Genomic DNA, 72,089 nt, shown 5'->3' with positions numbered 1-72,089 from the left:
TAGCCTATGCTCTGCCATTGCCTCCATCCATTTTATCCCTTGGAGTCTTTCCTAGACCTGAAGTGGCCCTTGCCTGCACGCTCTCACAAATTCAGCTTTGGAGAGAGGAGATGGACTTTGCCTCCTGCTTCTCTGCATCTCATCTCAGAGCAAAGAAGTGCAGCAGGGAAGAGCTGCCTGTGTTAGGAGCATGCTTGGAAGAGGGTTTTATAATCCCATAGAGAGGCCTGGAAGCTCTTCCATTTCTACTCGGTGTTGCAAACTCTATCACCATGTCCCAGGGACAGGTCTTTCCTTCCGCTGGGCAGCAGGACCAGGTGAGCTGAGGTAGAAAGGATTGTTCAGCTCATAATGCTTGTCCCCTCAAACTCTTCTAATCTTGCCAGTTCTAGTAATGTGTCATGGTTTTATTAAATTACATTACTTGGTGATATCTTATTGCTTTTTTATCAGTGTTATGAAACTTCCAAATAGTACTGCCCAAAGAGTTCTGTTCACTTATTCCTTCTGGTTGTTTGGCACATCCTTGTCTCACTTTGATTTAAATGTTCAAGATACAGGCTGTGCCTTTGCTGGGTTATTACGATCCTCAGAATAACATATCCCCGATGACTGGCAGGATCTCAAGGAACCACTGTAACAGATAATGAATAATGTTTTTATTAAAACTCCTGCAGAATTTCTAGCCAACTTTCAAGATCATGTCAATAAAAGTATTTTAGATAAGTCTCAGAAAGTCACAGGTTCCTCATACCCCAAATGGACACATTTCCCATGATTAACATAAATTTGATTGATTGATTTCTCTTTTTCAGAGAGTACAACCAAATCTAACAGAGAAAGAATGAGTGTTTTTGCATTCATTTAATGAAAAATAATTAATTATTACAGAGTGCAAATTGATTCTAACCATGTTGGCTGTGAAAAATTCTAGTCCTTTTGTTCTGGGTTTTATTCTTCTGGACAGTCAGCCTCATAAAGATAGGCTGTGTAGTCTTTACCCACACAGATAAACTTGTATTCACACGAGAGCTCCATTGGTTTCTTGGACAACAGCCTAAGGAAGTAAGTCCTGCTGCTTCTGCTGAGCACTTAGCAGATGTGTAAATGACAACAAGCATAAATAAGGTATGTATCACTCAGGTCTGTACATGTATTCATTTGGAGTGCCACTTGTTGATGTGAGTGTGTCAACTCATCTCAGAGCAGTGTGTGCACAAGAACAACTGCTCAGCAACAGGAGAATGGCTCTGGAAGGAAGGGTAAAAAATGATACAGAAAATTATAAACAGACATTTCCCCTCTTTGATTGTGGAGAAGGCACAAACCATTTATTACATGTGGTAGCTGGCAGAGGGAGAGAAAGAGAGAGAAGAAAGGACTGTTCAGACACCTTGAGAAAGCCACTCAGGAAAAGCTGGGGTTTTGTTATTCCATCTTAGTTTGATCAATATGTGTACCTTTACTGAGCCCAGTGTACCTTCTTTACGACCACAGCTCCTTCACAGGCTGAGAAACATTTGATATTCTAGTATTTGATTAATTCTGTAACTATGATTCTAAAGATTGATGCCGTATTGATGAGGTACCCTGCAGACGGACACTCCCTGCCCCAAGTAACTATCCTTTTAGAGAAGGAGACAAAGGACAGGATGGGGTCACTTTATTTACCCCACTGTAGACATGAATAATTGGTCGTAAGAGAGATTAATTTGCTTTCCAAAGGTTACCAAGGAAGCCTGTGCAGAGCCAGGAACTGGTTTTGTGTTGCCTGATTCCCAAGCTACAGCTTTAACTACCTCTTCCTCTCAAGTAAATGAAAATATTTATGAATCAGTGATGCCAGTGAGGTCACAAAGTGATGGGACATCAGCTAGTGAGTGAATGGGGTTTTATAGGTAGGACATCAACCTAAACTATACATATAACTATATAATCTCTGACCATAAATCAAAATTTCTTTCTTTCTGCCATGGAAAGAGGTATGACTGCTTTTTTCTTTATGGTATTTTAGTCAATTTGGCTTGAAAGTTTACTTCTCATGTCTAAAGGATATATGTTAATATCTACAATCCAAACCTGTATCCCTTTGGGTGGAAATAATACTGCGTAAATTATGTGAATTCAGGTGAATGCTCAAGCTCATGACAGTAAAATTTGCTGATCACTTGCCTGTCCCTGGATTTTCAGAGGAGAAACGTTCCAGAGGACGGAGAAGACAATGGAGATGTTCTCATCACATAATTTTCAGAGGCTGGACTGAAAAAAAAAAAAAAAAGAAGAGAAAGAGGGCACTTGTGCCAAACATACTGCAAATTTTCACATTATTTCTGTAAATGAGTTGCATTAGAAGACTCAGCCATTTAAGTTATGCAAAATCAATATGCTGTCATCCATGGATGTGAGCACGTCTCAAGGACAGTTTCATTTCCACAGAGTGGGGTGATGGTAGTTGGGAAATGCATGTTGAGGGTTGGAATTAACCCAGAAGAACCTATTGTACATATGAATAGAACAGAAACTCAGTAGATGAGAGATATTTCATGGCAAATATGATTTCCAAGTGTTATACTGTATATACAGAGTTGGAATACATGGCGCTTGCTCACCATTTGCATTTCCAGCTAGTGGAACAGCACCTTTTTGACTCTCAAAATAAAAACAAAAATCTGCATTTTAGTATTGTAATGGTTTAGCCCGAATTAACCCACAGTTTCTCACTCACCCTCCCCAGTGGGGTGGGGGAGAGAATTAGGAAGGGTTGAGATGAAGACAATTTACTAAAATAACAAGGGAAAACTACAATAATAACAGAATATAAGGATATTAAAAATATACAAAGTGAACAATATGTGTTTTCTCACCACCCGATGTCCCAATGACTGATACAGCCCGTCCCGAGCAGCGACCACAGAAACAAAACCGAGCGGCAAGTAAAAGAGCAAAAGGGAGCCAGCAAGGTAGAGGGAACGATGCCAGCAAAACGAGGGAGAAAGATGGATGCCAGGAAGACAGATAGCTACACTGGCAAGCCCCCACTTATATACTGAGCATGATGTTTATGGCATGGAATACTCTCTTTGGCCAGTTTGGGTCAATTATTCTGTCTGTCTTTCTCCCAGCTTCCTGCATCTGCAAATTAACGAGACTTGGAAAGCAGGACAGTGTCCTTGGTCTCATTCACAACAACTGGTATCATCGGGGTGTTTATCAACAGTCTTCACACACGAAATCCAAAACACACCAGCTACTGAGAGGAAAATTAACTCCATCCCTGCCAATACCAGGACAAGTATACCAGTCTCCTTTCATTTGTACAAAGTCTTTTTTTTCTTTCTCCTGAAGAAAAAACCCACTCCAACAACCCTTACTTGAAAATACTTAAATAACATTGGATTTACTTACTGGAGTGTTATGTGGGAGCATTGAGATTTATTTTCATTTGATTCCTGTCATTTCTTGGAAGAAAATAAAGGAAACAGAAAACATGACATTGGAGAGTTTGAGGTTCTGGCAGCTTGGCGTCTCTTTCATACTGCCATGGAAAGCATCTAAGATGCCAAATATTTTCTGCTTTATCTGAGCCACACTCTTACAAAGCAGAGGCAAAAAAAGATATTGGATGGAGATGATAAGGTCAGTTTAAGATGAAAAGGAATTTGGTACATTTGTAAGTTTGACTGTGTTTGAATAAAGGTACCTGGAGTTTGTATGTCAGGAATTTGGTAGGAAGCAGCAAAGAAAATAGCAATGTTCTTGATCATTTTGCCTCATCTGGTCCACTAAGAGTGTTTTTCAAGGAAAATGAGGACCCAACACATGCTACTAAATCTTTGATCTCAGTGAATAATTGCCAGCTTTGTGAAAATGGGGGTGATGGCATTTTTGTACAGTGATGATGCTGTTGCTCTGCATTAATGCACAATTTATATTTCCCTATATCCTTTACTGTCATATATTTTTATATGGTGTCATTTCTTATTAATTTCCTCCCTGAATTAAACTTCCCTCCTATTTGTTACTTGTTTTATACAGCTTTTTCTCCACTTTAAGCAGTCTTACTGATATAGCAAAGCACGACAACTTTGTACAAGATTCCTGTGAGACCTCATCTGGAGTACCTCATGTAATTTCTGTTTGGGAACTGACAAACTCTTGTGCAGATGACTGGGGAAAGGAAAGGGAATATTACCACATGAGAGAAAAATAGAAGATCTTGGCTTGTTTAGCTCCATAAACTGAAGGTTGAGAGGGGATAAAACTGCTCTCTGTGCATCAGGGGGTTAAATATCAACAAGGAAAAAAGAAGTTTTTATGCAAAGGCTGATGTTGACATAAGAACCACTTGGGTACAGGCTCGCTACAGATGTATTAAGCCTTGGAGTTATGAGAATGTCCCTAATGGTTACAGCAATGAGGTTCTGCAACGGTTTTCCCATCTGAGTGGGGAAGGACTGACTACTTCCAGGATGGAACTTCACAGTTTTATGGAGGAAGAAAGCATGACATGGTGCCTGAGGTAGTAAAGCAGGAAAGTCAGAGAGTTTAGAGGTGAATTCCAGTTTTTCTGTCTGGGGGTCCCAAGTCCAGACTGTAAGTTTAAATTTCTAGAAGAGACTTAAGTGTTTTGTCTCCCATTGTATCCCACAGAGAACGGAGCCAAAAGTAGATACCAGCATTTAATTAGTCTCTACTAACTGTAAAGAATAGACAATTTAGATGTTAGCACTGTAATCTCATTGTACTCTGAGTTAATTAATTGCACGGGCCACAGGGACTTGACTCAGCTGGCTAAGGAAAAGTAAGAAAGAAATCTGTAGGGGCAGGCAGATATGGCATAGGACCTGCAGAAGACTTACTCTTTTCTGAAGGAGTAGCTGTGGGCTCAGCAGAAGTGACGGCATCTTCGAAAGTACAAGGTGCCTATATTTAGGCAACCGAATTGGACCCCAGACAGGGGGTAATGATGAATCAGTAGTCACAACCTTGACAGCATTCGTTTCTCCTCTCTTCTTGTCTACTTTCTTCTTTTTCTGATTTTCTGTTGTATTTGTCTTACTTGGCTACAGCAGTTACATACTTCAGAACACTCCCGAATCTTGAAAAGCAAACAGAATTATGCATATTAAAACTAAAAAGAAATTAACTAAGAGGATAACTTCCCTTCCCAAGGAAAGACTTCAATGTGCACTGGGCACATGAATTCCCTCTGTGCAGCTATGATCCTTCTGCTGATTTTCCACTAATATTCTCAGTGCAGTAAACTGAGCATTTTAAGATTTGCTACCAGGCTTCTCAATGACACCAGTTAGTTTCTTCTTAGCCAGCAGAAGTCTTTTCATAATGTAGGGCAAGAACAAACTTTAAGGAAGGGCAAACAGCACCAAAAGGTAAAGTGCTGGTTCGCCGCAGGATCCCAGTTGCCAACGATTATTAATATGCTCATTTCTGGATTTGTCTTTGGGGCTTTCCTTGCACAGTGATGTTAAAAGTCTTGGCAGATGTTAAATGTAAACACATTCTGCAGTGTTTGTCGCCTCTCTGTAGGGAAGGAAGGTGTGACTGATCACCGCCTCGCAACCCCTTGATAAAAACAATCAGTGTTACCGAGGCACGCGGAAGGGAAGAAACCCAAGCCCGACTGCAGCAAGGGCTTCTCGAAGGAGTAAGAAGGGAAGGACAATAAGACAGAAGATTTAAGAAGAGACAAGAGATTATGCAAATATGAGCTGTGAATAACATCCTGGCAGTACAACCCCTCCAGAGATAACTTGCCACCTGCATTTCTCTAACAGGCACCTCCAAGTCAGTGAGAAAAATGGAGCAGCTTTTGAACAAAAAGGGAAGGAGAAGAAAAAAAAATCAGACTAAGCACTCTTTAATTCTAGCCACGTTAAAGTCTAAATGCTGCCAAAAAGCCAGTAATAAAATTTAATTCTTTCTGAGGACATGATGATCAGTCATCCAACCAAGAATCAAAGTCTCCTGGGAGTGTTTCTTCCATTGTGGGGCTTGAGTAGACTTGACCCTCTCAGCATTTCGTATTTCATAATTGAACTCAATGTCCCTCACACTTTTAACATCTTCCTAGATTAAAAAAGAGCATTAATCACTCTTGCCTTGGAGCAGCGCTGAAGAGGGAAGTAGGACACCAGGCACAGTTTCAGAGAGGCCTGGGGGATTAAGGTGATCAGTGTCTCGGTGCGTGTGTTAGTACATGTTTGTGTCTGTGTCACAAGCAAACAAAAAACTCCCCGCAGGCACGTTACAGACTCCCAAATATTGCTCCAATATATATGATCTACCGCCATTTTGATAGTTTCACTCCAGAGACAGTGGCATACAGTTGAGCACCACGCTTCTGCAGCTTATCTCTGGGAAAGTAAAAAAAAAAAAAAAGCCTTTTTTAACTGTGTGCTTTGTTATGATTTATACATTTCTTTCTTGAATAGCTGGAGTTTATCTTCTTCAGCTGCAGGAACTTAGAGCAAATGAGAAACGAAAACATCAACTCAGAGCCTGCACTAATGCCTGACACAAACATGTCACTCGATACTTAAGTATTTATTTATTCATTTATGTTTTTGTAGTCTCTTCTTAGGCACAGAACCTTTGTATTTATTATAATAATGGTGACAAAATGTGGGAACGGGGTGGGTGGGAAGAATGAACATAAATGCAAGCCAAAAAAAAAGAGTGCCACCAGAGATGGAGGAACGGTCGGCCGCTCCTTCTCTTTTTTTTTTTATTTTAACTGAGGAAAACCAAGTTAGGGAGCGGGCTGTCCCCCAAATCTGAGACTAGCAAGGGCTGCAGGGCATTTTGGGGCCTGATCAGGAGAAGAAGCTGAAGTAGAGCAGGGCCAGGAGCCTGAGGGGCCCTGGGGCAGCCAGAGTTGTCTGAGGGGAGCGGGGTCATGTCCCACAGACCACGGTGAGACCAAGGCCCAGGCAGGACCTGGCTGGCCCAGGGAGGTCGCCCCAGGCCGACGGCGGGGTGGTCCTGCCACCAGCACTGCTACAAATTGCCATGGCTGCTGGCCCAGTGGAAAGCAAGGAGGTGTTGGTAGGGGGGTCCCCTTCCGCTTGGTCGATCCGCAGGGAGAGTGTGGGGCCTGGGGGAGCGGTGAAGCGAGAAGGGGACAAAAGCAGCGGCTGGGGCTGGCTGCTGGAGTGGGGTGCCCGGCTGAAATCCTTCACAGCGTCGGGACACAAAACCTCCTAAATCTTCATTGGAAAGTCATTAGAAATCTGTCGGAGGAACAGTGCGCAGATTGCCAGAGGAGGGGACTGAAAAGCCCCTCGGGTCTCCACAATACCTGAAATGAACTGGAAGGGATGGGGTGGGGCTGGGAAGCAGATTTCCTGCCATAGCTAAAGCCCCCTTTCAGCCTGTTTTGCAACAGTTTTACGATGTGTTAGAATTTACATTCACGTGTTGTTAACCATTCTTTGGCGCAATGAAACGTTTTATCTGTCTGACCTCAACCTTTGCCATATGCTGGTGCAAACTGTTCAACTTAAGCCCCAGCGAGTTTAAGAAAAGAAGGCAGAAAAAAAAAGGAGGGGAGAAAAAGGAGGGTCCGAAAAGCACATTACTGGGTAGGCTCTGTTGTTGCTCTTGATAGCTGCCTTCCTCTCTGTTTTCCATGGAAACGTTTTGAAAGCCAATTCCAAAAAAAGAAAAAAAAATAGGAAAGAGAAAAAGATCCATGCTGATAAATGAATAGTGGCTCATAGCATGCCAGCTCTTCACTAATTGTCCACTTTACATATGCTCCTTCATGTTTGGCGATGCCTTTTATATTGTGGAGAGACAGTAATGAAACTTCATTGTACTGCATTAAGGAGAGGTGTACGGAATGCATTTGAAATTAGTTGGAATGAGTTTTATAAGGTTTTTATTTATTTTATCCTAATTTTCTGATTGCTTTCTCAGTCCAGTTCATTTGAAAGAATAAGAGATGAGGATTACTGAAGGAGAGTGATAATTTTGTGAGATAGGCTGGTAATTCATGCTGAAAGACCCTGTTTTGTGGTTTTGAAGATGTGCCTAGTCAACTTGCAGATGCCACCCTATTTCTCTTAGAGACCCAAATGGCAGCATTGCTCCAGTCTTGCTATTCGATTCCTCTGAAACTACGGTTATGAACCTGTCTCTACATTTTGCCTCTGGTCTCTGGATGTGGTTAGGTGTTTCTCACCTTGTGTTTTGGGTGGACCAAGCAACGCAGATTGCTTTCTAATATCTCATGTGATGGATTTTCATGGAATTGTGGTTATTTCTGTACTGAGAAATGCTAGTTTCCCTTCATCCCACAGATGCCTCTGGATTCTAGTGAGAATGGTGGGACTGAGGAAACCTGGCTTCAACTCAGCCTCCTGAATGGTCCTGGACTAGTCCCTACAGAGGACATCCACAAAGGTGCTGTAATGTTGTCATGTTCAGCAGTAGTGGGGCTTTGGGATCAACAAAGCTTGAGTGGCTCTGTGCAGCTGCGAAGCCCATACCTGAAGAAGATACTTCAGCACATGCACGGAGTTGTCATAAACAACAAACTTTGAATGCTTAAGGATATTAGATTATTTAGGGGTTAGACAAGTCCTTGGTGAATCAACTAGTAGCACCTAGGCTCCTGCAATCTCACTGTTGGTTTGTGAGCCTCCTTCTGTAAAGCCATGGTGGCCTTGGAAGGCATTCGGGTAAGAGAACTCTCATGGCTAGGTAAGGCTCATATACTCACTGTAATAACGAATCCCCAAATGAAGAACCTAATTATGTATGTCAGGGTTGTGAGCTGATATAGCCCATCAGTAATCCCTATGTTAGACCAATCATTGCTGCAGCCTCTTGCAGCATATATTGCTGCACTTCACGGTATGTGGCATGTCTCTTGGGGAAATAAAAATCATTGTTGCTTTCTGTGAAACCTTGCCAACCCATCTTGCATTTTTAAAAGTAATTTCCATTCTGCTATGGTCTATTACACATGATGTTTTGCAAGAGTGGGAAAGAGTTAAGCAAAATGAAGACCATTATCAATATTTTATTTGTCACAGCTGAAAAAATACATTTATAGGTCAGTTCATTCCAATCCATTCATTGATTTCAGTACTCAAAGCCCTTCAGGGAGTGTCTAAAATCCACTGATGTTTCAGAGTGCTAAGTTTTGTGTTCGGATTTCTGATAAAACTGAAGGATGTGTCAGAACCATGTAACAGACTCCGGGTCTGATTTACCACTGCATGCTTCCTGTCTCTGCTGGCGTTAACTCCAGTGATTTCATCGGAGTGGAGCTACATGGTATTGATTTAATTCTTATGTCGATGTGAACCTCCAGAGACATACTTCCCTGCTCTTATTCCCACTGACTTCAGTTCAGGAACATAATCAGGATCATAATTAGGAATGATGACCTGATTCAGTCAGGCATAGAAATACAAGTCAGTATTGCAGTTTCTCAGTAATGCTACTGACTGTAGCTGGGCTACTTTCTTCCTTAAATTCAGGTATGTGCTTACATCCCTTGCAGATGGTAACCTATGTATTTAGGCTCGCTGCTGATTTCTGTGAAAGTGGGTCTGTTGACTGACTGCAGCAAGCTTTGAATCAGGTCCATAATGAGAAGAAACTTGGTAAGATATTTAAGGAGGCTCAGGAGATAAACTGTGCTTGCTCCTCAATCACCATCTATACCATTCCATTTGCTTCAATTTACTTTTTATATTTGTCACTAGAATGAATGGAATTTGATCAAAGTTCCTTTCTAAGTATGCTCATAGTATTGTCTACAAACTTATTACTTTCAGAAAACAAAGTAGGATAATGCACTTCTTTCTGCATATTGTGTTGTCTTTTCTAGCTGCCATTTAAATATCTAGTACCTCAAAAAGTGTACCCAGTAGGGTTCAAATGTTTTTGTTTATGTGTATCTTTCAGGCAAAAATTTGCCAAATACTGGTATTGATTGTGGGCTTCTGGGAAGAGAACTTGGCTTGGAACTAAATGGACTGGATCCAAGAATGAGTAAAATCTGTGGCTGAGATGCAAACACCTAATTACAACTATTATTCAAAAATTCAATGTAAAAATAATAAGGGAAAAATTACTCATCACATTTAAAGGTGAATTTTTCTAATGGCATTAAGAGATTTTGAAATTAGCCAAAATATCAAAAGATGAATAATAAAAGTACCCATGATCAATATTTATATTCAGGTCAAAGTGAAGAGAAGTGAGACAATAAAATGTAGAAATGCACATATTGTAATTTGATTTGAACAGTCAACATTGATAAAAAGCCTAACTGTTTACTGTAAGATTACTTTCTGATTCAGCATTACCACATAGAGCTACATCTGTTACTCTTCATTTGAATACAAAAGTTACCTCTGATCTAATTAAAAACAGAATAAAAGCAGGAACTTGATGTCTTTTGGAAGTCCTCAAACTTATTAAAACTGAAAGTAATTCAACACATTTAAAGAATTAATGGAATTAATCAGGGGCTAGATTCTGGCTAGTGAGCTCCAGCTGCTGAGATAACTATGAGGAATAAGAGTTCTTATTGCTTGGTGGCATTTAATAAGTACTTGTGATATGCCTAAGTTACCTTCAAAACAGCTAATTTGACCTAGGCTGCCTTTGAAATGGCTAATTTGAGTTGGGCTAGCTGATAGCTGCAGCAGCACTGGGCTAAGCGTGGATTGATTCATCGTTCGTATACTGCAGGGGATGAACTTCTGCAGTTAGACTGCTAGCACTTCAGATTAGCTTAGATCTACAGATACTCTCTCTAAGGAGTAGGGGGGTAGGTGGCAGGAAGAGAATGAAAATTCAGGTAGGCTGATTTGTGTCTTGCCTGGTCCCATCTTCCTTCCCTTGCAGATTTTTTAAACTGTGACCTGAAAAGGGCTTGCATCAGAATTTCCCCTCCAACATAGTAAAAGCATTATTTCTCTTAAGTACAGTCTCTAAAAATTAATCCAGTATTCTAGCAATAACCTGTTCTTTTTTTTTTTATTTTTTTTAGGGGGTGTATGAATCCTTTTGGAAAAGCCTCGACTCCGCAAAAGCAGTCCTGAAATATTTTTGTTCCCGAAAGCCTATGACAACAAACACAGGCATAAGCTAGGGAACAGAGTGAGAATTTTTGAGTGTTACATCTTATGATAAGTGACTAACTAAAATAGGCAGAAAATTACTAGTCTGAAGTATTTATGTAACATTTTATGTTCTTATTAAAGGTCTCCACTTTCTATAACTAAGAGAGGACATTGGTTTGTCTTTTTGATGTGGAGATGAGTGAACACAGAATAATAAATATCATATTTGTTTCTGGTCTTGTAGTAAAGCCTGCTGAATTGCTTTTCAAATCTCAAGTGAGATTCATCTCACCCGTCTTTAGCTGTTCAAAAAAAACCCAAAAAATGCAAGTAGCATAAGGTAGCCATCTAGGCTTCACTTTTAGTCAATGAAGAACAATAGGCTTCTCCAATTTGTGGTGTATTCTCTCCTGATGGAAGCATGTAAGAGAAATAGGGTCAGTAGCCTTTGATGAGCACCAAGAAATGTCTCTCTTCAGTGACTGAAGAGGGACAAAGCCCAGGGAGCAACTGGCTTACACCAGATGCCTCGTTCTTTGGCAGCTAGAATTAGCTGAGGTAAAGCTCTCCCATTATGGTGCTGTTGTGTATATGTGAAAGGGAAAGGCACTCTGTTTAGTGGTTTTAGGAGGTCAGATGTAGATTTGATAAAGTGAATGCTGCTTGCAGTTTCTAACCTCTATTTCTTAAAATCCTTGTAGGTTATGCTTGTAGTGCATTACAGCAATTTGTCGTTCAGCAGTCACGTGTCATGTCTGGATGCCATATCAGAACTGGAGTCAGTGAGTGGTTGGCTGCCAAACAGAGCTTTGAGCCTGTAACTGTAGTCTTGGATGTGCCTAAGGCACCCTACTGTCACAAGCAAGGAAATCGTAGAATCATAGAATCATAGAACGGTTAGGGTTGAAAGGGACCTTCAAAGGTCATCTACTCCAACCCCCCTGCAAGGAACAAGGACATCTCCAACCAGATCAGGTTGCTCAGAGCCCCGTCCAACCTGGCCTTGAATGTTTCCAGGGATGGGGCATCTACCACCTCTCTGGGCAACCTGTTCCAGTGTTCTACAACCCTCAGTGTAAAAAAATTTTTCCTAATATCTAATCTACCTCTCTCTATTTTGAAACCGTTACCCCTAGTCATGTCACAGTAGGCCCCACTGAAGAGTCTTTCCCCATCTTTCCTGTAGGCCCCCTTGAGGTACTGGAAGACTGCTATAAGGTCTCCCTGGAGCCTCCTCTTCTCCAGGTTGAACAGCCCCGACTCTCTCAGCCTGTCCTCATAAAATGAAATGTGGTATGCCATCCTGCTTGCCAAAGGTAGATGCTTGCAGGGTCTCTGAGAGAAGCCATTTGGGTAGAAGTGAGGTGGGACACACCATAGATGTGACTGCTTTGCAAACCTCTTCCACTTCAAAAACGTTGAGCACCTTGACCTATTTACCCAGATAAATTATTTATAATTACTATTAGATTGTCCTTTTGGAAAGAGTCAAAGTAGACAGGTTTGACATTACAGGGGCAGCTTTCAAAGAATTCAGGTCCAAATGTTTAAATGTATGGGATAGGATTCACCTTACCTGCCTCAAGAAGTCTGTGGTTTAAATGATGCCTATTCACCTTTGGCTCCTCTAATAGTCAGCAGAAAGAAGCTAGCACTGCCAACGGGCATGTCTTAGACACCTGCTGTATGAGAGACGACTCACCCAACCGAAAGTGCTTAACTCTTCCCAGTGACTAGGCTAGCCTGGAGCAATGAGCTCAGACTAGACACCTCAGTTTTAGACATGAATCCTGTTCTTAGCATGTAGGTACTGCTATTTAAAAATTACAGATAATATTAATAGAAAAGTTGCTGCTGATTTACGTGAGAAATGTGATCCTCATGACACCACTCACATGAGTAAAAACCATGTGAATGTTTCGCTGCTCACAGGATCTAAGTCACACTCACTGCTGTTAAATTAAAAATAAAAGTCTCTGTTGATTTTAACTGGTATCATGTTAGGATCCCACTATAGATCCTTCTTCAGCATAATCCCTTCTGTACCAGGATGAATTTTCTAGTTTGACATTGCTCCTTTCCATGTCAGAGCAAGTGCAGGAAGATCTGGAAGTCTATGTTGCAGCCATGGACCACAGCTTTAGACAGAAGGTAGCTTCTGGAACAGGTTGCCCAGAGAGGTGGTAGATGCCCCATCCCTAGAAACATTCAAGGCCAGGTTGGATGGGGCTCTGAGCAACCTGATCTAGTTGGAGATGTCCCTGGTCCTTGCAGGGGGGTTGGACTAGGTGACCTTTAAAGATCCCTTCCAATCCAAACTATTCTATGATTCTATTTACAGTAGCTGTATGGTGTCTGTGGCAGGTACTCTGTGTGCAGTTGGGGGACTACACGGCTGCGGGCTTTTGTGGTTGAAATGCGAGATCTACTTCAGTCTACAGGATGTGGTTCCTCACCTGTGCTTCTTGCAGGGTGTGGCTGCTGGCTCCTGTCTCCTCTCCAGCAGCCTCTCTGGCTCCTGCTGCTGTGCAGCCAGCAGGCTGAGCTACCAGAGGTGGCTTCTGTTGCTGAGGGCTGTGATGTGTGTACGAAGAAGAAATGGTGAGAACTGTCTCTCCCAAACAGCCTCTCCTTTGTCCCTGACACTCCTCCTTGGGCTCCTGTTGCTTCTGCTGCTGCCTGAGGTTGAACTGCTGTTGATGGTTACTCTAGCTAGAGGAACATACAAAGAAGCTGGGGAGCAAAGAATACAGAAAGATGGCAGCAGCAGAAGCCTATAAGGCTTGTTACCCACCCTCCCCAGCACGTCTCACTAACACATCTAGTGTAAGTATCTATCTATCTCTTGCTGTCCTTGCTCTGCCACTGAGTGCAGAAGTATGTTTGCACCAGTGGTCATCCTGTTCTCGTAGTCTCTTTCATGAGGAGTGTCAGAATACAATACAGAAAGGAAATTGTTTTGCCATTTTGGGATTTCAGGTCATATATCTCCCTTCTTTCACCTGATAGTGTCCTTCAGGGAGTGTAGGAAAATTAACCCCGTTCACAATGTGACTGCTTGTAATTAGAATTCTCATTCACCCTTAATAGCCACTGGTATCCATCAAAGGCTTGATTTCCAGGTCTATTGTATAGCGCAGTGGAGAGGAAAAGAGCTGAAGGTGCTAAGCATGTTGGTAGAACGCAAGTGGAATAGGGGGAGTTGCTGTGCTGCCTCTGAGGGCGGGCTTGAGAAGTTCCAGCTATGCCTGGCGTGCCCCAGGGTGGTGTGTGGTCTTGAAAAAATGGTCAGAGGAGTAAGAGAGTGGGGGTTTTAAGAACATTTTATTGGGCACTAGAGGCAGGCCAGGAATGGGTTTATAATCTGCTGTCGTGTTCAGCTGACAAATGGTAACTAGTGAGCAGTGGTATCTTGAATGCTTCACATGATCGAATGCTGTGCTACCCTGATGAAAGTGCCCCTGTGCAGAGATGTGCTAGCTAAAGGCTGAATCAATTTGAAAACCAATTTTAATTATAGTAGTGCAAATTTTGTGAGCAAGCAGACAATCTCCTTGGTGGTAAGGAGAGATACCATTAGTAGAGTGTAAAACCAGTCCATGCTCTCTGAACTAGGTTAGCAGATAGTGAACAGAGTATCAGAGACAAGGTGATTGCTGTAATACAAAGGTAAAAAATCATTTTGTATTATGATGGTACGTGTTAATCTGTCCCTTGTTCACAGGATCTGAGTGATGATCAAGCTGTAATTCAGACCTCAAAACAGGGAAAAACCCACACAATAGTTCTCTATAAGGTGCAGGAACAGTGGATTAACAGGCTACAAAGAAGCCTGACAGATTTGCGTGGTATCCTAAGCTCCACCATCCCGTTTGGCAACCTTCTCTTTACAGGGCAACAAGTGTCACTGTCAGGAGCTGGCCGCACGCTGACACATCGGATTTGTGACCTCATGTTTTAGCCCTGCACTGGCGTAGTGGCTGAACTGACCCCTGCAGCCAGGGATCAGATGGAAAGACGTTAGGGGTGATTCCTCACCAGCACAATGTCCAGACTCATGTCACTGCTGTTTCCAGTCATCCTGGGAGCAATCATCCATGAACCGATTTTATGGCAGTGCTAACACTTGCCTTCATTCTTTCGGAGCCGGAGAGAATTGCTCTTAACCATGCCCCCTGCTGCCTCGGGATATAATCTCAGGAGCATTGTTTAGGGGCACAACCAGCTTCAAGAAGCATTACTTTGCTTCAGTGCATTTTTATGTGTTTTCTTTTCCCTGCAGGCTTTTTTTTTTTCTGTTGAGGGGGATATTTGGACCAGCGAATGCACTTTTTTTTTCCCCTTCTTCTTAGTAAAGCAACAGTCAAAATGTCTATGTCTGTGTGCTGTTGTCAAACATGTAAATGTTTGCCCAGTTTGCTACTGGGTAGCATCTTGGGTTTATGTCTTAGCTTCCAGCTTGGTGATAATATCCTCCCTTAACAAAGGATTTTACAAACAAACACACATATCAAAATCAGTTCATCAATACAACTGCCGTTTGAAGCCTGCATTTGCCAAATCCGCAATCTTGGGAATACATTTTAAGGATAAAGCTTCAGTGAGATTATTTATGCAAAGAAAAAGAGGTTTTTTAGCATCAGTACAAAAATAAGATCTTTTTCATAGGTCAGAAATCCTTTGAAGTATTTTCATTTTTTTTCCCCTGTGATTCTCATTAGCTTAATTAATTGTTGCTCTCTTTTGAAATTAAGGCGAACAAATTGTTCTCCTGGTACTGATGGGCACAGGAAAATAATTGCAAACAGTCTGTTTGTACCTGAGTTTTTATTATATTTCTCTTGAATGGAAACTCAGGAAAAAGAAAGGCAAATTGTTCACAGAAGAAAAAAAAACCCACTATGTTAAAGCCAGAAATATATTTGTGTGGTGATTTGTTGTGGATGCATATAGCATTGCAAAGTTCTGATAATGGAAACAATTTATTTTAGAATCTCAGTATAAAGGTTGCTAATTTTCAAATAATGGAAAACGGTCTGCTTGACAGGTTTCTTCTTTTGGGTATTTATACTCCTTGTGTAGCAGGAAAATAGGAGTGGAGGGATAGCGGGGCAGGCAGGGCAGGCAGGGTGGGCTCTCCCACAGCTGCCGCGACCCCTGCTGTAGCGCTGCTAAAGCCGGTGCAGCCATTCAGCAACAGGGACATGGGCTTTTGGGGATCCCCTTACATGACTAGCCCTCTCCCTTGGGGCTGGAAAGGGAGAGGAATTAATGTTTTCTTTTTTTAGAAAAAAATGAAAGCAACATCTACATGGGCTAAAGTGGTTGCGTTTTCCATGTTTGTCTATTCCATGAACAAGTATCTCTGAAAATCAATGACAATTTGGAAAGGTAACCTGGCTGGGGAGCTTGCAGAGCTACATTTATGCCAAACAGTTTTTCATTTTCCTGTTATATTTCGTGCATCTGAAACATGAGTAGGGAGCTTGTGCTTACTTTTTGCTTTTGTATAAGGCAAACGGGATTGGAGCTTTGTGGATTGGTAGGATGTCAGGTGGCTTCCTGCCTTCTATTGGTGGGAGATAAAGGTGCCTTCTCACCTCACAAGTGTTTTTGAAACAGTCCATCAAGTTAGGCATTAGGAAAAAGAGTTGGTGAAGTGGATGGAGAGGAGAGAGTTTCTGGAGCAGAGTACATATATTATACTTACTGACTATTGATCTTATGAGCATATAGGTTACATTGCTCTGGCAATATTTGGGATGAAGAGCTATGATGGACTATTTAGGCAGCTGGAGCTGATTTTTTTTTTGGGAAGAGTGGTTAGCTTGGACCCTATTTAGCTGAAGAATGACCTGGAATTGGGATGGGAAAGCATGAAGACAGCCATCCATGCATAGCCTCTTTACAAGATATGAAGGTTGAAGAAAGGCTGTTATATCTGCTGCCTTTGCCAGCTCATTTCTTCCCTTGTCTACATGAGAAAACAGTTAGGAGGCAAAGAAGGACAGTTTCCCCATTGATACATAGTAAGAATGTGTGATGCTTGATAAATAGTAAGGATATGTGATGGCAGTGTAAGTCACAGAAAAACTTCACAGATTTTAATAGAAGATGAACCATCCTATGATACTCTGTAGAGATAAGGTCATGTTTTCAGTCTTTTGAGTTTTATACTGAATTCCTTAGCAGTGACATATTTTTCTAAAAACTTTTAGGAAAGTTAGCACAATTCCTTAAGAATCCTATATACTTCTAGGCTGATAACAACAGAAGATCTTCAAACTTACTATCTTTTGAGAATTATACCCACCAAATCCTAGAAGGCTTTACAGGTGGCCAAAACTGCAAATATATATAGAGAGTAAAGAGTTGGACTCGCAAGCCCAAAGAATGTGGGTAGCAGCAACTTGCAACACTTTCCTTGGTGGGCTAGTTGAGTATCATCTGCTCAAGGAAGGCTAGACAGCTACATGACCAAGGAAGGCTTAAAAGGATTGAAGAACAATCAGAAAAAGGTTAAACGAGAGTTAGAAATGCCCATGAGACAAGAAGGAGAACTGAGACTCTCATGAAATGTTGCACAGCTTCCTTTCTTGTTTGGCTTCTGCATCATGTCACATGTGGCATTTTAGGCTCTGTAGAGCAAGGGCCAGACATCCTACATACTGTTCACAAGAAACAATACACTGCCTTGTACATGAAATACACATAACAAATCTTATTATCATTCCCGATATGATTATTTTGATCATTCAGTGTATCGTGGATGAGAATGAGTAATTAAAATAATATTTAAATGTAGATTTTTATTTGCACAGATACTGAAAAAAATCTCTCTTTAGCAAACTCTTTTGCTATTGCTTTTTGCACCTTGGGGAGACTTCTGATGCCTGATCTTTTCCCTTGGCCTCCCAGCTCTGGGGAAATCATATCTTTTTTTCTTGCTCCCTTGGCTTCCAAGGCAATGCAAAGAGCTGGCTCAACGTGGGACCTAAATGACAATTCATTGCCAAGAGGGAAGTAATTTTCAGGCCTCCTCCCCTTCTTCTTGCCATGAATATAATAATACACTTTGGAAACATTACTGGGGTAATCTGAAAACAGCAACACTGTCAGAAATCAGAAAATGCCTGATAGAACTGATTGTTCACATAGCTTAGCTGTGATGTTTAGAATCACCGTACATCATATTTCACTCTTTGCTGACATCTTGCTGCAATTTTCACCAGTGAGAAGTCATCTTTGCATTAAATCACCATAGGAGAACCATAGGTTGGACTTTGTTGCTATTTTTCTTCTCCTTACCCCCCCATGTTTTGTTGGATTTTTTTTTTTTTTTTTTTTTTTTTTTTTTTCCCGAAAGCTACTTCATGTTGCAAAGATCATCAGATGAAATGAATGCAGCCCAGCTGGGATTTGCTGGAAATGTGTTCAAGCTTGGCAACACCTCTCACAGAGTGGCTGGGTCCCTAAAAGCTTTGTTTAAAATGATGAAATGAAAACAAAGGAGACATAATTAGCTGGTGTGTAATAATAGACAAGGCTTCTATCCAGCTACTGTAAAAGTCATTTAATGAAGGGTAATTTGGACATAAGCCTGCACAGTATAGCTGTAAAATATTTAAGCTTTTTAATGAGAGGGAAAATGGAGAGAAGGGTTTGCTAACGTGATTAGGAAAAATGCCTTTCATATCCGTTTTTACAGGGCCTTGCAATTCCTAAACAGGTTTGTAGCTTTCTTGAAGCCAAAGCAGCAATAAAACTTTTATACCACACCAACACTTAAAAGCTACATACATCATATTGGTTTTATACATCTGAGTGGGAACATCAGTGTACTGCTTTTTATGTCTGCAAAGGGTTACATTGGCTATTGAGTACCTTCTCCATTTTTTTCCACTTACCTCAGGTTGCAGAGTGCTTGTGGATGAGCAATCATTAATCTTAAACTGCAGTTAAAACTGCTTTCAGTAATGTTCTTGCTCATCTGCCCTTCCTTGTTCTGTTTTTCCTCTTTGTGTTTCCTCTCCTCTCTTTCTTTCTTCTTCCTGGAGAACTCCCTTTTCTTATGCTCCCTGTACCTGCCGCTACTGGAACCAAAACAGATGCTGCTTGATCTGAGGTAGACTGGCCGCTCCGATGTGATGAATACGTACCATTTTTTTTTAATCCATCCACAGGTTACTAATATAGCAGATATTAGCTGGGGATTTTCTGTGATCATAAATGATGTCATAACACTTTATTGTACCTCTCTGAAACATTGTCGTAGTTCAGCCCCGACCAGGACCAGACTACGCAGTCTCTCTCTCACTCCCCCCACCCTCCGAGAGAATAGGGAGAGAAAATATAAGGAAAAACGGCTCGAGGTTTGAGATAAGGACAGGGAGAAATCCTTAAAGTTACTGTCACGGGCAAAACAGACTCGACTTGGGGAAAACTATTCATTTATTACTACAAACAGCAGGATAATTAGACAGAGAACAAGATAACCTCCCCCACCCCTCCCTCTTCCCGGGCTTAACATTATCTCTACTACCTTCCCCTCCTGAGTGGCTCAGGGGGGAAGAGGGAATGGGGGTTGCAGTCAGTTCATCATACGTTGTTTCATGCTGCTGCTTCATGGTCGGGGGAAGAACTCCTCACATTCCTCCCCTGCTCCGTTGTGGGGTCCCACCCCTGTGCCACAGTCCTTCGTGGAACTGCTCCACTGTGGGTCATCTCTTCCATGGAGTGCAGTCCCTCCAGAACGGCTGTCCCAGCGGGCTCTCCACGGGCCACAGCTACCTTCAGGCATCCACCTCCCCCGGTACGGGGTCCTTCACGGGCTCCAAGTGGATCTCTGCTCCTCCGTGGACTTCCATGGACTGCAGGGGGACAACCTGCTCCACCATGGTCGTCACCACAGGCTGCAGGGGAATCTTGGCCAGGAGCCACTTTACTTCTCCCCCTCCTTCTGAACTGACCTTGGCATCTGCAGCTGTTCCTCACAACAGGCTGGCAGATGTCTCTCAGGATCTTTTTTACATCTTATTCACTTCTCATCTCCTCTCCACTTCTTGCAGCCAGGCCGGGCCAAGTCGGGCCCAGTTGGCCACCTGGCGAGAGGCCAGAGGGTGAGGCCTGCAAGGCCCATGAGGCCTGTGCTTCCCCCTCTGCGCCTCTGCCCCCACTCAGCTTCTTCACATCTTCTCTTCTCTCTTTTTTTTTTTCCTGTTTTCCCCTTCTTAAATACGTTATCACAGAGGCGTTATCACAGAACACTCTCCTACCAATCGGCTCGGCCTTGGCCAGCAGTGGGTCCACCCTAGGCCCGGCTGAGTCCACTGAACAAAGGGGAGCGACTTCTAGCAGTTTCCTACAGAAGCTACCACCTTAGGCCCCCCCTCACTAAACAAAACCACGACAAACATTTAGAGGTGAGAGCCAGTATGACTACGGTTTTTACCTAACCTGAGTGCAGGTGTGGCTAAGTTTTTCTTACCTACACCTGGGAGGGAGGGATAATCCTATCTTTCTGCAGGACACACCTTCTCTCTAATCAATGGAGAAAGGTGAACATCTGAGAAAGGTGGACACCTCTGAAGATCTCCTGGGTTACAGATGTTCCTCTCTTCATTCAAGAAAATGAATGGAGTCTCACAGTGGCACACCAGGTTTCTCAATCTTTTTTAAGATACAGGAATGGCTGGCAAGGGCCTCATGATGCTGAGACAGTGTGGGTGGTTATGCATGGCTATCTGAGACCTCGGGAGATGTATGATGGAGACAGGCTGGTTTCCATCCTAAATGTCTCTCTGGGAAAGCCCAGTGCCTGTGGATAGCAGAGCACTGGTAGAGCCTTTCCTGGAATCTCCTGGGCCAGTGACTGTGGGGAAGGAGGGCTTGGTGATGGGGAGGATGAGCTGCTGGGCAGTGGTTGGGAGTTTTGCCAGTGAAAGTTTTCAGGGTGAAAAAAAGTAAGTCCTGGGAGTTCATGTGTCCCCGTAGTGCCAAAACATTGCCCAGGCAATGCTTGCCCGGCTGGCTCATGTGCGCTGCCATTGTTCAGCCAGCTTCAGCTGCGCTCCTCCCCTTGTTTCCTAGCTGCCTGTTCTCAAGGGCTCTGTGGATTGCTCTCATTGTCAGTACAGCCAATTAGCGTAATTGTTGCCATTATTTTAGTGATATCTCAGAGAAATAACATGCTCACAGATACAGCTTTCTCGCCTCTTCAAAGTCATGACTGCACCATCAGAATTTTAGCTCAAAGGTTTTGCTAAAGCATATAAACAATATTTGTAGTTCTGTCCCTCACATTCTTGCAAATTCTTCATTTAAGCTTCCATGTAGGAATGGAGATAATAAATATTCATGTATTTCTTCCTACCTTGATATGCTAATTCTGATGTGGATGGTAATCAAGAAGCAGCTCAAAAAGATGATTCGGTTCTGGTATTATTTATAAATCCTGCACTGAAGTATTGGACTGGAGGTGTGTGACAACACCAGTTAAGGGTGATTTAATGTGAATTGCTCTCTGGAGATATTTTATTTGCTTTAGTCATTGTATAAAATAGTTTAAGATTACTAAATTCCCTATTTATTACCTCTCAAATTAGGTGAAATTGGTTCTTTCTTTCCCACCTCTTTCCTAGCCTTCTAAATAAGGTGCTGAACTCAAGTGCTTCAGGTTGTGCACCTAATAATCTGATTGACTTCAGTGAGTTAGTTAAAAAAAGCCTAAGTGTTCGTAAGAGTGGTGGATCTTTTACAGTTACCAGCTTTATGGTATAAACTGAAGAGTTTATTCCTGAACAAGCTGGATGGATATTCAAGTTGACTCATATAGTGTTTCAAGCAGAGTCACAAAAATACTTTCAGAATATTCGAGAATTAAAGATATGCCTAAAATTAATTGCAGATACTAAGATCACCAGGCTTTGTTTTGGAAAGCTTTATATTTGAAGAAACTGGGACAGAAACCTGGACTTTGTCACTCATCTTGAGCGGAGATCCAAGCAGATGCACTATACTTGATATTGGTGAAATGGGTGGAAGTTTGGATTTAAATTTCACATTGGGATTCTGACAGGTGGGTTCATCTCTGCATAGACTATTAGTGGAAAAATATAGTGAGTTGCAACTGTTTTTTGGCCAGTTATTTGTGCAGACTGAAGATCTCAAGACTCTGCTACTGACTTCAGTGGCAGCAGGGACCTGCTCTCATCAGCACCAGAACATAACCAAGTTAGAAATCTAGCAGTGGCTCAAACCAAACCAGTCACACCAAACAAGCCATGATAAATGCTTGAAGGAAAGACAAGAGGTAGCTTGAACTACTTGTAAATCGGTAACTCTCATCAGCGTGTGTAAACTCTGTCATGTACCATACCATGTTTGCTAGGAGAGATGTTGTACAAATGGTCAGAATTAATTATTTCCTTTTTTTTTAGCATTTCAGTGAAATTGTAGGTAACAGGAAGGATCAGAAAAAACATATACCTCTGCTGTAGCAAATTTCCCATGTCACAAGCTGGTGTCCATTTTTAATAAGTATGAAATTATGTTTGTCATATCAACAAATCTTGACTCTGCTGAAAGATCAAATAACCTTTGAATGTAAGGGGTTAAAAAGACCAGATGCTCAGAATGGAGTTCATTGTAGATTCAAAGTGCTTAAAGCTAAAAGCTGAAAGACTGAGCGTTGTCTTTTCTCATTTGATGTTGCAGGTCACTGAGGTTACATGGTCTAACTATGTGAAGGCCCTATGAATATGAAGAATTCCTTTTCATCTAGCTACTTGATAGCAGAATAACCCACTATAGTTATAAATTACCTTTTTTTTTTTTTTTTCAAATGACTGGGAAGACAAGAAGGGCTAAATTTAAAACCCTGATTCAAATATGCCCAGTTTCAAGCTCTTTAACATGGGAACTCTGGGAGTTGTATTTAACTGATGGTAGATGGCACTCAATTAAATAATATCAATGTGGCTCATGAGCTGCAGCATCATCAGATATACCCATCTGCAAACATCCTCTTTATTCTGTTTACCCATCATCTCTGGATAGATTAAGAAAGAATATTTGCCTTTATAAGCGGTCCAGTTCATAAAATGAGAAAAGTTAGTAAAAATGTTGTAAAACATATAATATAATTAAATATGACTTTTCTATGCTCTTCCTAATAGACTTACTGTAAATACGTCACTACAGTTTTCAAATAGTGTTTTCTGTTTGTGAGATCAGCTGCTTATCTGATTGATTTTATCATGGGGAGGGGATGTTTTGCCAAATTTGACACACGATATTTGTTCTGGGCCTAGATTAGCTGGACCCAAGTCATGAGTATGATGGAGGCTGCAGGATGCTAACCTATTTTTTGTGCTTGCTTTTGAGCAGTCCTGAGGAAAACTATATTGACTGCATCAGAGATTTATTCAGTGTCATTATTGCTATTTCACCCTGCTACAAGGAGGGCCTGAGTGGGGAGGACTCTGAGAATGCGAGAGTTTAATATTTCTCGTTAAGGATGTGCAGAAAATAGAAGGAAGAGTGGGACCTTTGCCAGGGGTGTCAGGGAGATAAAGCAGGTCATTGATGCCTTCTATCAAAATGACAACTCCCAGTAGGAGTTCCTCATCAGGGACTGCTTGGGAGCTGTGGAAAGGTAGTCAATTTTGTTGGTGACCAGGGTGATGAGGAGCTGGCATTGTATCCATCACACCCCCCCCCAACTGTACTGCTGTATGACCTGCTGGTGGGAAAAGCACTGTACAAAGACAGAGGCACCACTGACGTGGTAGGAGCCCTGCAGAAGTTTAGAGATGTCAGGAAAGCGCTGACAGCCTATGTTTTTCAGACTGGGTAGTCAGCTGATGCATTGTTACATCAACAGCTTGTTGAGCTGTGCTACGAGGGTAGCAGGCCTCTACATGCTGTTTTGTGGTGGTGAAGCTGGTTAAATGTATGCTGCTCATATGCTGGTTTGCCTCACTACTGCTGAAGTCTGCACCTGTTTTTATTACTCTTCTTGTTTCAGGAAGCAGATTGTAAGAATTACTTCTGTTTCAGTAAAACATACTTGTCTTAAACTTAAAGATGCTGTTTTTCCTCTGTCTGCTTGTCAGATCCAGGTGAAAATCACATATGTTCCTGGTTGGCTACCCTTTGGGGATCTTGCTCTGTTCTTGCGGACTAAGTCTGAAGGGCTTACCACAGCAGGACCAAGTGAGGAACTCTGCAGATGAGGTAGCAAGGAGCTAAGTTACCTCCACATAGCCAGCCTCATTTAATCCTTCAGCACATCTTTTAGACCTTGATGTTTAGGGCTGTTCCCTGCTGTAGGCTATTCCTTGCATTGGTCCTGCCTAAATGTAACTGTCTAAAAGTTGTGTCTAGCCTAAGCTAGTTAAACAACTTGCCTCTAGACTCTGCTGCCAGTGGGGAGAAAGAGAGAGGTGATCCATCTAGCCCGTTTTATATAAATAGACTTGACCCTTTCTTCACTGTCACATGCTTCTGTTCTTTATGAAAGAATTTGGTGGCTGCATCATTTATAGTTACCAGAGTCTGAACCTCAGCTTTGCCATCTGTGTTGACCAGATTAAAAAGATGTACTGTCCAACATTGAAACACTCTACAAAGATTCAAATGTCACTGCTGAAGATGGACTCAGAGATGGTTTTCTGCCATTCGCATGTGAGGGAGTGGCGGCAAAGATGGAATTTAATCTATAAACTTTTTTTTTTTAAATGTAATCCAGGCGTGCACATTTAAAGTGCTTTCCAGATTCTGTCCTCATTGCTGACTTCATAGGAAATTTTTACACTGCAACTGTTTTCTCCCTAGACACAAAAGGAATGGACTCTCTGTAACGTGTGATGACACATTTTGCTAGAGGGACTGAAAAAAGACCCTGTTAAACAACATCCATCTTCTTCTTTGCAAAATAGGCAGTTATTATTAAGTTATTTCTGTGAGTGCTTCTGCAATAATGTATTTTCTTTTGCATTTAAACTTGATCAGTAGCTCTTCATTAGTGTTGTTACATCCTTAGGAAGAGCAATCCGTTGTACTAACTGGCTGGGCCGTCAAATACAGAAGCTGGCACAGAATGAAACTCAGATGGTCACTATCTGCTTACTACGCAGCCTGCCAGGAGTGAGATTCACCAGAAATATATGAATTGTTTAACACATCTTTAAAAAGGAGCACATCTTTGTTCCCCTGTGTTTGAGTGAACACTTGCTTTTCACTTTGTGAAGAGTGTGACTACTCCTTTTGCAAAAGTTTGTTGACCCTTTTAAAATCGCTGCTCAGATACCTTACTCTTGGTCATGAGGGGTCATGTATTTTTATATAAAGTCATGGATCTTTGGGTGCTGGACATGCCTAGATTTCAGCATCTACAAATGCTGGAATTTTTAGGTGCTTCAATTCAAAAGCAATATGGAAACACAACTTTGATGTAGGTACCAAGAAAAGGATGTATTTCACCATAGTCAGATGTCCAGTTGAAGCTAGTTGTCTTTCTTCCTCTCTAATTAACAAAAGAGAGTCATATGCAGAATTCCTTCAAGATGCTTACCTTAGTGTCACGTAAGTCACTCTTTGGAATTACCTTTCTCTCTGCTGATTTTGGAGATGAATCCCATTCCTTCTTCCCATCATTTTCCCCTTGATGTCACTGGGAAGTTGGGTGTTGACATAGAAATTAAGCATCTAAATATCTTTATGGATATAGGTCTAAGTTGGAAAACTTTGTTTGATGATGTTTCTGTCTGCTTCTAAGTTCACAAGTATCAACTTACCTTTTATTTTCACAGGGCAGAGAGGAAAAATCTCTGCATAAATCCTTTCCTCAGAAAAGTACAACAATCAGTTAAACCCTAGTAATTGTGTTCTAAATCTTTATAGCCTCAGTTCTAGTGTTTAAAGTATATTTAGAATAGCATATTTAGCTGTATTTCTTCTCTTGCCTTTAGAATGCCAGGCATACCAATAGAACTATATGAATAATAAATTATAATACTGTTTATCATCTAAATTGTTATCGTTTAGAATTTTTCTCTCAAGTATTTTTTCTAGAAATCCATTCAACCCTCCCTGATGGCACATTTGGATGAACATTTTTCAAAAGTGAATGCCTAAAGTTAGCCGTCTAGATCTATATTTAGGCACAAAAATGAATGACCTGATTTTCAGAGTTGCTGATTACTTATTTTGATGCATTAATATGAATGTAACAGCTTAGTTGTAGGTGCCAAAGTCTTAAGAATGTTGGTTTTTTTTTCCTGTGCACAAGTTGTCTATCAAACTGCAGAACACATGCAGAATTAAATTACTAATGAATTATGACAATATGCCATATAAAAACAATGTTACATTGATTCATTTATTTGTTTACATGGTTGGGCAGGCTAATTTTATGCACAAAGTCCATGATGAAGGCTGATTTATAGTGATTTGAGCAGAAAAGCATGTATTTCTCCCATTCCATATCAAGACAATGGTGAATTCTCTGTGAAGAAAGCACATCCTTTAGTTGTTCTTTGTCATATGCCAAGGAGAAATATAATCTGAAGACATTTTGCTCATTCTGTCAGAAAAGCAAACTTAGTTTTTCCTAATGACTTTCATTATGTTAAAAATTGAGAAAAACTGGGTACTGCACAAAAAACCCCGATGCATATTGTAAAATAAAAGCCTTTCAGAAAACGTTAAGAGCCGTATGTTCATTTTAGAGATATATGGTGCCACTTTGAAATATGGCTTCCTCGTTGTTTAAAGACTCAATTCATCAAAACACTTGGCTATTTACATCGACGAGTCAGAAGCATTCGCTTAAGGGCATTGCTGAACAGGGGCCTAATAGCCTGATTTGTAATACCTTGTCTAGCTAAGTTTGAGAAGGCCTCTAAACTACTTTGAGGACACGTAGGATTGCTTACAGAATAAGGACTGTTGAACTGTAGCATGAGTGGCGGCATCTGGACTTTAAAGATAAGGGTAATAAATATCCTTTGTTCAGTGTGCTGTCCTATTCTCTGTTTTTCCATTTAATTATTCTTGCTACACACGAGGGCTTTTTGCAAACAAAGAGATGAAATGAGGATCCGCTGCTAGATTTCCTGGCCGTTAAGGGTTGGTCTCTGGGCCCTGATCCAGTGGTGTGGAGAACCCTACAAACCACAGGGGTGGTGGTTGCAGCATCCCACCTACTGCACTTAATTTGCTCACAAAAACCTTATGGAGAACAGCTTGAATACAAGTAAGCTGAGCGAGAACTGCACCGCTCTACCTGACATTATATTGACAGCAGGTGGTAAATGTGGATGGAAGTGCCTGACTGTCACTGAATAAAGCACACAGCCCCTTCAGCGTCGGCAGCTGTGTGATCGCTGGGGAGCTGTTTGGTTACATGTGTTTTTTTCACATCTGTCATTTTAACTAAATTGGTGGTCTAAATGAATAGTGTCATGCACAGGAGCATTACATGGATTTATGACAGCTGAAATGTATAGCACCTAGAGGATTTGGGGTCCATGAGGCAATGAATGGATTTCAGAAAGGCATGATTTTCTTCTGTGGTAGATATAAGCTTGATCCATTATTCATCACACTATGCAAAAGAGAATTACACATTGGGTTCACGGGGCAGTCTTCTGGCTTCTTAGAAAGAAGAAAAAGGAATTTAAAAGAAAGATTTATATGTTTATATAGCCTCTGTTTATGGTGTGAGCAAAAGAAGTCCACTTTCCTCCTAATTAGATTATAATAGGTGCGAGCAAATCCAACAGAAGGGAAGCTGTTTGTATAATATCTGTACAGCATTTGGTGTAAGCATAGCAGGGAAATGGGAAGTGTCTCTCAGCCATGTGCTCTGACAGCGGTCATTAGTGTAATGGGCTCAGCAAGGTGGCTTCACCCTGGCTCAGGTAGCGCAGTTGAGTTCGGCTGGACCAGCTGGGGAAGCGAGTCCCCTTTTAAGACTCATTTCATGCTGCGCCTTGTTCTTCTGAGAGCTGTGTTGCTTTGGGTGCTCCCATTCCCTCTCTTGCACACCCTGTTTCATGCAGGCTAGGATCCATTGCTGTCACCCATATGGGAGGCACTGCAGTCCTTGCTGCTTCTCCATTGCTGGTCCTGCCTCATCTTCTGCTTTACATCCCCCAGCCAAAGGGGCAGCAAGCAAAAGGTGGCACATCCTGCATACAGACGTTACCTCCTCCAGCTGTTCTGGCTGGCACGCTGAGAGGTGAGCAGAGAAGGCTTGGGGAATGCCACACTTTCTGCTGTTTTCCGCTGAAAGTGTGGTGCCAAGAACTGATAGAACTTGCCTGTCAGAGATTTCATATTGTCTTGGTATCTACAGATGATGAGGGCTATTCTCCTTTCTCCTCAGATTTGCACTGGTGAAGCTCTATTGGCATCCCCCTGATATGCTTCTGATAATGAGAACGGAGTCCAGGTGGGCAGGTACTGAAGAAAGGATGAATGAAAACGGAAGAAGATGGATGTTTCACCCTGTTTTTAAACAATGCAGGGAACAATGTTACTTCACTTAAAATAAAAACTAGTGAGTTGAGAAATTTTCATTGCATTTTAAAGGGGGGGGGGGCAGAATTTCTACTTTCATTTTGAGTTTATAACCTAATACCTAAGAAAAGTAAAAATATACTTGTTAATTAAACGACTGAAGAGATCACAACTGAGATCCTGTTTGACCGGGATGTTAATACTGTTCTTTAAAAACTGCCACTGAAACAGAAAATCTAGAGGATTAATTTATGATTATTACAGAGAAATGCACAGAATCGTTCATGATGGTGGACTTAATTTTCTTGTAGGCAAAATGAAGTGTTCTCATGTCATATAGTGTATTTGTGAGGAAACAAGGTCTATTTCTGTGTAAATATATTTTACCATTGCTTCAGACTCCTAGTGAGACCATAATGATAAAGTAGCACAAATACTGTCACAAACTGGCAGAAACCAGCCTGGCAGGAAATTCCAAACCCAATGGCAAACCTCCACAGGCTATTGGAAATTAGCTGCTGTTCCACTAAAACTGTGATTGGGGGTATGTCTTATGGGAAGAGGACTGGGTTTTTAATATGTAGATGTGCAGATGAGTCCTTGTCAAGTTTACGATGTGACACTCATTTACCTTCAGGGAGAAGCTGAAATCCAAACTGTAAACTAAAAAAACAGGTTCCATAGGCAGGATCTGTGAAAAAGCATTTTTCTTTTTTTTTTTTTTTTTTGCAGATATTGCTCTTGACTATTCAGAAAAGCATGTAAAGAAGTGCATTTACAGCAATTAATGGCTAGATAAGTGAACATTATAATTCTGGGTTTTTTTACAACATGGATTTTCTCTCTGCTTCTTTTTCCTTTTTACCATAATATCCTCCGGTGCTACATTTTTACCTGTTTTTGGCATGTGTTTTGAGAAATTGCTCCAGACTTGTCTACACAGAGATCTATTAATAGCTAGCTATTCATTCTCTAGGCAGGTGCTCTAATTCCATCGATAGAGTGTCTTTTTTTGAATTAGCTTACCTCAAGTCAGAGTGTACCTAAACTAATTCAGACTAAGTGTCTCCTATTTTGAAATAAGAGAGCCTATCCAAAAACTGATTGAGGAAAGACTTATTTCCTTCAAAGCTGACACTATCTCAGTCTAAATACACTTTGTAATGTAAACAAGCCCTTGCGAGCAGGCCGTGTTCTCGGAATGACACTCGCAAGCTTTTGTGAGTGTTCCAACTCAGTTTGCGTGCAATACAACGTACAGCAGTTTAAGATGTTATCACTTCCCCACCTTCTCTGCTCTTTATCGCAGTCGGTCTGTCAGAAGTTCCTGCTGGAACTGGAGCACCGGCTCATTTGAGTCTCAGAGCTCCAGTTCAAAGGGTACTGTCTTAGCACAAACCTGATGTCACTCATGAGTTAAACTAGAGTGTGAACTGGAATGTGGATGAAGGCACATGTTCTTGGACAAATTGGTTCAGGAGCAACAAGGAATATTTTTCAGCCCCTGCACTAGTTTCATTTGAATGTCAGGTTCCTCTGAAAGCCGATGAGGCTGTTCAGAATTCTGCTGAAAAACAGCATTTGGGAGAACTGTCTGTTCTCCTTTAACCTTGCTCTCAAAGCAACAGCAACAAAAAATTGTTCTGGTCCTCCTGAGTCTTAAAAAAACCATTAAGGCAAGCACTGAGCTCAGACATCTGAAATTTGGTTGTATTACAAAAGACTGAAAATGAGGCATTTGCCCTGGTAAATGCCTTAATAGAGGGGTCATTACCTGTGCTCTCTCTAGGACTGCGCTAAGCCCACTGCAGCTGAGGATGGATTGGACTAATAAACTCTGGAGCCTGTCGAAAGCCTGCGGTAGTTAACAGCAGGGAAAGCAATCAGCATGCATATTACAGGGTGAGCATCATTGTAGGACAGCTTTCCTTGCTCAAGGGTCCTCAGGGCAGGGGGACCGTGGGCTGCTTGGGTCACTCTATTTTCTTCAGACTCTCTTGCTTGAGTTGTCTCAAAAGTTGAAAGCAGGTATGGTAATTTGTTCTGAGAAGCAGGCTGAGTTGCATAATAGCAACTGCAGGTGACGCAGAGCCTATCCCATCCTGAGACTTGCAGAAATCTGGCTTGCCACTATATTTACAGATCAGGTCAATCAGCTGCAGAGAACATCTCTGAGCATGGCTCTCCTTCGTGCTGCCCAATGTGCACATTCTCCTGTGGTCCATCTGTTTATTTCTAGGAGAGCAGGGCTGCTTTGGCACTGCTTGCAATTACCATTATGCAAAGCGTGTATCTGGTCAGAATGGATTATTGTGCCCATTGCAAAGCCCAAAGCACACATGTCCATGTCTACAGGTACAGCAAAACAGAACATCTGAATAGTCTGTAAAACCAAATGACGGCTTTCTTTTTCAGGGCCAAGCATTATCCGGGTGTGAGCTTTATTTTCACTAATCCCTGAGTGATGAATGTAGCTGAAAAGAAGGGACTACTCATGTGAATAGAGCTCATCTAGTCTGTTTAATCATAGTCACGTCCCTCTATATCCTACCTCACGTATGATGAATGCAGCATGTCTATGCCTCACAGTGTTGAGCTGTTTGAAGATACAATGGCCACACCTTGATCCCGGATCTATTAATGCTCTCGTGATGCATTGCTCCAAGGAGGCTGAGTAGGATTGGTTCAGCTCTGTGTGCATGCCACAGGAAAAGTGTGAGAATATTCTCCTTGCCTGGGAGCAATGAGGCCTTTGGAATACATGTTACAGGCCTCCTTGGGGGAAACCTAATAATGTGAACATATTCACAACACTAATGGCTAAATAGAGCTGCAGCTGTATCCAGCTGATCATCTTTAGGTTTCCTGATCTCTTATTCCAGCTCAGATATTTTTCTGTATCATCTTCATTGTGATATCTGGCTGAAGATGGAGACTTGAAGGAGGGCCTTTTTGATACCATGCCATGCCCAGAAGATTTTTGTCTTTTGATGAGCAAGTGGTCATTAATGGTTTTGGTGTGATTGAACATATTGCACTTTACACTGCTTGGCCCGTATAGAGGGAAGAGAACCTCTTTGTATCTGTGAGAAGGAAAGTACTAGCAGAACTGCCACAAAAACCCATTTCTCTCATCACCTCCTTAGGATGATCAAGGCAACCCTGGGCTGAGATTCAAAACAGGTAGAAAGAATAAGCAGAAGGCTACATCATTCAGACGTGGGTTTATTGTGGGGGAGCAGATATTTTTTCTTTCCTATCCCTTAACTCTGCACAATGTGGTGTGTGTGCACATTTAGTCAAGTGGTCACTAAATGCTTGCTGCCTCCTGGCTGGGCTAGCTCCATTTCTCGTTTATGCAGCAGCTGGGGCTGTCGATGCATGAGCCTGGTGCTGCTCTGCGAGTTGACAGAAGCAGCAGTTTGCCTGGAACGTGCAGAGCCATAAAAGCAGCTGGGAGCCTTTTCCTTCTGGCCAAGTGGCTGTATTTATATTCACCAACCAGAGGCATGTGCAGGCGTTACAGAAATGGCTTTTGTGTTTTTAATAAAGGTCTTATTGTTGTTGGGACCCATGATATGGTGGTATGTGCAGCAGATGTTTCAAGGACTTTTCTGCACTAAGTCTTTATTATATAGGTGCCTGTAAGTGCAGGGATTGGTGTTAATGACTCAGATCGTGTCTAGACTGTGTTCTTCTGTTTTCTGGAACTAGGGACATACGTATGAAGGACAAAACTTTCTGAAGGAGTAGGTATTCTCATAATTGGATGCAAGTTTATGGGAAGGGACAAGAACTAAATGCAAGACACTGAGAGTTCCAACTGCAGTGTGCAGCAGTGCTAAACAATACCTTCTCAGATGAGAAGACAATCCCTACTAGGTTGAGGTCTTTCCTAATTGTGTGTCAAGTTTTACTTTTGCAAAATGATTTATCTGCAACATAATACCAAAGTAAATAATTCCTTTCAGCGTCTTGCTGGTTCTATTTCCAAGATACCCTTTGAAGGAGCAGTTATCTGTTGTCAGTAATAACATGCCCCCTGCCTTGTCATCGCCCCAGGTTATTGTTCAGCAATTATTCTTTCTTCTTTAAAAGCATTTGCATGTAGGTTTCTCCTGCCTTTTTATTTATGGTTAGCCATCCATTCAAATCTATCATAATCCCAATGCACTGGTACACCACTTTCCTAGCCCAGCTGTCCTATGACCTTCCTTCTCCCAGATGTTTTTTTTTTCTACCTTTCTTTGCCATGCTGTATGAATATACTCTCTGTTTTGGTTCTTGTTTCTTTTAATGAAGTAGTTATTGCTTTTCCTTAAGTATCCTTGCAATGGGATTTCATTTGTACTCACCACCCCAGCATATTTTGATGTTGCTCTCCATGTTTTGTGTATACACACTTATACCTCCTCTAGATTTTGCTTTCTGTGCATGTTGATGTTTTCTAACAAAGTGTGCCAGTTTTCATCTATAGTCTCTCCTTTTTGCCATCGTCTCTCTCTTCTCCCTGTTGTCTTCCCATTCTGACAGACCAAGACTATACTTCCTTGATTTCTTTTGGCTTTGAACTCACAGGCAGATTATGACTAGACAATTAATTTATCCAGAGTCTCTAGGTTGCTTTGTTTCAAGGTAGCAAGCTCTTCAGCCAAGCCACAGAATCTGTAGCTAATCATTTCTCATCCTTCTGTCTGGCAAGCACCTCACCTGCTGTCTTCTTCCTCTTATGTCTTTCTTACTGAAGGTCTTTCTTTTTTTTGACATTATGGATAATTCTTTTTCTTTCAGTTTTGGCAGCTCAGTCAGCTCAGTTTGTGCCAATGGCGTTTTTAAAGCTGTAAAAGAAATTTTGCCCTCTTTGCAAATAGTACTCGGTTTCTCATTCTAGTGCAGAAAGACACTACTTTTCTACAGTCTCGGAAAACTGAGACTCACCCTTACTAACACCATTTTTTAAACTAGGTGTTAGCATTTCTTATATGCTTTCTTATTTCAGACATAGCCCAGAGGGATGGTTTTTAAAACACTAACCTGACATTCTACTGATAAAGGGATTAAATGAAAGTATTTGCATAATGTCTTCCAAAAAGATGGGCTTTATGATAGATGACACCAAAATATATTGCATAAGAATGTGAATAATTTGGAGGGGGAAAAAGTGCAAGTAATTTGTAAAGAGATTAGCAGAGTAGAACAGGGCTATGTTGGACATTGATATTGTGAAATACTAGGATTTCATTGTGTCAGTTGTCACACAGCATCTTACCGAAGAGACCTGCCAACTCTAACTTCCTTGTTTCGCTGCAGGATGATCCCATAACCAAAGAAGCCCAGACTGGTTAGCTTCAGAAAGAACTATTTTGCAGCCATCTTCAGAAAAAAAAAAAAGAATATTAGCTGTTCTTGTGTCACAGGATGAATTTGAATTAATATTTCCTCCATCTTTTTGGCTTTACTTCAGAAATACAGAGTTTGGTGGGAGGGAGGATTTAACAAGCTTTAGGCAAGCTTTGCTAAATCCACAGTATACAGGGTACTGGACGACATGCCCTGGAATGCTGATTCCGTGAGGCTCGGAGTCTTATCGCGTCTGCAGGCAAAAAGAGAAATTCTTTTGCATTAGACTTGCAAAATGTAATGTGCAGTGCAGTACTTTCTGCCTGAACCATTCTGTCAAGTTAGCATGATTAGGTACTACACTCCATTTTGAATCTTTTTTTTTTTGGTTGTTTTTGTTTTAAGAGAGTGTAAGTCATACACGCCTGTCCTCAGAATGCCCTGAACAGTTCAGAGAGAATTTGAAATTGCCACATCAGCTAGAATAAATATATTAGTTGACCATTACTTCAGAAATAGAAGAAAGATGTATAACCTACATTCAATTCTTCATCCTGCTGTTGACCTGCTGAGCTGAGACAAGTTATATCCTTCCTTTTGCCTTTATTTTTGCATGTTTAATATGATTTCTGTTCCTGTAATGGTTGAGTGCCTCTTATTCTTGTTAATGCATCTAATCTCAAAACATGACTCTGAGCCAGGCAAATACTCTCTTTTCCAAATGTAGATGGCAAACTGAGACCTAGAGGTTTGTGTTCATACCACCAAGCGTGATCAAATAATATTTGACTCCAATGACTTTGGATACAGCCAGCAGCTTTAGAGAGCAGATGATCTGAATCACCTATCATTCTGTTGAATAATAATCACAATAATCTCTGCTGTAATAAATGCAACGGTTGAGTTAGGCTGGGTTTGAGAAGGGCTCTGCTGAACAGAGCTCTGTGAGACAAAGGGGTTTTTTTGCAAAGACATTTTGATGTATAACTCCTGCTGAAATCAAAGAGAAGGTCTGCGCCCCAGGGACTTTGCCCTGGATTGCCCACTAGGTCTGTTGCACAACAAGGAAGTACTGACAGGTGCAGCTTTACAAAGAGAAATTCCTTGCATTTTGCTGTTTTCCTAAGTGGAAATTCCTAAATAATGCAACCTCTCTGTATGACATATAAGTCAAGTTTCTCTCCTCTAAAATGCAAACAACAAATCTATTTTATTTTTCAGATGAAAAGCTCTACATAAATCTAAAGCAGATATTCTTATTTAGTAATAATTATGCTTTGACTAGGTATAAAAATGTAGGTCTCCATTGTCTCTGTGAGGTCAGGTGCAAACAGAAGTACAGTAGAAATTGCCAAAACAACTGATTAACTATCATTACTTAGCTAATATTTGCTTTCTCTCTTGAAACTGCCTTTTAAGCAGAAAAGAAAAATCTGGTGTGAAACTACTGTGCTTTGTGGATGATTTGCAGTACAAGCCTCTGGAAGGAACAGAGACTCACTGTTATGCTCAGAAAACAGGTTTTTCTCCTGATTAGAGATCTAGGCTCCAGACTCACAGGCTGTCTATGCTGGCTGCACAAAGCTGCCTTCAAAGCTGCATTTGCTTGCTACGCACTGGAGCCTGCGAGTGTCGGCACATGTGCAGCGAGGTTGCCCTCTCCGTAGCTGGCAGGACTCCATGTGCCTTAGCAAGGCCAGTGGGCTTGTACATGCCATAGCCCGCTGCCTTCAGGTAGTTTACAGGCTGCCAAGGCATTACTGCATGGATGGGATGTGTAGCATGCTGCTCATCTGGGGTCTGCATTGATATACAGGTGCACCTGTACTGTCAGGTTGGTTTCCCTGTTTCTCTGTGTGAGGCTTTCTCTTGAGGCTGCATCTGTCCTGCTGAATGCGTCCACCCCTGGGAACGATGCCTGGTCCACAGGAAAAATGGCCTGTTTGCACCCTGCTCAGAGCTGGCTCCTTTACAGCAGCCTGGTGGTTTCCCGTGTATTCACATGATGAGGCAACTTGTCGTTTTGGGCTCTTCTGGGCCCTTTGGGTCAAAGATGTGATAATTTTTTTTTTTGTGTGGGCTTTTTTTTTTGGTTTTGGGTTTTTTTTTTTTCATTTTGTTTGGAGCATCAGAAACAACCTGAGACATACCCACCAGAGTGGTATTTCCATAACAAGGGATGTACCAGGAGAGCTTATGGCACAGATTCGTCAGTGTAAGACCTGGTGAGATATTGTCGGAGGGCTGGTTAGGACCAGGTAGGGTTGATAAGGAACAAACTCACATCAATGCCACCTTTTGGGAGTGATCTGTTTCCAGGACTTCCCTCAGTTTTTTATGGAGAAGATCAGCTGGTTCACTTCAAAAAGGGGCTGGGAAGGAAGTGGCAACTGGGCAGTATCAGGGTACCACAACCTGAGAGTAAACTAGGAGTGAACTTGCTGGGCAGCATGGGCTTACCAGTTGTCTGCAACACGTATGTGATGGTTTGCACCTGAACTCTGCTCTGGAGTGGCCAAAGTGTTTTTCTTACAGGTCAGAGAATAGTTGATAGCCTATAGCTGCTCTGATGCAGACCAGCCTGCTCCTCTTGGACTGAAGCTCAGGGCTTGAACCCTTACAAAAACACTGTAATTACAGCTTCAGATTCTCTGTTCCTTTGAAAGTTCTGTGATTGACCCCAGGAAGGGAGACCACTGTAACATGGGAGGAAGAGGCCTGGATTCATTCTCTCGCTCTACTACCACGACTCTGATTCTTTTTGCTTAGACATTATCACATGCCTTCCAGGTCATTATTAGCCATGAAATCCTCCAGTGGAGATGTAGCTTCTGCCAAGAAAAAGTGGTTTTGCAAGAATATATTATATCTATTCCCTACAAAATGAGCTACTCCTCAAAAAACACGCTGCTGCCAGCCTTTTGAATCTGTCAGGAGGCTTATGCTTATGCAAAGCTGTGGTAAAAACATGTTACCCCGACGGACTTGACTGCTCTGAAGAGTTTTCTGGTATGGATCTGCCCTAAGCCTCAGCTTTCCCGTTTGCAACCTGGAGCTGATAGTGCTATGGTAACACAAGAAAGCCTTCTGAGTTCCTCAGCTGGGAGATGGGTTTTGTAAGAGGCAGTACTGCTGCTCAGAAGTACCTCTGCTCCTGCCCTTACCACTACCCTTCAACATTGGAAGGGAATTAGGGTCTCCTAACCACTTTCTCCACGTACACACAGCTGCAGCCATTTGCTGCTGACCTAGCAGAAGAACTAAGTCTAACAAAACGAAGACGGAAAGAGCATATGCTGCATTGAGGATACAGGCACAGGAGAGGACAAGAGATGACATGTTTTGGTCTAGGGACTTCTTAACTCTTTTTATAAGTGCACAGACGTGGCCATCCCCTTAAGTCCTGACTGGAATCTTCCTCCCAAACACCAAGCTCATTTTCCCAGTGATCCACAGAAGTCTGAAGAGAGACTTTAATTTCTGTTGCACCAGGTGGATGCTTGCAGCTGACACCGCCAAGGTGTTAGCTTGTTGGAAGTGGGGAGCTCCAGTGGTTGGCTGAATGCCTTGGGAACTTCAGACATACCATTGTGTGGTTCAGCTTGGGAATGTGGGGCCCACACTAGATCTTGCCTGCAGACTTTTTAAAATCTCTTTCTAGATCAGTGCTCTAGAGACAGGACAGTGAATCATTGTGGTCAGGTGGCATGCAGCTCTGTGAAAAGAGAACAAGTGAGTAAGCATTGATGGGTACACAGTGTTAATGCACAAATAAGCACTAATGGGTACATAGCATTGATGTATGAGACGTAAGCCTACTGGGAAGGAAATAGGAGGAGATAGTCTGTTTGTGTCCCACCTGTGCTATGTGAGAGTTGAGGGAACTGAAAAGCTGTAGAGACCCCTGTGCAATTTATTTATTGTCAAAGGTCTGTTGGTCTTTGAAATAAGGGGAGGATGTTTCTGGTTTGTGAAAAGTCTAACCTTACCTGCTCTTCTCTGTCCCTATAAGAAGTAATAAATACACTCAGACCTGTATTGTCTGCATAACTTTGAAGGAATCTATAAGAATTTTTGTGATTGAGTCACAGTAATAGGAAATGTTTATCTACCTGTCCTAGCAAACAAGCACCTGGTGTTCTGCATAACGAAGATTAAGATTAGATACTGCACCATATGGGAAAGTTTTCCTGTTAGGAAATTGTATGTAGTTAATTTCTGATGGTGAGTAACTCCTATGTTCTTTGTACGTTAGTATTTGGCACCTATTATTATATGACTTCATGACATCACTTCTCCAAAAACTTAGAAAATATCATGCAAGTTCCTTAAGGTTTGGCTGGGGAAATCCCCAGACTCTACTATAAAAGACCTCCTTTGTGCCTTTGTTGTCACATCTGCTGGCTGAGAAGATGAAGCACACACAGGTGGCTGTGCTGCTCCTCATGCGAAGCATGATTGCTCTGGCTGGAACAACGGCAGCACCAGATGTGGTAAGATGAGGGTCTCATAACCTGAGCTTTGGTGCCTTCTTGCCTTCTAATGTAAGTGAGATTGCTGAAAAAATCTTTCAAGGTTACTGGAAAATTATTAGGCAAACGTTGAGATGTCTGCATGGAGAAAGTTTAAAGTATTCCTCCATCCTCCTTGCAACTAATGTACAGGGACTGGATAATAAATGTAAAAGTGAGACATAGGTTTAAAGTTAGAGTCAAATTCTGCCTTTGGTTAGATGAGTGCAACTCCCAGTGAGGATCTGAGTGGATATTAAATGCGCTGTGTAGCTTCTAATTAATTAGCAAGGGCTTAGTAGGAAAGGATCTGTATCTTTGATGTGGATGGAGTTAGGAGGTGGGGGCTTTTCCAGCTGCATACTCTGTGACTGGGCATATGAAAGCTATGCTGAGTGGTTTTGTAGGGTGGTCTCCCTCTTCCCCATAAAACTGTATCTGTTTGAACAAGAGAGAAGTCCAAATCAAACCTACTAATCAGAAAAACCAAACCAAACCAAAAACCGCCAACAAATCTAGGGAGGAACGGAGAAGAGAAACTTCGCAAAAAAAAAAGTAAAAAGTAAAAATTATGTTAGTGAGAGATTTATTTTGATTTTATACTGCCTCATTGTTTTAAAATTTAAATCTGAGCTTAAATTGTCAGAAGAAAAACTTTGCAAATAGCTTAAAAGCTCTTCCAAATGAAACAAAATATTTTGATTTTGTTTGACCCAAAGTGACTGCCTTTTGGTATTTTTGTCTAATTTACACAATTTGTGATGCTCTCTGCCCTACCACTGTTAATTGCTACTAGCTGCCCCCTCCTCCCCTCCATCTTCAGTGTAATCATATGAGCATACCAATGCTTGTTCAAATGGGTTTATTTGACAAAGTGCCCCCAAAAGCTTGTTTACACTGTGCCCTGTAATAGACCTGCCCTTTGCTGGCCATTTGGATTTCCTGACCATTCCTTGTCTCAGGAATGGGGGTCTGGTTGGAATTTGGGAAATGCAGAAAGACCCAGGGTAGGTATCCCATTGCGGGGGAAGCCCATTTGATGCTCAGTCTGTCACACCATTTGACATTGTCTTGCTGCAGTTCCCAGTTTGCCACAGATTTTGGTGAGGCCCCGCTACAGGTGACAGTGTGCTGCATCATGGAGATGCACTGCACTCTGCACGCTGTGCGGGGACATGGTAGGCTTTTAGGGACGCACAGTACAGTGCCAGGGTGACAGTTGCTCTCCTTCCTGCGACAGGAAAGCAGGCGCCAGCCAGAGATGAAAGTTAAAGGGAATGTATTTACTCTTACCATGTAAAAGACTCCCAAGGTGGACACAGCTGTATCCTTGGCAGTGTGTCACCTCCCCCGGCACTCCCTCCCCATGGTGGGATGCTGGTCCCTCCGTGGTGTGGGAGCAGAGCGGGATGCGTGTCACAGCTCGCAGCCTGACAGCTTGGTGTGAAAGGGGCAGCGAGTCCCACACCGAGAGGTGCAGTGAGGAGCCGACATCCCTGCCAGGAGGACAGTAGTCTCTGGATTTAGGGCAGGGGGGCACAGTACTGTCAGTTTAGACTGCCACACAATCTGCCAAGGCTGCCTGTCAGAGCCCCAGCTCACACCTCCCGGGCAGGCTGAGCATCCCCTGCCTTCGACTGGTCACACAGAGCCTCTCTTCAAGAAGAGGTGTCTATGAAGTGACACTGTGCCTGGGGAAACGTTAGTCACCTCAGTAGCAGATCAGAAAAGCCAGTTCATTTTACAGTTGCTGGGGATGGCTCCCATAATAAAATCAAAGTGTTTTGGAGCTGCAGGGTGGGGGCTAGCTGGTGGGGAAGGGATGGTGCCATATGCAGGAATTCACACTGAACGAGGCTTTCCTTTGCTTTTTAGCCCACTCATCTCAATACAATGCTTTCATATCTGACTCAGCCTGGAAACATGACTGGTGACCTGCGCACTACCCCAAAGGTATGATCATTACTGTTCTTCAATAAAGTCTAGAAAAGAGCAAAATTAGGAAGTTGTGTATCATTTTTTAAATGCTATGCAGTCACTCAGAGGTTTAACTCTGATAGGGGTACACCAGTTAGGCTGCCCAGGAAAAGGTGTTTAGGTTTTAGGCAGCAGTGATTTCCCAAAATCATCAGTTCTGCATCTGTGTCATCCAATGCTTTAAGTCACATCCAAAGCTCCAACATTGCCTTTGTGACTATTGAACTGGACTCCAGACATGAAAGAGCTAGGGCTGTGGGGGTTTGATGGCGATGTACCAAACAGTTTAGTGATTACAGCCTCCTTGGAGGAAGGAGAAAACTTATTTTCAATTCTGTCTCCTCATATAAACCAGAACAGGGCCTTGAAACTATCTTCTGAGAAGTGCCCACTTGTGGTTGCTTGGAGTGAGAAAAACTGGATTCTCCCTGTTCTACTTAGCTCAAATTTTATTCAACTATTTGCTGGTAGAAGGACTTGACTTGAATTTTATTTCCATACCTTCCGGTACAGTGCTCAAGTCCATAATTTGTGCATTTCAGGGTTTTGTTTCCTTCCCTTTCTCTGTCAGTGACTGCTTAATAACACGTTTGCTTTGGAGCAGATTCAATGGGACACTTTTGCTCTGAATGGTCCTGCAACCTAATATCAAGAGCAAGGTTAGTCCAAAGCACCGCTCCAGATCAGGTCAGAGATGGCAGACAATTTGACGGCAGGTCTTCATTGTCCAGGCTAGGCCAGTGTGGCAGCTGGGATAGAATCATAGAATCATAGAATGGTTAGGGTTGGAAGGGACCTTTAAAGGTCATCTAGTCCAACCCCCCTGCAAGGAGCAGGGACATCTACAACCAGATCTGGTTGCTCAGAGCCCCGTCCAACCTGGCCTTGAATGTTTCCAGGGATGTGTGGAGGGACATCTGAGAGAGAGTTAAGTCTCTGGTTCCAGTAGAGGGTTTAGAAAGTTTTATGGAGTTTGGAGTTTCTCTCTGAACCTCAGTAGCAGGACCCAAGCCTCATCCATCTCCTTGCCTAGCTGAGGTAGCCTCTGTCCCTGCCCTGTGGTTTCTGTGGATCCCACTCTTTGTCTTAGGAAGAGCAAGTAGCTAACTGAGAGCTCTGAATGCCACTGAGCTACAGTGTAGCTGGAAGTTAAGCACTAAGATGGCTAGGCTTTTTTGAGGATATAACTCTAAGTCCACATTTGGGCAGTTGAATAAATTTCCCAGTTTTCAGAAAATCAAGTACCTGCCAGCTTCTACTTCCTTTCTTAAATTGAAGAGATATGTAAGAGGAACATTACCCATAGCTTTAAATATGTATACGTAACAGCTTAATTTTACAGAGTGAAATGTTGCTGTCAAGTCCTTGCTGTAGGCTAGGACAGTTTACTCTCTTTTAAGCATTCACTGTAAATTATTAAACTTTAAACAACATACAACTCCATCAAAAGTACAGCCTATCTTGTGCATTTTTCAATAGGATGAGGGAAGACATTTTTTTTTATATGGTTATAGTTTGACTGGTGTTATATTTTGATTGAAGCACTTACTGACCCAAGGGGCTTTCAACTAAACAGTGCTTCTTGGTCTTGTGATCATGATCTCAGTGTTTGTAATGTCAATGGAAGAGTAGAAGCAGTTCTGTCTGCCCAGGCTGTCTGCTCCTTTGGGGAAACTGTCTCTTGGCTTAAATATAAGCTGTGCTTAATGCTCTGCTTTCAATTCGAGGCTTTCTCATAACACAAATTTTAAAATATAATGATCATTTTTCATATGGAGTTTAAATGCACAAGTTGGATTTTTTTTTTTTTGGGAAATCATCTGAATACATTTATGAATGGCTTATTTAGCACATGGAGTGAGCATGGTACCTCTCGATAAACTGATGGCTATATATAGTCAGGACTGCAGTTTATAGCAGAGTACACGATGTGTAGTTTGCACTATACTATATAAGGAAACATACGTATGTGTAGTACACATTATGCTATACTATGTATAGTAGACTCTCTCTCAGTATACATATACACATATATATTATATTTGTGTTATACATAGAAGGGATAGAATACAGTACCTTCTACAAAAAAATTAGCGTGCCAGTGCACAATAGTCTTATGGAAAGACTTTTTTTTTATTACCCCCATCTATTTCTTTCATTATGGCTGAGCAACTTTCCATCCCAGTCATGCCCACATGCAGAGGACTCAGAGGTGCAGAAGCACCTAAGTGAGTTAGGAACCTATGTTTTATAGTAGTTAAGGTACTGACAGCCATATCTTCAAAAGAACTTGGAAACTTAGAAATAGTTTATGTTCTCAGTGGGATATTTAGAAGTGCTTTGGTAGCCTACCTGACAGGGCGATCAATGGAAGTCATGTGCTGGGATATTCTGGAACGCCATGAGATACTTCTCTGCTTCCTTTCATGTTAAATGTCTTCATCAGTCTGGCTATGAGTGAAGTTTTAAGGCCCATGGTGCTTGAATAGCACAGATAAAATGTCTTTTCATCCTTCCTTTAAAAATGAGATGCATGCTGTTTGTTATGGCTGCGGTAAAGAGTTTACCAGAGGTGTGAACTGGGATCATTCCTGCTCTTTGCTGTTCTCTTCTTGGGCTCACAAATCAAGACAGCTTTGCTGCTGGCCATCACTTCACGTACTGGGCTGGTTTGGCAGTGAAGAAGTTAGTTGAAATCACTGTGAAAAAGCAAGGGAAGAAGTGCTGAAATGTCAGCTTTCAGTAGACAGTTTTGTTGTTTATTTGTTTATTTTTAAGAGGGAGAGAGAAAGAGAGAACACATGAATAACTGGGATTTCTGCAAGGCAGTAGGAGAGATTATAGAAAGAAGTGTATCTAAAGAGCAAGTCTGTAGTTTTAAAACATGCAACTGCATTGAAGTGTGTGCCAGAATATTTTAAAGTAGCATCAAATATCTTTATTAATAAATTTGTGATAGGTTTATGAACTGGGAATCGTTTTGTGTACAAACAAAGAAGAACTGCTTCAAACACACTCAGTATTCAGCCCAGTGTTTATAGGAAATGATGTGCTTTGGCTGTAAATTATGGCAAGATCATGAATTGCCAGCCCTGACCTTTCCATACACCATACACATTTCTCCAATGGTGATGCTCTGAGTGTGCAGACAGCCAGGACAAGACAATTCATGCTAATGGCACGGGCAATAGCTTTGGAAACTATCCACCAATGTGGATGAGCAGGCTGTGATGCGTGGGTGTTATGTGCAATATTTTTTGTAGCAAAATAAGTCTCTCTACCTTAGGCTGAGCCTGCATATTTAATTTGTCACCTTTTAGCAATGTATAATTAAATGCATATGTCTGTTTGCTGAGGCCGGCTGAGAAATTTCAAATGAAGCATTTTTCTTTTCAAAATTTTCCCTGTTACTACTTCTGTTTTGATGCTTTCATCTCTATGGATGGAAATGGCTAGATGATCTGATAAATTCAATTCAGATTAACAGAACAACAACTATAAGACCTAACTTACTAAGTTATTGTTTTCCTACTGTTGTGTGCTTTCCCATCTGCTGGAAAAGTTATTTCATTATCTTAGGAACATTGTCGACAAGATTGGGAAAGTAAGAACTATTATGTCTCTGTTTTTCAAATGGTAAAGTCTTTGCAGCAATATTTAGCTATTTTCAGAAAGACTTGTAAGGCTGAGTCATAAAAACTGCTAGGTACTTTGAGTTCCTTGGAAGAAAAAGGTGAAAGATGCCTAGTGATGAAGTTGTTGATCTCATGATTGTCTCAGCTTGTATTATTGTTAGGCATTAGCTACCGATTCCAGAGAAGAATATTAACAATTTTTCCTTACTGATTTGTTATTGCAGCTCTTTGCCAACGTCTCCGGCTCCGTGGATGACGAGGGAACTTGTCAGTGCTCTGTGTACTTGCCAGATACCACCTTTCCAGTGCAGAAGGTTGAACAATTGGAAATTATAGCCACAATGCTCTCGGAGAAATTTGAACTAGAGCTTTCTAAAGTAAGGTGTTCTTTTCTCATAAATATAACAATTGTATCTTTGCTGAAAAATGGTTGCCTGTGAAAAACTACAGCAGTTGGTGGTTTTCTGTGACCTGTCTTTCAAACAGTGGGAAAGAGGGCTGTGCAAGAACAAGGAGAAGAGTGATTAAATCTCAAATCCTTGACTTTGTAGCATGTCATACATTTGAATATCCTTAGGTCTCTTTTCTAGGCCTTTGCAGCTAGAGGCATATGGTATTTTTGGAAGAATTATTACATTTTTTTTCTCTTCTGGCTCAGTTTTATTGGTTTATGATTGCTACATAGAGCTATAGGAAGCCAAGCCTCCTGCTCTTTCATGTGTTATTATTTGCATCAAGCCAGCCAGATTGTAAGAGGGAAATGAAGGGAAAGAGGAGAGAGGTCACCCTGGCCCAGAGTGAAGAAGTAGGTGAATATTCATCCCTTCACCACTTCTGCTCTCAGAGATTAAAAAACAATGTTAAAAAAAATCAAATATCTTCCTTGTCAACATCTGAACCTGTGGCAGTGAGACTGCTGAATTATGCATTGCTGTTGAAGGCAAACACACCTTACACTACTTTGGCTGCTAGTTGCATGAATTCAGATCCATTTTGTGAGGAACTGGGGCAAACCTACACATGCTGCAGTGCACTGGGTGAAGCTGCCTGTGAAGACAGAAATCTTAATGTGGATAAATATTCAGGATTCAGATTAGGTGTCCAGCAGAAAGTGTTTTCTTGAGGAACCAAGCATCTTAAGAAATGAAATGTCCTTGAATTAATCAGCAGAAAAGACACAGCATTAAATTATAAATTCTAACCATAAATATTCATAACCCTCCTCTGGTATAATCAAGAACAGATAAGAAGTTGTGCATAAAAAACCACAACAACTGGCAGAGGATCCTACGGTAAGATCTTTCAATTCAAATCACTTGTTTTGAAAGAAGTGGAGCTAACAATGAAACTCATTCAGCTGTCAGCAGGGGTATGAAGGGCAAGCTGACAGAAGTCCCATTGCCTCCAAGCACAGGAGTTACCTGATCCATTGCAAGGTGGAGGTGTGGCTCAGAGTTAATGATCCCTGAAAGTCACTGAGATTTCAGGTCCTCATCCTGTTCCCACTGTGGTCAGTGCCAGCATTTTAAGCTAATTGCAGTGGGACAGGAGCAGTGGTATGATTCCCAGCCAGAAAGTTGACATGATTCTTCAAGGTGTTTCTGTACCACCTTTCCCATTCATTTCCCCTGGTGTAACCAGTCTCTTACCAGTACTTTCCTCAGAACTCTGCATCTTTCTTTCAGGATGTGTGATATATCTGCTAGTCCCATGCAGATCTGCAGAGTATCTCAAGTGCTGCTTGACTTCTCTGTGGGGACAACCTTAGATCTCCATTGACTATAATAAGAGTTCAAGCATCTTGCTCATATAAAGACATGGGTTACTCTAGATACCTAAAATTAAATGTCCAGATTTGTATCTGAAACTCACCTCTAAAGTCATGGAAAGATGTGGACTTTAGGTTGCCAGATGGTGTCAACTGGTGTAACTATTGTCATCCTCAGGTGCCCAGCAGTGTACCGCAGTGGAGACACTGACCTTGGCTTTCATTTCTTGCTGTAGACAGTGAAAATTCTTGACCTAACTCAGGCTTCACTGAATTTCATCCTGTCAAGGCTAATCAGCCAAGCAGTGCTACAGCGCATCTAGTGAGATAAAGTGTGACATGTACTTTGGTGTGATATAGGCAGAGACACAATTTGGGTCAGAAATGAAAATGAACAGATTGCATTTTGGTATAACTCTATGTGTGTAAGTTTTCTCAATTATGATGGTGTTTTTCTGTAAAAAGACAAAAGCTGTCAAGCATTGCTCTATTGATATCTGAGCTTAAGTAATCTGAGATCTTGTGATGTATGAGTCTCAATGTTTAAAAATTCTTCACCTTTCCAGTTGTGGAAAAAAATCCTCTTTATACAATCCAGTATATTAGTTCAGTCATGACAAGTAGTGATAGTCACTTTAGTCACAGAAAGAAGGAAACAATGAAATGGAGGAAAGTCAAGCTTTTGTTATTTATTGTTATTAGGAATGATCCTGAGCAAATTCCTAAGGAATCATGCTCAAATATCATGTAATCTCATCACAGGTGTGGGAATTTCAACTGAGTGCTTCTTTTTTTTTTTGACTGAGAATCTGTCGCTTTTTTAAAACACCCTTTGAAGATCATGGGAGTTTTTCCTGGGTAAGAGCTGCAGGATTGGACCCTCTTAAGGATGCTTTCCATGTGCGAGAAGTCCCAGATAAACAACCTGATTGAATCATTAACCTTTTGCCTGATTGTAGGCTAATTCAAAAAGCAAGGGGGTCCTTTTACAGAATCAGCAGGCAAGGAAGCTCACAGATAAAGAGATGCTCTCATGTGCCAAATGAGTACAAACCTTAGGCTGAAAATACCAGACTAATTTTTCCTCTGTCACATCAACCTTTGCCAGCATAATTATGATTACAGAAGAAAATTAACCTTTCAAAGCAAAGTGGGAATTGGCTGCTCCTCTCAATAAGAAAGGGAAGAGGACACCTCCACAACAGGTATAGATTGGCACGTGATCCCAAGGAGAGAAAGTGCCTTTCAGAACTTGGCTCACAACAGCCACGACATCCTCACATAACAAAAACAGGAGGAAAAAAGCATGCCTGCCCTCTGCCAGGAACAGCTGTTTTCAAAATACGTTAATCTGCAGTGGAATTCTCCATGTCAGCTTGCAAACTGCTTGCCAACCTTGCTCCTTCCAGGTCTGCAGAGGTCAGGCCTGCCTGAAGCCAGTGTCCTGGGCCCAGTGACTTTACAGAGTTGCTGTTTTTGTCACTTCCTTCTCATCTTCCCTCAGTCCTCCCACTTTTTTTTTCTTTTACATCTTCCTCTTGTACCTTTGTTCCCTCTTCTGTACTCTCCAAATGCATGCTGGAGAAGTGTCTGTTTGCATGCTGCAAAGCCTGTTTTGATAAATACCAATTGCAGGTAAATGACACAGTAAATAAGCATTGCAGATTTTTCCTGCCCTTTTCATTCCACAAGGGTGACAGTGCTTGGAAAGGAGGAAAAACTGAAACTGAGGAATTTTTTTTCCTACATATGCCTCACAAGGCTCCATCCTCTTCCTATAAAGGGCTAATACAGGCCCTATGCACTCATCATACCCTACTTTAGGCTTTTATGACAAAATGGGGCAGCAATCAGTACTAGTTATTGGTCTGTAGCCCTAAATATGGGATATGCACAGAATTTCTGTGCCAGTATGTCTAGAGACAACAGCCAGTCCCTAGCAGGTAGATGCAGCAGAAGAGCAGGGATTACAAGCTGCTTAAATCTATCTGCCAAGCAACAGAGCAACATCATGTTCTCTTCAACTGATATTTCTGAACTACAGAAACTCCTAAGCCAGATCTGAGCAGGCAGGAATGTCCACACAGGGCATTGCAATGCTTGACATATGTGCTGGATTTGTCTACAAAAGCAATATAGACCTGTTAGAGCAGCACTGCTGAGAAAATTATATTTGTCCAATAATTTGCCAGGGAAGCTATTAGCTTAAGTTCATTACGATGCTGGTGAGGTTGTGTAGAGCACTGCAGAGTTCTGGGGCTAGTTTAGGCTTGACTTGTATGGATATCTCTCAGCTGGATTCCACTGGATGGTGTTGACATGTCCTTAAACGACCTGGAGAGTTGACTGAGTGAAAACCCTTTGATGTGAGAGGAGAACTTCAGGTCTGTGTCCTGCAGCACTCTGCAATCAAGGCTGAAATAACTATGTGCCTTGTTCCAGCCCTCAGCATTTTGTCAAGGCTTTTGGGGCCCTGGAGAAAACTACAGATTAACAAATTTCTCACTAATGAGTAGCCATCACTAATTCCAGCAGTCTGCTTATTTCAGTGGTTTGTAGATTTGGTCTATATTGCATTATTAGTATTACTATTAGTATTACTGAAGAAAGGTTATTAATACCTAGATAGGTGTCCAGGTATCTCTGTGATGTACATAGCTTCACATAGCAGTACAATTTTGTTTGGACATGGGCTTGCTTTATGTTATTCAGGCTGTAATTGTGCATGCTTTCTTTTTTTTTGTTGTGCAAACTGTAGGCACACAGTTTAAACACTGACCTTTGAAGATTTTTTGCAGAAGATTTTTTTGAGGATATCTTCCAACTCCAAACTGATTTAGGTGATCAGTGAAAGCAAGGTCCAACTACATCTGGCTTTTCCAATAATATTGTCCAGTTCTTCCTGCTATTCCCTCCTGAACAGATGATAATGACAGCTAGAACAAGGGATCCCAGCTATTTCTCTTGCCAACTAGTTACAACAAACTAGATCTAAGTCTTTATATGCCATTATTTTTTTTTATTATTCTTAACTGTAATAAAGGAAATCTAGAGCATCCAGTGTCATGAGTCAGGGTCCTTCTACAGCAGCTTATGGATACATTCCAGTTTGTATCAGAGCAGCTTGAAGTCTGACTGGACACATTCAGAACAGAAGATCTGTTTCAAACTCTGATTTAAATGCCTGGGATTGAGCAACCTGTTTTTGGTGTATGTTATGTATGTGCATACAGAGGTTTGGTAGTGTTTTGTTTTGTTTTGTTTTTTTTTTTTTCAGATTCATAGTGTAGTTCTACCATTATTGAAAATTATACTTTTGAAAAGAGGGTCTTCTCACTTACGGTTCTCCTTCTTAAACTGCATCACTGAATACCTTATGATCTTAAAGGACCCTTTCTGCCCTTCATGAATTTCTGTGCAATGTGCTTCTATGCCTCCTCTTTGGCACATGAGGGATACGATCAAAATTGAAAGGCATTATCTGATAAGTGTGTTTTTTTGTGGTCTTTGTCCCAGAGGCTGCTGCCAGAGCCAGAAAGTGGAGGGCCCATGTTCTTCACACCATGACAGGATTTTAGATGCCATTCCAGAGCCAATGGGGAAAAATACTGACCTTCATTTTATGTTAAGATAATGCAAGAATGCTTGAGAGGATGTGGGCTAAGAATCTTTCGACTGAAGAAGTAATAGTTATGGAAATCATAGTGATATAGAGAGAGTGATTTATACTACAAATACTATCTGAGATTATAAATAGGGAGTTACTGGTGCAACAAACTAATTCTATTTCTTCCTACTTCTTATCTTTTGTGATGTAATTATATTGATTTAAGAGAAAAGAGACATGACTTTCAGGAAGCATATGAGAGAGAAATTATGCATATTTCCCAGAGTGTTGAATTTCAAGGGACTAACTTTTTCCAAGGAATGTCCCAAATCCATACAATATTCTTAACATTCTACCTCATCATGCTTGTGCTGCGACCTTTACCTGAGCAGATACGTGGGTGAAAATATATTTATCTGGACAACAGTTTAATAGTTCAAAGACTAAAAAGGCTGCTATGTAAATTACTGTAGCTAAAGCTTGCAACAGGATTTGATTTTTAACACTGTGTTTAAATATTCCCCCTTGCCCAAAGACAAACCCCAAATCAGTTCTGCCAACTTTTGACATAATTCAGATGTACACAGAGTAAAATTGTATTTGGATTCAGAGTTAATAGGAAATGAAGTTGAAAAACTTGGGAATCCTTTATTGCATTTTTCAGCCTCCTTGGGTTACTTTTGTGAGATAATACACTGCAGATTTTCCTAATACAATTTTCACCAATGTAAGTTCTTGGCATACTGAGGATAAAATTAGCTCAAAGAGACAATATTGGCAAAGAATTAAAAAAAGGAAGACTGCAAGTAAAATTCTGCCTTCAGTTATCCCCAGGCATTCCTGAGGGGACTTTGTGGAACTGCCAACAATGAGTGAGGGTTAAACTTCACATTTTTTATGTATGCGATGAGAATTTCATCTATGTAGTTTATGTGAAGAATATATATGTCAAGTATGTGGAAGTAATGCATGGGGTACTCAGAAATACGACGAAGATGTCAATCAGCCTTTTTTAATTTGCTAACCTGGTCTTGAATATGTACCTTTTCTTTTTTTGTCTTTAAGGTTAGAGAATACTCAAAAAGGATTGAACTGTATCAGCAGCGAATCTTAAATCTAACCATCAGAGTGGAGCATATGGAGATGAGCAGTATATCTTACACAGAACTGGACTTCCAGTTACTGAAAGTGGAAATCAGTGACCTGGAGAAACTGGTCATTCAGCTGAAATCCAGCCTTGTTGGAAGCAATGTCATCGTTGAGCAAATATTTTTGGAGGTATTGCCAGACTCTTAAGTAGCCACAGAGGGTTCAAATATACAGATAGTCTATTCTGTTCTTAGTGTTTACATCGAGGAAATGTAGCCTGTCTCTATTGCAACCAGTGGTATTATTTTAGCATTTCATCAGCATAAATTAAAAGAAAGTTTGACCTTAAACGTGTTAACATCTTTTTTCTTGATATAAAGCAAAGAAAAGCAAAGAAACCTCAAAACAAATGGGGACCACTTTATTTTTGCCAACTGTCTGCCTGAAAGTTAACAGCTTTGCATAATGTTAAGCACATGAGCTGATTAAATTATTGTAATAAATATTAATTTATAGACCCCCCATGCTTGAAAGCCTCTGTGCTTTAACTTAGATAATTAAAAAATTAGCTTCTGGTTGCTAGGGCAGTGGCTCAATCAATATGAAATCAAGAAGTGGGAAAGACTATCACCTTCCCAGCAGACTATAAATCACATTTTCAAAATGGTAATTAATCACTCACCTAGAGAGAATAATTACTTCAGATGGAAAGCTAAGTATCATTTTCTCCATTGTCCTTTAGATCATCAAGTAGGTGATTGAGAACATTATTTATCTTTGCAAATAAAATTTCCAGATACCTTTGTAAGGCTGGAATAAACCCTTTATATGTAGTAGCTAGTGCTTGCCTAAGACTTAATGGTTATTTTAATACTATGTAAAAAAATAACACTATATTTTTGCATTATGGTATACAACCAAGTGTTAAAGCATTTCCTTGTGGTCACATACCTCGGCTGGAAATGCAAAGTTGAGACTAGAGGATAAGATCTATTCTTAGGGGTATTTCTTAAAACCTGTTCTGCAGCATCTTCTATGGTATGATCAACTCTGCCTGCAAATATCTGTAAAATAAAGTTGACAGAGGTTTAAATTTGCTGTCTTTTTTTTTTTTTTTTTTCTCTAGATCACAAACCTGACTATACTGGTAAATGAACTAGAATCACTGGACAAAAACAATATCCTTGCAATTCGTCGACAAATTGTGTCTCTGCAGAATCGATTGAAAGAGTGTGAAGAGAACACAAACAAAACTACAGTACCCCCATATTTCCCGCCAGGTAGGCATTTCACTTGTATATCAGATAAGAAACAACATAATACATGAGTTAGAACAGTAAATGCACAGATTTCTCTTTGTTAATATTAAATACAATTGTAATGATACTACTTAGCTCTTGAAAAATTGAGCAGACAGCTTTTAATGTTTCATCAACAGGTTCAAAAGGAAAATGAGGGCAGAAAACAAACGCTTCCAGACATAGTAGCTGTTTTCAACTAGGAAAAGTTATAATCTTCCTCTCACCTGCAATGCGAAGAGGGAATCTCTAGCCCCTTTCTCTTTTTCAAAACAACTACCTTTTTTTTTTTTTTTTTGTGGGAAACTGTCCTTTTTTTTTCCTGACCAGCTTTCATTTTTAATAGTTCCTGTGAAAGTAAGTGACCTGTGTCATGGTAATTTTGCTCTAATGCTGCTTAGGAAATGTATGAGCAACAGTTGAGGTACTAAAGCTGTTGGTATGCAGGCTCCGGAAGGTAGCTTTGCATGAAGGTTACTTTTGTTTCACAGGCAAAAGATTCTTCTAAATCAGTAGGTCAGGAACCTTGGGGGGAAATTCTGGTCTCAGGGAAATAAGTGGGAGCTCTATTACTGATTTTAGTGGAACTAGGATCTTACCCTTTTCTTAAGGAGGAAAGGTTATGTTCTGGGCTTACATCAGTGATTCCCAGAGCACAGTTCATATAAAAATATCAACAGTCACAGGGTACATGGTAATTAGTTTACAACCAGAGTAATTTTTGTCTTGGTGATGTGTTCAGTTTGAAAAATCACATTGCGAGTGAATTGTAGTCTGAGAAATTTTAAGAGTCAGATATTATACACTGGAGTGAACCGTTTAGGAAACACTAGTTTAAGTACGCCAGGTCAAGCATCCCACTTGCTAACAGACAGGAGGATTTATCAAACTGAGTTGATCCCCTGAGTGTTTTATACACAAAGGGTTCCTTTCAACAGAGTATTGTAAGAGAGAAAGTGCTCTGCTGTAAACAATACCCAGGGGAAGGATCCTGCTTTTTCACATAACCTGGTTAGCAATCAGATAGAGGAGACCATAAAAAAAGAGTAGGGGTGTCCTGCTTGGGGGGAGCACAGACTTGCGCCTACCAGCATTTACCTCTCATCAACATGGGGTCAGCTAGTTCAAATGCCTTGTTGGAAAGGTGAGAGGCAGAAATACAAGCTTCCCTTAGGGTCAGCAGCCATTCCTATTGCAATTTCCTTAGGGCTTCACGGTGGCGCGGGCAGCTGCTGCATTTCTCTGACAGGATGCATGAGTAACACCTTGTTTGGGAATCAGGCAGGAGAGAAAGCTAAAACAAAAACCTGTACTGCAAAATCTCAAGGCCCTTCTCTGCTCCTTAAGGAAGGTCTTAAAATGTTTCAATTGAAAAAAAAAAAAGCAAAGTTTTAAAAGTATTTGAAGGGCATCTTATTGATTTATTGAGGGTGACGGTGTGTGGAAAGAAACAGCCTCTTTCTCTTCAAGCCTACAGCAAGCCTTTGTTTCAGTGAGAAAGTACTGGGCTCTGGAACAAGAATACTGTGTCCTTCCATGAGTGCTGGAGGAAGGGGCTACTTTTACGCCTGGATGGTCGGAGTGAGCGTCTGTGGGATGTAGGAGTTTTCACAGAGCGGGAAAAAGAAGTCTATGCTCCACAGTGCAGCTCCATGCAGGGACAGGCAAGTCATGCCTAGAGCAAGATGGTAGCTCTGGGATGGGTAAATGTAACTGCATGGGATTGGGATTGTAATAGAATTATTTAGCATTGCTTCTTAGGGGATGATAAGGAGATGGATAGAGTTTATCTGGGACTAAAATAGTATTGCTTTAGCATTACCTTATTCCTTATAGCTCAGGCACCTTTGCATGTCACTGTGTTGTGTGGGAACCACAGAGCAGAAAATAATCTAGAAGGCCAAAACCTCAGGTGGTATGAACAACGATAGCTCCATTGGCTTCCAGAGGACTACAACCACTGATATCAGCTGAGGACATCCTCTGGTGTTTTCTGTGAGTTTATCTCCTGCCCACAGCAACAGGAATGCCAAAGGGGTTGGAAGATGTGTGTGGGTGTATTGTCATGGCCACCTTTAGGGTGAGGGTGGTCTCTGAGGTTGGCACAAATGAATGGCAGAGCAACTGTAGAGGACTGGCAAGTGTCCTGCCTGTTGGGAGATGCCAGCTATATAGATAACCCAGGTGTTATGTAGGCTCAGATCCCTGCTAATTCAAGCAGGACTGGCGTATCCTGACTTTGTGTGCCTGGCGGGGAGCAAATATTTTCTTGGCAGAGAGCTTTGTAGAGCAATTACATGTCCTCCAGACTGCATCAGAAAACAAGTAGTAGGAGGAAGATGTTATTGCTTGGGGAGATGAAGGAAGTATGTGAGAGTTGCATTTTCTAGATGGTCATTTTGGAGGATTTGCATGGATGCTCACACCCAGGCCTGTGAAGCTCTCTAGCACTCATTTATGCATTTGAACAAAATTTCCATACGTTTTCTCTGCAAGCCTGAATGCCTTGAATTCCTGCCAAACCATTTGGCCTTGCCCTGCTTTTAATTCATATTATATTTATAAAGTTTGTATTAAACTGACTCTTTGTCCTGTTTTCAGATTGCATTTTCTTTCCCCCTTCATCCTCTCTCCTGCATATTTTGGGTAGGCAACATGAACCAGAGAGAGCTTGGCTAGTCCCCAGGCTGTTTAAGACCACGAGTCTAAAGGCAAGTTTAATTAAAGCTTCTTGCTTCTCAGTGCTGTAGTACACGGCCCCTCTGACTCTATTCCCCAAGGCTTTTGCTGCTGTATTTCTCAGAGTGAGCAGGCCTGTTCTCAAACAACGTAGCAGAAAGAAATCACTGGTCTCCATTTACCTTTCTCTCCCACTGGAGAGGTGGGTGTCTGACTGTCTGAGATGGGACACAGTAAGTATATAGTTAATCATCCTCATCATCATCACCTGCAGCGGTTCCTAGCATCTCTCTCCTCACCACTCCAGTGGAAAGAAATATTTATCCACTGATCTCTCCTGGCTGCATCAGAGCAGGTGTAGAGAGAAAAGACCCCAGGATGGTTCTTTGAGGACTCTGCAGCAGATTCTTTTTCACATGTCACTGAAATGATCTGAGAGAGGCAGCAGGGAGAAGTGAGTCAGATGAAACTCTTGCAGGCAAAAAAAAAAAGTAAGTAAGGAAAAAAGAACAAAGCTGGGTTTTTTTCTTGCTTTTATACATTTAGAAATTAAGGATTTCAAGTTACTGGTGAATAGGTCTCTGCAGGAGGAAGACCTGCTGTAGCCTAATACTGGAGCTCAGGCAATCCTATTCGAGTGTTATAGTGATTTCACTTTTACCTTGTTTTTTACCTCCTATGTACCTAAGATGTGTTTTTTAAGTGTTTTGAGTTGTGTTTTGAAATGATCATGTTCATACACAAAGAGAGAGACAGGCCTACAGGCACCTGAAAAGTGCTGGCCAGTGCCTCCTCTCCAGGACTGCCTGAACTGCCTCTGGAGACACAGGCATTTCTCCATTGGCAATGGAGGGAGCTTAGCTGAGGCACCTGAATTTTTAGTTGCCTGAAGGTAGGTCAGATGAACTCCAGCCCTCCACCTCATCCCTTGTTAGATGCTGACAACATAAGTCTTCTCCAACGCAGCTGTCAGCCTGTGGCTGTGCACTGTTATATTGGTGAAGACTGAGGTGTCTGTGTGGGTCTTCCTATGTCAGTGAGATGGTAGGAGCCAAGATGAGCCTTTCCCTGAGCAGCTCTGTCGCCTGTATCTCATGCCATCGTCAGGCTCACGTGTCTGAATGCAGCGGTTCATCTGATGGGAGAGGAGGGTACTCATCTACTGCCTGGGCACACGTGTGAGAGCGTAGCACCATCCTGCTCCTGGTCTCTGTGCCCCTCAGGGGAGTTCCCTCAAGTGTGGGTCCCACCTTGTGTTGTGATCTTTGCCTGCAGAGGGGAACTGTGATCCCTTCTCTTCTGCAATCAGATGCAGCTGCTTGGTGAGGGGGCGCTGCTGGAGCTTTTTGGCATCTGTGTTGTTGGACTGAGAAGCTGATGGGCTCTGCGAGTGCTTCAGAGTGAAGTGGGTGAAGTGAGACCCAACGGGATGCGTCTCACGCTCAATTCTGCAGCCTGTCAACCAAGCAAGTCAGGCTCCCTCCAGTCATGACAATTAAGTGCCAGGACCTTTTCTGATGAATCAGAAGGATTAGGAAACGACTGAGCTGAGATACTGGTTCTTTATCTAGGGAGAAGGAGAAGTAGGTGTGCATGTACCGATGTTAGTCCTCCTCTTGCTTATTTGCTACCTAAGTAGGAAACAAAGGAAGGCAAAAATACCAGGATGCCATTTATCAGTGGCCCAAAACAGTGGAGAAAGCAGTAAAAAAACTTGAAAGTTTGAATAATGCATATGGATTTATTTCAAGTACCTTCTAATATTTACAAAATTACATGACATTTTGTTTCCTTTGTGCATTTTTTTTTCCCACAAGATCCAGACAGGAAGGCAAGTTTAGATTAAATAAACAGCAATGAATTCTTCTGAACCTGTGCAGAAGACAGATCACCCCCTGACTACCACAGAGTTTTTTGGTAAAAAAAAATAATAATTCTGGGAGAGTTTTCAAGGAAATCAAAATCAAGCACATACTCTATAGAAATCTCAGACAATTTTTGATGTCATTAAAATAGAACATACTTCTAACTTTATTTTAATAATTCATCGTTTCATAAATAAAAACCAAACAAGTGTTCAGCAGAGAGATCTCTTTAAGGAAAGAAATAATAATTTATTATTTCTTTTGTAAAAAAGGGTCTCTCTGCTGAACACACGTTTGTTTTTTATTTATGAAACAATGTATGAATTATTAAAATAAATCTGGAATTGTGTTCTGCTTAATGACATGAAAAATTGTTTGAGGTCGCATATAGATGAGCTTAGCAGTGCTTCACTACCTGCAAGCTTCAGTGCTATATTTTTCTAAACAAATCAAGAGTTTTAGAGCATTTAATAACCATTTAATTCTGAGATAAGTTTATTGTGATTTAAGCACAGTAATATATTCAATATGTCACCAGCTTGAAAGAAGCCCTTGTGCCGGAGGTAACAATACATAATGGAGATGTAAGACAAAAAACAGTTCAAATTGATTTATGGAGTTGGCAGGCAGCAAGCCACTTTGCACTGTCTGCCTTAGCTTTCCTCCTTTGCATGAGCTGAGGTATAAGCACCTCCAAACGTTGGTATCTGTGCCAAGTGCTGAGGCCATGTTACTAGCCATGCTATGTGCCATTTCCAGAGATGCAGCCTGGCTAGCCGTACAGCGGTGCCTTCCTTGTGTGCTAAATTTGGAAATGAGGTTTCTGCTCCAGGGCCTCATCCTTTGTAAAGCACTTAAGTGCATGCTTAAATGCTCGTCTGCTCCGAGCCAAGAATGCTGATTCGCTGTGATTCTTGGTGGCATGGAGGGAGCAGCGTTCAACCAGGGTCATCCCATGTTTCAGCCCCGAGAATCCCAGGACACAAAAGGGGCTGGGGGAGGAGACAGGGTTGTTCACAACTCGTGTCACCCTCTCTGCCATGATCTGGGTACTCAGTGATGCATAGCTGCTCTCATGGGCAATACTGACCCCAAAGTAATTGCCAAGGTGGCCTGGGGACACAGAGATTTAGTTCAGCATAGTGATTTCTATTTAATATAAAGCTGCTCTCCATTTTCCTCATAGATGTTGAGAGGAGGTTGCAGGTGAATCACATGTCCATCAAGCCAATAGCGCAAGAGAACAAAAGACTGTGAGGGACAAAGGTATTATGTAGTAGAAGGAGAGAAATATTACATTTTGAGAAAGGAGGAGACGTGGAGAGCTTCCCTGCCCAAATTGACTTTACACATTGGCACAAACGTCGACCTTTTTCTTGGCCATTTCTAACATTCAGGCTACAGGTTACCTTGTCACAGAGGTAAAGCACCTTCCCTCTGGGCAAAGTGGACCAGAAAAATATTTTTTTTGCCTTTGCAACAGTCCTTTTTTCACCAAATATCTTGTTTCCTGATCTTTTCCCAAGTACAGTACTTCAGATTGGTCTGTCTCCACATTGCCCTCTATCTGTGGAGACTAGGATGCCTTTGAGAACAGGATACCTTCTAGGCTTTTTCTGTCAGTGGCTTTAGGAGTTTTCAGTTCAGTTCTGTAAGTGTTGTCTGGCCTTGCTTAGGGATGGTCAGCTTTGAGAGCAAAAGGTAAATTCTCTCTCTGTTATTTCTCTTTCTTCTTTGTGGTAAAACATATGTTATTTATATGCTAGACATTTCCCCGTGTGATGGAGCTTATGAACAGCCATTCTCTTCATACAGGCAGTCAGCAATTATGACACGGTAGCCATGCAAAGCATTAAAACCTCAAAAGATAAGTTAGACTTTCATCATTGATGCCATAGCTGGTGGTGCATGGAATTGCTATGCTAAGGGAGGTATTATTAACATCAAACAGTTGTAGACATTAATTTATCCATTAATTGACATGTGAGACTCATATTATACTCCGTCTTTAATAAAGAAGGATGTTTAGTGGCTAAAGCACCCCGGTGAATTGGGAAACATTGGAGTACCACTAAACTTGTGAGCTGGTGCTGGTCGCTTGACAACTCTGCCTCCGTTACTTTAGGTGAACACAGCCTTACAATGAAAAATCTGGGACACTTTTGTGGCAGTAACACACAAAGCTGATGGTTAAACTTGGGAAAAAAGCGTGCTGTTTTCTGCCAGTGGCAGCTTCAGACTCATCAGAGGCCCACGGACATTTATGAGCGGAGGCCTTTTTCCACCAGTGACTTAAAATGTTGAGAATTGATAGGAAACAGGAATGTCACTGCCATTCACCATGACTAAAGGGAAAATATTTATTTTATCTACATTCTTTTGGATTTTTTTGTTCCAAAGAGTCATTGTCATAACTGAATGTTCATTTCACTTCATTGTTTTTTCCTAGTAAGTGTGGGAAAACCCCTACTTATCCCAGCAGCACATCTTGAAAAATGTTCTGTAGGTGCAAAAAGCCAAGGATCTTGGGTAGCAAAATTCAAAAAAGAAAAAAGAAGATTTTTCCATGATCCTGAAAAACAGCTTTGTAGATGATATATGCAAAACAAAGCTGTTCTGGTTCAGCTTGAAGTCATATTCTCTTTAGAGCTGCCTCACATGAAAACTTGGAGTAATATCTGTCTACATTTCCTAGGCTGTGATTGTTACTGTCTGCAGATTTCTTTGAGGGCCTGAGGTGGAAGGCACCATGCGGCTGTGATGCACTGTTGTAAAGCTGTGATTCTGACAGCAGAACACTAATCTGAAATGTGACTCTGGCATTACTGCTGCTGCTGCTCCTTCCTTCCCCTCCTCAGTGAAATACACAGAAATCAGATGCTCCGCTTTCTTTTTTACCCATCGCCCATGCTCTCAGTTCCACTGAGGTAGAAAATAACCTAAAATGCTTCTGAAATTGTATTTTCCAAGGGATTTCCTAGTGCATCAGACTGGCATGCATCAAATGGGTAGGAACAGAAATCTGTCCCTTGTCTGGAACAGTGCAGTAAGCTGTTTCGCATTTTCTGTGAATTAATCCTGACCGAGGATGGGTATCTCTGTCTTTTCTCCACCCCCAGCCCCTCAATAGCTATAATAATATGTACTCTTTTTTTTTTCTTTTTCACTAACTTTTTGAGTCAACTTGGAACACTTAGTGACATTCAGCTGCTGACCTTGGCCCAAATTGAACCTTTTACGTGTGAAGCTAACATACATGTCTGTACTTTGCCACAAAGCTAATCCCTAGTAAACACACTCCAGAGGCTATAGTATCATAGTAGATCCATATATCCATGTATATACATACAGTATCATATGCAAAACCTCTCTCCTAATGATGACATTTGAAAAACCTGTTTATTTTTCTATTTATTTGCAGGTAGCTGCATTCACCGTGGACTGCTGAATGTTAGCCAGCCCTATATTGTAAAGCTCAACTGGAGAGGATTTTCCTACAAATACGGTTCCTGGGGTAGAGATTACTCTCCCTCTGACCCAGAGAAGGAAGTCTATTGGGTTGCACCATTGAACACAGATGGGAGATACTTGGAATACTACAGAATTTATAGTTCCTTCGATAATTTGCTGCTGTTTAAACCTATGTATGAAAGTAGAATAACATATGGGGAAGGAAGTGGTGCTGCCCTTTACAACGGTTTTCTGTACTATCATTCTTATGGTTCAAGATATATAGTGAAGCATGATTTAAGAACAAACACCATGGTTTTGAGGAAGCAGCTTCCAGATGCTGTTATAGGTAACCGTTTCTCTTATGCAGGTGTAGCATGGCAAGATATAGATTTTGCAGTGGATGAAAGTGGGTTATGGGTAATATATTCAACAGAAAATAGCATGGGCAACATTGTGATTAGCAGACTCAATGAGACCACACTTGATGTGCTAAGTACTTGGCAGACAAGACAGTACAAGTCATCTGTTTCCAATGCTTTCATGTTATGTGGTGCTCTGTATGCCACAAGGACAATGAACACTAGGAAAGAGGAAATCTTCTACATGTATGACACCAGTACCGGCCAAGAAAGTAGAGTTAGCATCGTTATGGACAAAAAGTTAGATACAATCCAGAGTATCGATTATAACCCCACAGATCAGAGATTGTATGTTTACAATGATGGTTACCTTCTAAGATATGATATGACCTTTCAGCCTTAGTCTCTCAGTGATGTAAGCATGCAATAAAACTGGCAGCAACTAAAATGAGAGATCTGATATGCCTTCAGACAATTCTACTGCCAGTTTAGGGTTCATCTGGTCTGTAACTGCAGGTGTTGTATGTACTACTTATACTCTTTAAAGGAATCTCCCTGTGCTGGTCAGCAGTATTGCTGGCAGCAGCATTTGGCAGTACTGGGTTCTTGAAGTTTTGATTAGTGTTTATTAGTGTTCAGTGCTTTACAATTGTCCTGCCTCTAAGGGCAGATTTACTGCATAGATTTAGTGTATTTTATTCACAGAAATTGATGGGCACAGCCTACCTACTGACTGAGAAGCTAATTACTGATGTGCATTTGTCAGTGTAACACAGGTGAGTCCCCCAGAAACTGAAAGTGAACTTCCACTGATCTCTGTCAGAGTGGATTGAGACCTCAGAAAAATTAATCAAAGGATTAAAATAGTTTAGGAGGTAGACTTGGTCAGAGGACAGCAACCCATTTGTTAGGTGGCAGTAGCAGTATCTGGCTCAAGGCTTCAGGTGAGAGGGTAGAAATGCACTTTGCTGTTTGAAGTCCTACTGCAGGGAGGGAAGAGAAGGCATCGAGGCAGGGACAGAGCTCTCTGCCCTCGCCATCGCTGACGCAGTGGGACAGCCACCCCTGGAGCCTCACCTGTAGCTGCCTTGCTTCAGCTCAGCCATCTCCCAAGCTGCCACAGCATCAGGCTGGCTTCCTGGAGCAGCTGTGGTGGAAAAGCTGGCAGCAAGGCTTTCACCACCTTTCTTTCTGTCCCACCTTGCTGCCCTTAGCAACTTCCTGTGCCTGGACCTGGCCTTACGAATGGTCTTACTGCAATCTAGCCATGTTTTATGGTCATCATGGCTGCATTTTCCTGGCAGGAGCAAGAAATACTGTTTTCTTTTCCTTTATGCTCTTGTAAGCTGATGCAAATCCTCCTGTTGACTTTATTGGCCATGAGTGGCTCTTAGGTATGTATCATCCATTGCCGTAGAATGACAGTCAGGTTATTTAATGTGCCTCTATTCGGCATTTTTGCCATTCTGTAATTAGCTTCCTGAGAGTCTTGTTAGTGTAGGGTCGAATTTGTTCCCTGGGTAATTCTGTCTTACAGCAAGGTAAGAGGTCTTGTGGAAAACAGAAGTCTGGTCAAACTAGTGGGATATACAATGTGGTCTTTTTTTTTCATGGGTATTGTGTAATATTTTCTGAGTGTGTGCACTGTCTTACCTTCATCATGTCAGAAAGCAGGCTGAAATACTGAAATTCAGAGCTCTAGAATGACAAAGAAAGCAGTTAACGTGGTTCGTTTTCTTCTGTTACCTTTGCAATCAAGTCTGTGTTCTCTGATACTCAAAATCAATATGTATGCAAATGATTGCCTTTGTTTCAATTAAAAAAAAAAAGTTTCAAATAATCTCAGCTGTGCTACAGAGCCATGTAAAGCTGCTTGTGACAAATAAGTAACTTCTGGGATGTAATGGGAAGCCAGAGCACCAAATGTTTGAAACAGGTTCATTGCACTCGCTTGGGCTCTGTGTACTTAAACAGCTCTGGGAACAACGCAAAGTTGTGAATCTGTATGTCAACAAATACATAAGAGGAACTTTACTTCCCCATGCAGAAATATGTTAGCTGGTTAGCGTAACATTTCTCCACCAAGCTGAGATGTTACTCGAGACGTCAGAGGCTGATGAACTGATGACACGTTTTGAAGCCAGGTGCTGCCACTTATCAGGTATCAGCATCTGTTTCTTGGAAACCTGTGAAATGAATTTGAAAGCCATGGAGGCATTGGTGCAGTAATCTGATTAGTCAGCACAGGCATGGCTGCTGTGTGAATAATCTTTAACAACCCAAGTAAGGATTTGGCTGAGAAAGTTAGAAGAAAATACAGCAAAAAATAATTTTCCCTCTACATCTGTGTGCATGTCACCGAAGGTGAGCAGCTCTCCACTTATCAAGAAATGCCATCAGCGTGAGCCTTGAGGCTCCTCATCTGACCACCATTTAGGGAGGGAGCTGATGTTAGCATGTATGTGACCGATTCTGGTGAATTGACTGTGATTCTCAAGGTGTTCTTGGGGACAGGTACTTTTGATCTAGCTTTCTCCGCTTTGGAAACAGCAGTTGGCTTGGACTGGAGGCTTCCATGGTGGTAGTGGAGGTGGGATGCCACGGCTGCCAACCACACTCAGTTACAGTGTGGTCCAAACCTTGTGTGACCTGCTACTGGGCTCCAGCTGTGGATCTCACTGAGGTGGCCCAGAGGTGGGAAGATAGCGGGAGCAGCTGTCTTTTGTGTGTACCAGACAATGTAGCTGCAGAGAAGATAAAACACAATCAAGTTAGACCTCAGCAGCTCAGTACAGAAGGAAAGAAGAAACATCTCTGCACTTATAGAACTTTAAAATATCTTGTGTGGACAGGGTTGGGGTCAGGATGTTTCGGTCCTGGCAAGGCTGAGCTTGTCCTTTGATTTATGTTCTGTGCTAATATTTCTTAGGCAGCTGATGTCAGGGTGCAGCAGGGGCTCCCATGAAGTCTGACAGGGGCAAGGGCCTGGCAGCCTGTCCTGTCCCACCGCCTCAGCCATGATCAGGGCAACTGGGGGACACCAGGGCAGCCCCAGCTCTAGGTATTGGGCACCTCCCTGGGGATGGGGACAGGCCAAGACTAGGCTGGGACATGGGCTTACGGGTGGACTGGGCTTGACGGGGCCTATGGCTGGGCAGGGCAGGGCTGTGGGGAGCTGGAGACCAGCCCTGCTGTGGCCTTGGTGGGGCAGGGGCTGATGGCCCTGGGGGGCTGACATTGGGGTACTGGGCAGGATTGAGGAGAGCCCCAGAGGGGTGGGCAGGGTGGGCAGTGAGGCATTAAGTGCCCCTGGGGCCCTGGCAGCTGGTAGTGCTTCTGTTCATGTTACAAGAGGCTTTGCAGGGTTGTAGAAAGACCGTTGTCATTTTAAAAACAGAAAAATAAAGGCACAAAATTACTATAATTCAGCTCTTGACCTATCGATTTGGCATCTCCCCGTGGAGGTTTTGGGGTATATAAACAATATTGAACATAAATAGTACCTGCCACAGAGCCTGGAGGAGAAGACATCCGTCTGCACGGTGACACAGGGAACTGCAGTACAGGGACTTCGATGCAATTTTGTTGATGAGTAGTTTTCACACCACCTGACTGGAGGCTCCTGAGGCGGGAGACTTGGCTCTGATTCATGCAATGATTGCACACAGGGAGAGAGGGACCTTCTGCAAAGGAGCACTTCGAGAAGAGGGAGTAATACATCTTTTCACTTCTTCCCTTAAACTTGTCCTTTCAGGCCTTGGATGAAGGTGGTTCAGTAGAGCTGGTTGTTAAAATTAAAGCGTACTCCTGATCTGTCCATTGTGCACAACCTTGGGCAGGCTTCACTCTCTGTCCCTGTTACCCCTTCTCCGATAGTTGGTGCTACCTCAACTTTGCTTGGTTAGATGTTTCCTCCTCTCCTTCCTCCTTGGACATGGAGAAGACCTCACCCCCATGCTTCCCAGCATGGGCTGTTACTGTTTTGGTGGCTCCACATCATTTCTTGCCACAGCTTGTTCCTGAAGTGACGTGTTTCACTCAGACCCTTTTCAGTCACACTTTCCTGGCACCTACTGACCTCATTCCCCCTGCTCTGTTCAAAGCGCAATGACAAATTCATCCTCTTCTGCCTTTTGCAGTCCTTCCTGGTCCCATCCTCTCTTTACCAAGTTAGATACAAGCTCTTTACTCTTTGGTCCCAGACTTTCATATCCTTCCCTCTCAGTAACCGTGTTACCGAGCCTCTCTGCTTTGCTGTCTAAGTGATGCCAGCCTCTTTCGTTCTCCTGTTCCCTTGTCACACACCCTGTCCTTTATCCCATACCAACACTTTTCCCTATGATGTCCTCTCCAACCAGATCTAGTAACTACCTTGGGCTCCTCCAAATTTCTCACAAAATTTCTCTGTGAAGCTCTTGATAGATTGCCAAATGAGTACAACTAACTTGCTGCCTTCAGTAGGAGACTGGTATTTATTTGCATCATGTATTCAATTATCTGGCACATGAGAGGACAAAGCTGGCACATACAAACTCTCTTATTATTCATCCCCGTATGTCACTCCCTCACTCTGTTACATTAACTGGTTGTATCTTGTCTTAAATGAAGATTTTATGTTCCTTGTGGGAAATACCTGTCTTTTATTTTGGGGTCGTACAGTGCCTAGCACGACAGACTGCTACCTTCCTCCTCTCTCCTAGGTACTTCTGAGCAACAGACAATAAAGAGCAACAAGAGCTGGCCAGGGATTGTTGCATGCATCTGTGTTTTTGTCTGAATTTTCATGCATGTTGCTACGTGTGCTGCATATAAATTGGCTTTCAAAAGTAGGCAAACAATATGCTTCCAGACAACTGTGTAAACATTCTGTTGGAAACTGTTTCAGTAGCTATGTGCACATAATGTAGCTACAAAGCATCCCTAAATTTGTACCATGTGGGGTAGGATCACTTCTCCTCCTGTAAATATTTGATTTCTTGCCTTTCTTTCTTTGCATTTTTTGGGACTGTGTGACAGTTGCTCCCTGAAAGCCAGAGACCAATGACACAAGTGTGCACCATGCACGGAGCCTGCAGCCGTGATCTTTCTCATACTGCCAAACAACCTGCGGTTTTGCGGGACTAGGAGTTCTCCTTCTAACAAGACAAAATGCTTGCTTTGTAGCTGAGCTGGGTTTGGAGAGATGAGAATTAAGGAAATGCAACATTGTGGTTTGTAAAAGTGAGCATGCGTGAGGGCGAATGTGCGTGTCCAGCAGGAATCCCGTCTTCCCCTCTGCTCGCTGGGTGTCTGCCAGTTTGCAAGCTGTTAGCCACATTTGGGGAAGCAAATGAAGTGAGGGAAGCTGCATGGGCAACTGTTCTTTCAAGTCTTCAGGGAATGGCTCCTGCCACTGGCCTACATTCTCCAGGCCAGTTTGGCTGTGCTTGGCCTTGGGCCATGAATGAGGGCAAATCTGGCTTTAAACCACTGCTCTTCCTGCACGAAGAGGCTGCAAAGTGGTGGCCCAGTCCCCAGCTCAGCAGCTCCCAAATTTCTTTATCTTCTGCCTGCTATGTGTGATTCCTAGGGAGAAGCGAGACACAGCCATATCCCACATACATCTCTCTGACTTTGGTACATGTATTGTGCTGGAGAGGGAAAGAGATGAGACAGACAATATTGCTACACAGCTGGTGGATCCACCAGTGGCAGAAGGTGCCACTGGAAGAAGACAGCTGAGTGCACTGCTTTTGGCTAGGGCTGTGCAGAAGAGGGACAGAATCCTAGATAGAGATCCCAGGAGGTCTCATTGTCCACCCCTCTGCGTGCAGGCAGGATCATGTATGTCTGAGCTGCCCTTGACAGCTGTTTGTGTAATCTGTTCTTTAAAACCTCTAATGATGGAGATTTCACAGTCTCCCTAGGTGGCCTTTTTGGACACTTAACTACCCTCAAAACTAGAAATTTCTTCATTAATATTCTCTACTGCAAATTAACCAGATTTAGGAAGATAAGCATTACTATGTTGCTGAGACCAAAGGCTCAGCTGCCCCAATGCCCTCTACATAACAGTGGCCAATAGCAGCAGGTTCAGAGAAATGCATAGGAGCAGGACAAGGATGCAGTGATAATTCTGCCACTGGCCTTCCTTAGCCTGAAATTTGGGAATATTTTCTTGGTCTTTCTGCACCAGAGTTGAAGCACAGTTAAGTCTCACCTGTGCAAGAACAATTTTTTTTCCTTATAGACATATCTATGATGTCTTCTCTTTTCTAGATAAAAAAAGCCCAGGTTCCCATCCCTTTCTCCTAGGCCACGTTTTCTAAACCTTGTAAAATTTGTGTTGATCACTCCTTTCAGTTGACCTACAACCCTTTTCATCATCTTTGAGGAGAATGGACTGGTTACCTGTAAATCTCATGTATAACACTTTGAACTAGCACCATCTTTTCTATTGCTGATAGGTTTGGCTCCATCTGGTTTGAAAGGAAAGCACTAAGGAGCCAGGAAGAGAAGAAACAAGAAGGAAGCTAACACCCAAGTCCAAGCAACCTCCCTGAACATAGAGTCCCACGATCTGCCTCATGCACCTAATGTTCATGAATGGTGTGCATGAGATATACATATGATAAAGGGGCCAGCCCTGCGTTTTCTTCTTCATCAGACAGGCACAGAAGAACTGGGCTGTCATTATCCTTCAGGCTCCAGGGATATTGCATTCCTGCCTGCATAGAAAAACAGTTTTCAGGGGAGGGATGGAGAATTTGCAACCAGCCCCACACCTCAGCCCCTGTATTATTCCCTGCTGGTGCTGTAATGAGAATTGAGGGCTATATGGATTTGGGTGGGGTTTGGCTCTGATTCCTAGTGTTGCAATGGCAGCTAACTAGGAGATTTCAGTCTTTGGCATTTCCTTCTGGCTGACTCAGTGTGTCAGTTGTTCTGCATTTTCCTCTTAGCAGCTCAGGTCTCTCACCGGCTTGCACAGGGAACTGCGGATACGTCTGTGCCCTGTGGTGCAATTCCTTGCAGTGGCATTTGAGAGCTGGCCCTAAGCCAAGATGGTGTAAAGCTGCCAGTGCCTCCTGGACCAAGGACAGAAATCTTTTTGCCATCTTTCATTTGGCAGTATAGTCAGCTTTTTAAAACTGAAAAACAGGATAGCTGTTTTAGCATGATGCTAATATGAGCACTTGGCTAGCAGGCCATGCTAACTTGACTAACTTGCTTCCAGAGTGCAAGCACCGTGCCACAGAAATGGCCCAGCTTGTTGAGAAATACCTGACAAACCCCACTGTGCAGTGTGGTGTGGGTACATCCACAGGCACTTTCCTCAGTGCTGGGCACTCTGCAACTGGACGTGGGAATGTCTTTTTGGAGCTCTACCTAGTGAGCCAGAGCTTTCTTTACCTACTGAGTTCTTGGCTAATTTTACATACATCTGCGTGACTCGATTAATTAGCTCTTGATCTGTAATGAGGGTCAGCCAAAGAAGGCAAGGCTGAGGTGATAGAGGATTGCTGCCATTGCCCATGCGATGGAAGATCAGTGTTTGAAGGATTGGCATAAAAGAACTTGGATTCTTGATGTTTATGTGGGAAGCACATACACAAGCTGCACAAATCATTACCACCTGTATTATGAACAGACCCCAGAGCATTAACCTGCTCTATTAGTTGCTTATGCTGGAAATACTGTTTATGTTAGCAAAGCTGAAGTACAAATCTTTCTTATGCATAATGCAGGATATTTTATATGTTTGACAGGAAAGCAGTTTGAAACATTTTGAATGGAAACATTCTCTGCTGAATGGTTTTATTGTGATGAAAAATACCCCCAAGAAACAGTGACATTAAAGATTCTGGGTCTTTGGAACTCAGGAAAGTTTGGAGTGATCAAATACACCTTGATTTAAAATTTTCTGCATTTCCCTTTTTTGGTATGTTTTAAAGGGCAAAGAGATTCATTTTGCTTTTGAAATGGGAATAATAATGGTTAGCTCTTTGTATATTGTCTTTTATCTGTGGGCCACAGAATCTTTCACTAACAGTAATTTAGCATGGAAACCTCAATGTGAAGAAGGGGAAGATATAATAATACTCCTCATATTCATGCTAAATCCCATGCCTTTATAAATGGATAAGGGGAAAAAGTCAGCTGGAAGTTGTGAAAGATCTCTTTATCTGCAAAGTACTCCTTTTATAGCTTCCCTTCCCTTGAGGAATGTGTAGCTTTGCAGGATGGGGGGCAGTCATGTTTCTGTAGGTCAGGTGAAGTGCATACATCTGGGCTTTCACCTCTGTGCTGATGACTGGGGTCTTTTCCCTTCAAGCAACCTGACACCCTCAGAAACTTTGGGGTGCAGTCTGTGCAGCTTCACACTATGCCCTGCCATGCAGGACAGGAACTGGGATGGGGATTGGTACTGCTTCCGGCATTGTCAGCTCCTGCAGGGATTTCTTAGTGCAAATCTTTGGGAACCAGATTATGTTTTGGAAATGATTCTTTGATGTCTTCTTATTGAGGGCCTGGGGGCTATAACTGTATGTCTGTTCTCTGTGGAAGATGGGAAGCATTTTCTCTTTTCCCTAGCTCAGACTAATTTCTGCTTCTCCCTTTGTATCAGCAGTAAGAGAAGTGGCCCAGAGAGATTGAGAGGTGTGTCTGCAGGCACAGAATCAGGCTGAGGGAGGACAGCAATTATTTTTCTTATTCTGATCTTCTGGAGTGGTGTCCAGAATCTGGGGTGATGGCCACAGCATAAGAATCTCAAGACCTCAAGATCTTCTGTTGATTTTTGGTTTTATCTGATGTTAACTCTTCACGTTTCCATATGGAGAAATATGATCAAGGGAGTTCTTTCTGTTGCAAATCAGCTTTCCTAAAAGCATTTAAATATAGTTAGATTCAGCCAAATAGAAGGCTTTTTAAGTGCAGCTATTCACCTCCTGGAAATGGAATTGTGGATTCATAAGCAGATCACAAAAATGCATCTTTGCAACCCTCAGAAAATTAACTGGCACTGTCTATATTGTAAGGGAAATAGGTCTGAGTCCAAGAGGCAGAGACTAACTCTAGTCCATCCACACTGGTGAGAATTCCCAGTTCTTCTACAGCGGGGTCTTGAAGAAATCTAGTTAGAGAGGTTCAGAGCAGAGCCAGTGAGTGAGGAAACACCATGTGGATGATCAGTAGTTTAGCATGGTTCCTCATCCTCCATTATTTAGCAGTATAGATCTTCTCTTAGTGCATAAATCCACCTTCCAGCATGGGGATTTCTATGACTCACAGGCAGGTCATGGATAGACTTCTCTGCAGCTTGAGAAACTGAGTTTCATATTAAATATATGTGGGGTAACGTTAGAAGGGATGCACGTACACTGGAGGGGCAGTCCATGGCGACTCATGCACTGGATGCGGATGAATCCATCAGTGCAGGGGTTAGGTGTGTCCATGTACGTGGTGGGCACGGATAAGTCCAGGAGTGCAGGGGGCAGGTGCGTCCACATACGTGGTAGGCACGGATAAGTCCATGAGTGTAGGGGTAGGTGCGTGGCGGGCATGGATGGGTCCATGGGTGCAGGGGGGGCGGGTGCGTTCACGTGCGTAGCGGGTGTCCGGGTATTTAACCCTGTGTTGCGCAGCATTAAATTGAAGGCTTGGCTTGATGGTATCCGTGTGATTCCCTGCTTTCCCCGGAGTGGGGCTCCGGTACGTGCGGGGTAGGTTAGCTGGCAAGAGAAGCCTGCAATATATCTGGAAAACATGAACTGGAAGTTTTTCCTGTGCCAGCCTATGGAGGGATTTTGGATAGGATGTTGTAAAGTAGTGTATCCAAGGTAGTCTGAAGATGATACTAACAGGATAAAAGTGAAAGCTGTAAATACAGGGATGTTGCCAAAAGAGAAAGAAGGGTTTGGGATGGCTTGACTTTGAAAGGATTTTTAGGTGAACAAATAAGGATAGACTACAAGGTTTTTACACTCATACTCTTCAAGAGAAATAGTACTTGACTAAAATTTCCTGGCACTTAAATACTTTATTAAATAAGATTTTAATACATTTTCCTTTAAATAAAGTGTGTGTTTACAGCTTGTTAAATATGTTCACAATGTACATTTGTCCAAGAATTACTTTATACTTATAAATCACACAAGTTTGTTTCATACAGTGAGAAATGATGTTAATTGAACAATGCACTGAACAGGGTTCAGTGGTAGCATCTGTGGAGCATTCCCAGGAATTAATCCTTCATGTATCTTTGTGAGGAATTATTAGTAGTCTGCAACATGGTGAAAACCATCCTGCATTAGCCCACATTGTAAAAAAACTTCTACTTTAGGGAACAAAAGACAAGATAGCTGGGTGTTACCATAGTGGCTGTATTCACAAGGTCTCAGTTTTAGCGCTGAAATAGGGTGCTCCAATGAGCACTGCTCAGTTTTAGACATTGCAGACCCGATCAGCAGAAAAGTGGTTAATGTACTGAGAGCTGAAATAGAGATGATGGTTAAATGGAGCAAAAATTGCCATTTGGTACCTGACTCTTCACAACCCTGCCTTCGTTTGCAGCTGTATTGTGTCATCAAACCATGTGCAATCCATGGGGTTTCAGCTGCATGACTCCCATTAACTTTAATCAGAGTCAGGAGAATAAACTGCTGAGCAAAGCACTCTGAAAATGTACCCCTGCATTCTTAACAATTATATTACTCTGCTTTGTGCGGTGGGGAATCTTTAGGAGGCAGAGCTGAATGCTCCATCATTTCAATACCTGCTCTTTGTACCTAATGAAATCAGCACTGTTTGCAGCCGACTCCCTACTACGGTCGACGACTGATTTAACTACACATATGACCAAACGATTAACTGCAGCATTTCTCTACATGAAACAGATAAAAATCTTTCAGGGAGATACCAGCCGTGTTCTGTGCCTGTGAGTGAGGTTATGCAGGGTGGAAAGGCTGTTTAGGAAAATTCAGCATTGCCGCCCTTTAACAAAAATTGTTGCCAGGATACTGTCAAGTCATACAGGATAACTGAGGCTGTGGCAGTTCTAGTGTTAAAGAGATGAACAAATAACCACAGTCAGAACCATGTATTTTAAGGCTAGAGCAGTGGTCCAGGTGCAAGGTGAAATCTGGCCACTGCTGTATTTCCGTGAATGGCAAGCATGCAAGCCCCAGGATGGTTCGTCCAAACAGCCCTGCAGCAGTCAGAGCCTGTGAGATGCTGAAAATCCTCCTCCCTCATTAGTGTCACTGGCTGAGAGATACGGCTGCTCAGAAATCCAGATAGGCAGCGAGCACGTAGAGCTGGCATCTAGCCCTCTCACTGTATATGTGCTTCCTGGCTTTTATGCCCAGGCTCAATTGTTCTGAGTAAATAATCGCTCTCATTTACAAATCTGCATTCTGAATAATTTCTTCAGGATTCAAACACGCCCCAACCTTTTACATGACCCTCAAAGTGCAGATAAAACCACTGAGATTTCCTGTGGGAACTTTAAAAAAACAATAAACGCAAAATCCTCTGAAGGACAGATAAAAATGTGGTGAAGGTTTCATTAGCAACAAACTCCAGCCCTTTTAGTTGCACTGGCAGCCATATTTTTGTTCAGCGGGACAGTTTTTGCACAGATGTCAAGTTTTGCTACTTGAGGAATGTGAAAATGAGAACAGAGTTTTCAATGCATTCGGATCAGTAGGCATAATCAGGTCTCAAGTCTACCCTTCCTTATCCAGATCAACAGTAATTCTTTACAATGATTTCTGAAGTGTACCATGTTCCCATTTACTTAGACACGCAGTGCTTATAGTGGGAACCATTGAAAAGCGTTGTCCTGCATTATCTGGGGGATTTTGAAGGAAATAAGGCAAATCTGCTTTACAATAC

The 72,089-nt window shown here is 42.0% G+C and overlaps 1 protein-coding gene across 1 annotated transcript; it reads left to right on the top strand.

Annotated features, from left to right (window-relative positions):
- The first annotated feature begins 38,383 nt into the window (after positions 1-38,383).
- OLFM4 (olfactomedin 4) lies at positions 38,384-60,615 on the top strand. The gene is made up of 6 exons (XM_010116883.2): positions 38,384-38,464; positions 40,358-40,435; positions 44,319-44,471; positions 50,535-50,747; positions 51,685-51,838; positions 59,822-60,615. The coding sequence occupies exons 1-6, from the start codon at positions 38,384-38,386 to the stop codon at positions 60,613-60,615; spliced, it is 1,473 nt and encodes a 490-aa protein (XP_010115185.2).
- Positions 60,616-72,089: the final 11,474 nt, after the last annotated feature.

Source organism: Chlamydotis macqueenii, chromosome 1, assembly GCF_036417535.1.
Source record: "Chlamydotis macqueenii isolate bChlMac1 chromosome 1, bChlMac1.mat, whole genome shotgun sequence".
NCBI classification, from domain to species: domain Eukaryota; kingdom Metazoa; phylum Chordata; class Aves; order Otidiformes; family Otididae; genus Chlamydotis; species Chlamydotis macqueenii.
Note: the sequence above shows the minus strand (reverse complement) of the source record. Positions and strands in the feature narration are given on the sequence as shown.

What these genes read in the sequence shown, in the direction of transcription:
- OLFM4 (XM_010116883.2), top strand. Translation starts at nt 38,384, where the DNA reads ATGAAGCACACACAGGTGGCTGTGCTGCTCCTCATGCGAAGCATGATT. An exon ending in CAACGGCAGCACCAGATGTG is followed by an intron (nt 38,465 to 40,357) that starts GTAAGATGAGGG and finishes TTTGCTTTTTAG; the next exon opens with CCCACTCATCTCAATACAAT. An exon ending in TTGAACTAGAGCTTTCTAAA is followed by an intron (nt 44,472 to 50,534) that starts GTAAGGTGTTCT and finishes TTTGTCTTTAAG; the next exon opens with GTTAGAGAATACTCAAAAAG.